Genomic DNA, 72089 nt, shown 5'->3' on the forward strand with positions numbered 1-72089 from the left:
TCTGGATATCTGTTTCAAAACAATGTGAAAATGCTTAACATTACTGAACTGTACACTTTAAAATGATTAAGATGGTAAATTTTATTTTTTTTACCACAATAAAAATAAATAAAAAATGAAACTAATAAAGTGTTAAATAAAATATATTTCTACCTCTTCCTTTGACAAATTACTTCACAACTCTGGAAGGCCAAATTCAAATTCAGAATCCTGAGAATCCATGCCAAAATGTGGTAGCAGAGCAAGAGCCACCCTGGGTCACAGTTTGCTCCTTCCACTTTCCACTCTCATATTTGTCCCAGAATGTCAAGGGCTTACACATTCACAAGTATGAATACCTTCAGTCCACTGACCCAACTGCCATCCACATTCATTGGCATATAGCTTCTTCTTGGCCATCCCTTTGAGTGAATAACCCAAGAGTCTGTTCTGCTGTTGGAAGGCCGGAACCAGAGAAGAGGCTTGCACAGGCCCTGGGAGCAGGAGTCTTGCTTCAGGCCAAAATCTATGTGTGATCTTTCTGGCCTGACCATAGGCAATTACAAAGTCTGTTCCTGGAAGGTCTAACAGGAGAAAGGTCCAGTGGTTCTAGCCTATGTGGAAAAAGAAAATACTTAACTCCAGCCCACTTTAGCCATTCTTTGCAGGCTTAGATAAGTTCATTGGCCAATTCTACCAGGTTTTTAAGGAATAAAATATACCAAATCTCTATAATTTCTCTTGGATGGGGCAGAGGGAATATCCTAGCTGATTCACTGTGGTCAGCATTACCCTAATACTAAAAGCAGGAAAAGACAATACAAGAAAAAAAGAACCCTACACAACCTTTTCTCTTATTAACAGAAATTCAAAAATCCGCAGCAAAATATTAGCAAATAAAACCAAAAATTACATAAAAGAATTATACAACACCATGACTAAGGGAATTTCTCCCAGTTATGAAGGCTGGTTTAAAATTCAAAATTGAATTAGGAATTCTGATTCAAGATGGTGATGTAGAAAGGTCCTGATCTTACTTCCTTTCACAGACACGTTGAATCTACCACTTCCTATGGAATAATTTCCTCAGAATAAACCCCCTGAAACTAACTGAACAACTCCTACACATTGAAATAATGAGAAAAATAAACTATTAAAATGGGTAGGAGAGGCTAAGACACAACCTCACATCCCAAAACTTCCCCCTTGATGGAAACCAACAATTGGAGGGAGCTCAAGATCCTGGTCTTCTCTTTGAGGAGTAAAGGGTTTGAACCTCACATTGGGCAGCCCATATTGTAGACCTGCACTTGAGAGATGAGCCATCAAAACGTGTAGCTTTGAAGCCAATGAAGCTTGCCTCCACAAGACCCACAAGATTATAGCAAACAGAGAAACAGTTCTTAAAAGGCTTGTGTGCTCAAACTCATCCATCCCAGAGCAGAGCACAGAGCCAACCAGCTGAAGAGCACCCAGACTTTCTGTGAAAAAGCCTATTTGCTTATCTTAAATCATCAGCCTGAGTGGCAGGCATCTAATTTAACACACATCTAAGGGCATATTGAAATACTCTCTGGAGATGGAGCTAGTGGGAGCCATCTTTGTGCTCTCCTACTGCCTCAGTTCAGCTTGCTGGTATCTCCCAGAAAAGAGGTTTGCTCCTTGCATGCCTCCCTGATTGCTGCAAATGCCACTCAGGGGACACTTCTAGATTGCCTGGCTCTGGTGAGCAGCAAGGTTTGTACTTGTGGGTCTCACAGAACTCTAACCAATGGAAAATGTGCTCTTAACCAGCTTCCACCCCCAGGCCACAGCAAGAAGCAACAGCTGAATTGCCCTCTCTTTCTGTGAAAGATGGCTATTATCTTATCTTCATAGCTTCAGCCTGAGTGTCAGGCTTCTAATTAAACACACTTCTAAGGGCCAACTTTAATCCTCTCCAGAAACATTGAAGGACAAGTGCTATCTTTACATTCTCCCTCTGCTGCTCTGCGGAACAGCAGTATCTCCCAGAGCAGAGGTAGTACATGTGTCTGGTGCCCAAGTTTTTACATCAGATGCTCCAGGTTTTGTGGCTGCTGCACAGGTGATGCCCCTTGATTACTTAGTTCTGGGGTCCAGCAGGACTTGAGTTCATGGGTCCCATGGAACTACAAGAAGTGGAGAAATAGCTTGTGTTCTGCTACCACCTCTTGGCCATAGTGCACACAACAGACTAAAAGACATCCCCAGTCTTTCTGTGAAAGAGGCTTATTTGCTTGTCTTGGAGCTTCAACCTGAGGACCAGGCTTCTGTTTTGGCACAGAAATAGAGGCCTAATTAAATGCCTTCAAGGATGGAGGCAGGTGGATGTCATTTTGTGTTCTTATTCTGCCTCACTCCAGGTCAGCAGTATCTCCTGGAAAGGAGTTTGTGCACTCATTTGGTGCACCCATTTTTGTGGATGTCCCCCAAAGACACCTCTAGATTGCCTGGCTCTGGTGACCAATGAACTTACACTTGTGTTATGCAGTCTCACAGGTGTGTATGTATTTGCACACTTCAAAATCTGCTGCCTGAGAGTCTGGATTCCAATCAGCCTGAATCTAGATGCTGACAGTACCTTTAGGACACTGACAGATCTTAGTACACCCTTAAATATTGAGAACCACTAAAAAGAATCACAAAGGTTTGAAAGACAACAAAGAACTAGGGCAGAGTTGAATGATAAGTTTCATCTCCTATACCAAGCCACTCCTTCAATGCTGGGAGAGATAGTTGTTTTATCTAATACATATAAACAAACAGAGAGAGTCAAGGAAAATGAAGAAAGAGAAAAAATATGTTCCATATGGAAGAACAAGGTAAAACCACAGAAACAGTCCTTAATGAAACAAAGATAAGTAATTTACCTGATAAAGAATTCAAAATAACAGTCATAACGATGCTCACTGAACTTGGGAGAAGAATGGATGAATACAGTGAAAACTTCAACAAAGAGATAGAAAACATAAGAATGCATTAAAAAGGAGTCACTTTTTATGACTGAGGAATATAATAACTAAACTTAAAAATACACTAGAGATATTCAACAACTGACTAGATGAATCAGAAGAATGGATCAGTGAACTTGAAGACACACAGAGGAACTCACTGAATCAGAGCATCAAAAAGAAAAAAAGTGAAGATAACTTAAGGTTTTTATGGGACAAGATCAAGTGGACTAACGTTCACATTACAGGCTCCCAGAAGGAGAAGAGAGGGAGAAAGGGCCAGCAAAATTTTCTGAAGAAATAATGGCTGAAAACTTTCTTAACCTTGGAAAGAAAATGGACATTCAGATACAAGAAGCTCAGTGGTTCCCAAATAAGATGAAACCAAGGGACGCACACCAAAATGAATTATAATTAAAGTTTCAAAAGTTAGATAAGGAGAAAATCATAAAAGCAGCAAGAGAAAAACAACTTGTTACATACAAGGGAACCCCCATAAGACTATCAAAGTTGTTTTCAGCAGAAACACTGCAGGCCAGATGGGAGTGGAAAGACATATTCAAAGTGCTGAAAGAAAAAAAGCATCCAACCAAGAATACTCTACCTGGCAAAATTGTCATTCAGAATTGAAGAAGAGAATAAGTACTTTTAAGACAAGCAAAAGTTAAGGGAATTGTCCACCACTAGACTGGCCTTCCAAGAAATTTTAAAGGGGCTTTTTTAAGCTTAAAAAACAGGACACTAATTAGTCATAGAAAATTATTTGAAAGTATAAGTCTTGATGTAAAGTAAATATACATTAAAAATCAGAATAATCTAATGTTGTAAAGTAGTGAGTCAATCACCTAAAAGTCTAGTACAAAGGTTAAAAGACAAAAGTACTTAAAATTGCCATAATACAATAAGTTTTTAATGGATACACAAGGTAAAAAGATTTAAACTGTGACATCAAAAAATAAAGCATGTGGGGCCTGGACTGGTGGTGTAGTGGTTAAGTTTACATGCTCCACTTTGGCAGCCTGGGGTTTGTAGGTTCAAATCCCAGGTGCAGATCTAGCATCACATGTCAAACCACATAGTGGCAGCATCCCACATAAATTACAGGAAGATTGGCACAGATCTTAGCTCTTCAACAATCTTCCTTAAGCAAAAGAGGAAGATTGGCAACAGAGGTTAGCTCAGGGCCAATCTTCCTCACACATCAAAAAAACCCTGAAAATAAATAAATAAAAATAGATTATCATGGGTGAGAGTAAAAATGTAGAGATTTAGAATGTGTTCAAACTTAAGTTGTCAATTTAAAATAGACTTTTATGAATAGAAGGTTTTTTTAAATGTAAGCCTCATGGTAACCACAAAGCAAAAACCTACACTGGATACATAACTGTTAAAGGGAAAGGAATCTGAGCATACCACTACAGAACATGATCAAATCACAAAGGAAGAGAGGAAAAGAAGAGAAAGGAACAGTGGAAATACAAGACAGCTAGAAAGAAATTTAAAAAATGGCCATAAGAATGTCTTTCAATAATTATGTTAGACATAAATGGACTAAATCCTCCAATCAAAAGACATAGAGTGACTGAATGGATAAAAAACAAGAGTCCTCTTGGGGCCGGCCCGGTGGCGCAGTGGTTAAGTTCGCATGTTCCGCTTCTCAGTGGCCCGCGGTTCGCCGGTTCAGATCCCGGGTGCGGACATGGCACTGCTTGGCATGCCATGCTGTGGTAGGCATCCCACATATAAAGTAGAGGAAGATGGGCACGATGTTAGCTCAGGGCCAGGCTTCCTCAACAAAAAGAGGAGGACCTACAGTAGTTAGCTCAGGGCTAATCTTCCTCAAAAAAAAAAAACAAAAACAAACAAGAGTCCCCTATATGCTGCCTACCAAAGCCTCACTTCAGATGTAAGGTCACACACAAACTGAAAGCAGAGAAATGGAAAAAGACATTCCATGCAAAAGGAAACCAAAAGAACGCTGGGGTAGCTATCCTTAAAGCAGATAAACAGGCTTTAAGACAAAGACTGTAATGAGAGACAAAGAAGACCATTACATAATGATAAAGGACTCAATCCAAAATGAGGATATAACATTTGTAAATATTTATACACCTAAAATAGGAGCACTTAAATTACATAAAAGAAATATTGACAGATAAAAAGGGAGAAATGGAGAGCAATACAATAATAGTAGGGGACTTTAATACCCCATTTTCACCAAGGAGCAGATCATCTAGCCAAAAAAATCATTAAGGAAACATTGGCTTAAACAACATGTTAACTAGATGGAGTTAAAAGACATGTACCAAAGATTCCAAACAAATTAAAAGAATTCACTTTCTTCTCCAACACATATAGTACATTCTCATAGATCATCTGATAGGCCACAAAACATGTCTTAATAAATTTAAGAAGATTGAAATCATATCAAGTATATATGCTGGCCTCAATAGTATGAAACTAGAGATCAATTGCAAGGGGAAAACTGGAAAATTGACAAATATGTGGAAATTAAACAACATGTTACTGAACAACCAATGGGTGAAAGAAGAAATCAAAAGAGAAATAAAAAAATACTTCAAGCCAAATGAAAAAGGAAGTACAACACACCATAACTTATGGGGATCAGCAAAACCAGTTCCAAATAGCAAGTTCATAGCAATAACTGCCTATATCAAGAAACAAGAAAGATTTCAAATATACAATCTAACTCTGCAGCTCAAAGAACAACAATAAAAAGGAACAAACAAAGCCTAAAGTGAGCAGAGGAAGGAAATAACAAGTATCAGAGTGGAAATAAATGAAATAGAGACCAAGAAGACATTAGAAAAGATCAATGAAACTTAGAGCTGTTTCCTTGAAAAGATAAATAACACTGACAAAACTTTAGCTAGACTCACCAAGAGAAAAAGAGAGAGCACTCAAATAAATAAAATCAGAAGTGAAAGAAAAGACATTACAACTGATACCACAGAAATACCAAGGATCCTGAGACTATTATGAACAATTATACACCAAAAACTTAGACAACCCAGAAGAAATGGATAAAGTCCTAGAAACATAAAACCTCCCAAGGCGGAATCATAAAGAGACAGAAAATCTGAGCAGATTGTTTAATAATAGGGATATTGAATCAGTAATCAAAAACCTCCTAACACACAGAAGTCCAAAACCAGGTGGCTTCACTGGTGAAGTCTACCAAACATTCAAAGAAGAGTTAGTAGCAATCTTCCTCAAAGTCTTCCAGAGAAAAAAGAGGAAGGAAAACTTCCAAACTCACTTTATGATGCCAGGATTACCCTGACAACAAAGCCAGATAAGGAGGCTATAAGAAAAGAAAATTAAAGGCCAACATTCCTGATGAACATAGACAAAAAAATCCTCAACAAATATTAGCCAACTGAATTCAAAAGCACTTTAAAAGGATTATAAATCATAATCAAGTAGCACTATTCCAGAGATACTAGGATGGTTCAACATGGATAAATCAATCAATGTGAAACACAACACTAAAAAAAGAAGGATAAAAATCATATAATCATCTCAATAAATGTAGAAAAAGCATTTTATAAAATTCCACACCCATTTATGATAAAAACTCTCAATAAAGTGAGTACCTCAACATAAGTAAGGCATATATGACAAGCACATAGCTAACATCATACTCAGTGGTGAAAAGCTGAATGCTTTTCCTGTAAGATTAGGAATAAGGCAAGGATGTTCACTCTTACCACTTTTATTCAACATAGTATTGGGAGTCCTTAGTCAGTAATTAGGAAGGAAAATGAAATAAAATGCATCAACACTAGAAAGAAAGAAATGAAATTGTCATTTATGTAGATGACGTGATCATATATGTAGAAAATCTTAAAAATTCCATCATAAAACTGTTAGAATTAATAAATGAATTCAGTAGATTTGCAGGATACAAAATTACTGTACAAAAATCTTTGCATTTATATACACTAATAACAAACTTCAGAGTGAGAAATTAAGAAAACAATCCCCTTTAAAACAGCATCAAAAAGAATAAAATGCCTGGGAAAAAATTTAACTAACTGATGAATGACTTGAACACTGAAAATAATAAGACACTGTGAAAGGAACTGAAAAAGACGCAAATCGGCTGAAAGATATTCTTTGCTCATGGATTGGAAGAATTAATATACTTATCTTACTCTTTTTTTAATTGTGATCATAATAGTTTATAACATTGTGGAATTTCAGTTGCACATTATTTGTCAGATGACATATTAATGTACCCTTTCACCCCTCGTGCCCACCCTACAGCCCCCTCTCCCTGGTAACCATTAAATTATTCTCTTTGTCAGTATGTTTGTTTATCTTCCACAAATGAGTAAAATTGCATGGTGTTTGTCTTTGTCTGATGTACTTCACTTAACATAATACCCTCAAGGTCCATCTGTATGGTACTAATGGGACAATTTTGTCTTTTTTATGGCTGAATAGTATTCCATTGTACATATATACCACATCTTCTTTACCCAATCATTAGTTGATAGGCACTAGGGTTGCTTCCACATCTTGGCTATTGTGAATAAAGCTGCAATTAACCTAGCAGTATATAAGTCTCTTTGTATCTTTGATTTCCATTCTTTGGATAAATACCCAGTAGTGAGATAGCTGGGTCATATGGTGTTTCTATTTTTAATTTTTTGAGAAATTTCCATACTGTTTTCCCCAGTGGCTACACCTGTTTGCAATCCCACAAGCAGCATATGAGGGTGCTCTTTTCTCCACAACCTCTCCCACGTTTGTCATTTTTGGTCTTCATGATTGTAGCCATTCTAACATGTGAAAGGTGATATCTAAGTATAGTTTTGATTCACATTTCCTTGATGATTAGTGATTTTGAGCATGTTTTCAAGTGCCTATTGGCCATCTGTGTATCTTCTTTGGAAAAATGTCTGCTCATATCTTCTGCCCACTTTTTGATTGGGTTATTTGTCTTTTTGTAGTTGATTTGTGTGAGTTCTTTATATATTATGGAGATTAACCCCTTATCAGGTATATGATTTGAAAATATTTTCTCCCATTTGGTGAGTTGTTTTTTTATTTTGATCTTGGTTTCCTTTGTCTTCCAGAAGCTTTTTAGTCTGATGAGGTCCCACTTGTTTATTTTTTATTTTGTTTCCCTTGTCTGAGTAGACATGGTATTTGAAAAGATCCTTTTAAGTCTGATGTCAGAGAATGTACTGCCTATATTTTCTTCAAGAAGTTTTATGGTTTGGGGTCTTATCTTCAAGTCTTTTGTCCTTTTTGAGTCTACTTTTGTGTATGGGGAAAGATAATGGTCTACTTCCATTCTTTTGCAGGTGGCTGTCCAGTTTTCCCAGCACTGTTTACTGAAGAGGCTTTCCTTTCTCCATTGTATAATCTTGGCTCTTTTGTCAAAGATTAGCTGTCCATGGGTGTGTGGTTTTATTTCTGGGCTTTCAATTCTGTTCCATTGATGTGTGTGCCTGTTCTTGTACCAGCATCATGATGTTTTGATTACTATAGCTTTGTATTTTGTTGAGGATTTTTGCATCTAATATCATCAGTGATATTAACCTGTAATTTTCCTTCTTTTGTGTTGTCCTTGTCTGGTTTTGGTATCCGGGTGATGTTGGCCTTGTAGAATGTGTTAGGAATTTTTCTGTCTTCCTCAATTTTTTTGAATAGTTTGAGAAGAACACGTAATAAATCTTTGACTGTTTGGTAGAATTCTCCAGAGAAGCCATCTGGTCCTGGACTTTTTCTCAGGGAAGGTTTTTGATTACTGTTTCAGTGTCTTTAGTTATGATTGGTCTATTCAGATTCTGTATTTCTTCTTGATTCAGTTTGGGGAGGTTGTAAGAGTCTAAGAATTTATCTTTCTTTAAGATTGTCCAGTTTGTTAGCATATAGTTTTTCATAGTATTCTCTTATAATCTTTTGCATTTCTGTGGTATCCATTGTAATTTCTCCTTTTTCATTTCTAATTTTATATATTTGAGACTGCTCTCACTTATTTTTTAGCGAGTCTGGCTAAAGGTTTGTCAATTTTGTTTATCTTCTCAAAGAACCAGCTCCCTGTTTCATTGATCCTTTCTACGGTCTTTTTGTTTCAATTTAATTTATTTCTGCTGTAATTTTTATTGTTTCCCTCCTTCTGCTGAGTTTGCACTTTGTTTCTTCTTCCTTTTCTAGTTCTGTCAGGTGTAGTTTAAGATTGCTTATTTGAGCTTTTTACTGTTTGTTAACGTGGGCCTGAATTGCTATAAATTTCCCTTTCAGGACCACTATTTCTACATCCCATATGAGTTGGTATGTTGTGTTTTCATTCTTGTTTATCAGATATTTTTTGATTTCTCTCTTTATTTCTTCAATGATCCATTTATTGTTCAGTTGCATGTTGATTAGTCTCCACATTTTTGTTCCTTTCCCAGCTTTTTTCTTGTAGTTGATTTCTAGTTTCATAGCATTATTGTGGGAAAAGATACTATTTATGATTTCAATCTTCTTAAATTTATTGAGGTTTGCCTTGTTTCCCAATATATGGTGTATCCTTGAAAATGTGCACATGTGCACTTGAGAAGAATGTGTAACCTGCTGTTTTTGGATGAAGTGTTCTATATATATCTATGAAGTCCATCTGATCTATTTCTACATTTGATTCCACTATTTCCTTGTTGACTTTTTGTCTGGATGATCTATCCATTCATGTATGGGGTGTCCAGGTCCCCTACTATTATTGTTTTGTCATTAATATCTCCTTTTACATTTGTTATAGTCGCTTTATGTACTTCAGTGCTCCTTTGTTGGGTTCACATATGTTTATGTGTTACATATGTTTATATACTGACCCTATTTGTCTCTCTACCTGTTTCGTCTTGAAGTCTACTTTGTCTGATATAAGTATGGCAACATATGCTTTCTTTTGTTTGCCATTAGCTTGGAGTATTGTCTTCCATCCCTTCACTCCAGGCCTGTATTTGTCTTTGGAGCTGAGAGGTGTTTCCTGGAAGCAGCATATTGTTGGGTCTTTGTTCTTTCATTCATCCTGACATTCTGTATCTCTTGATTAGAGCATTCAATCCATTTACATTTAGAGTGATTATTGATATATGAGGGCTTAATACTGACATCTTATCACTCATTTGCCAGTTCTTCTGCCTTTCCTTTGTTTCTCGTATTTCAGAGTACCAATTTGATTAGGTAGTTTTCTATGATGGTTTTCTTCATTTTCTCCTTGTTTATCATGTATGTCTCTGTTCTAATTATTTGTTTACTGGTTACCATTAGGTGTGCATAATAAATATCATAGATGAGAAAGTCCATTTTCTGATAGACTCTTATTTCTGTAGACTATGCCAATTCTGTCCCTTTCCTCTACCCCTTCTAACTTATTTTTGTCATATCTTTTTCCTTCTTGTGATGTGAGTTTGTGGTTAAAATGATGAGATTATTTTTATTTTGGTATTACCTTTCTCCTTATGCTTAACATTACAGTTAAGTGTTTACTAGTTGGATTTGATAAATAGCTGTCTTTTTCTAATCATTGTCTACCTATTCATCTCCTTGCTCAGGGGCTTCTATAGCTTTTCCTATTCTTTTTCAGGTATGAAGGCCTTCTTGACAATTTCTTGTGTGGGGGAGCTCTTGTGGTGACAAACTCCTTTAGCTTTTGTTTATCTGGGAAAGTTTTTATTTCTCTATCATATCTGAAGGGTATTTTTGCTAGATAGAGTATTCTTGGCTGGACGTTTTTGTCCTTCAGAATTTTGAATACATCATTCCACTCTCCCACAGCCTGTAAGTTTTCTTCTAAGAAATCCACTGAAAGCCTGATAGGGATTCCTTGATAAGTTATTTTCTTCTTTGCTGCCCTTCCTATTTTTCCTTTGCCATTGACTTTTGCCAGCTTTAGTACTATATGGCTTGCAGTAGGTCATTTTACATTGATGTAATTAGGAGATCTATTGGCTCCATTCACTTGTATTTCCAGATTTTTTCCCAGGTTTGGGAAGCTCTCAGCTATTATTTCTTTGAACAAGTTTTCTGCTCCATTCTCCTTCTCTTCCTCCTCTGGAATACCTATAATCCTTATGTTGCATTTCCTACTTGAGTTAGATATTCTCTGAGAGTTTCTTTACTTCTTTTAGTCTTAGTTCTCTCTTCTCTGCCTGAAGCATTTCTATATTACTGTCCTCTATGTTGCTAATTCAGTACTCCATAATGTCAGCTCTGCTATTTAGGGAATTCAGATTTTTCTTTATATCAACCATTGTGTTTTTCATCTCCTACAATTCTGATTGGTTCTTCTTTATAGTTTCAATCTCTTTTGTGAAGAAGATCCTGAATTCATTGATTTGTCTTTCTGTTTTCTTGTGACTCTTTGAGTTTTTTTATGACAGCTATTTTGAATTCTTTGTCACTTAAGTTACGAAATTCTGTGTCTTCAGGGTTCATTTCTGGTACTTGTCACTTACCTTCTGGGCTGGAGATTTAATATACTTCTTCATACTGCTTGACAGTGTGGAGGTTTGTCTCTGTATAGTGTTATTATCTGGTCACAGCTTCCACCTGCTGCCACTGGGTGGGGATCAGGTGCTGTGTATTCTGGGCACAGCATAATCCATGGCTTCTCAGCTCCAGCTGCTGACTCCTTTTCTCTCTGTATGAAGCTCTGACTGATGGCAGATCTGGAGCACCAGGCAGGGGAAGGGGCACCTTCTTTCACCTGCACTTCCCAAGCCACTGCTTTTCTCTCTGCCTGTTACCCTGGGTGATCACAGAACTGGAGTGCCAGACGGGGGAAGGGGTGCCTTCTTTCACCTGCGTGCCTCATCCAGTGGCTGTGTTTCTCTCTGTGTGGTACTCTAGGTGATCACAGACCTGGAGTGCTGGGTGGAGGAAGGGGCACTTTCGTTCTCCTGCATTGCCACCAGCTGCTGCTTTTCTCTCCATGAGTTGCTCTGGGCAATCACATGGCTGGAGTGCTAAGGGGGAAGGGGTGTCTTCTTACACCTGCATACCCCTCCCAGCTGCTGCTTCTCTCTCCACATGGTGCTCTGGGCAATCACAGGGCTGGAGTGCTGGACAGGAGATGGGTACCTTCTTACACCTGAGCACATTTCCCAGCCTCTGATGCTCTCTCTTCACAGTGTTCTGGGCAATAGCCAGGCTGGAGTGCTGGGAAGGAGAAGGGGCATATTCTTACAGCACACCTCCCCTGACCTCCATCTCTCTCTCTGCACAGCACTCTGGGTGATCACAGGGATGGAGTGCTGGACAAGGGAAGGGCAACTTTCCCTCACCTGCATGCTCCCCCAACCACCACCTCTCTCTGTTTGTAGAGCTCCCACCCATCAGCTTCCACTTCCTCTGGAGGATCCAGCCCCCTCACCTTCAGATGTATGGCTGTGTGGGTCTCTCAGATGTCTGTTGTGTTGTGTAAATATTCTCTGTTGGTGTTTGAATTCCCTTTTGGTTGTATTTTAGATGGGAGTGTTCAAGGGGAGAGCTCACTCTGCCATAATGTTTATCTCACTAAGAATTAACATTTTTAAAAGTCCATAGTACCCAAAGCAGTCTACAGATTAAATGCAATACCCCCCAAAATTCAAAGGGCATTCTTCACAGCAATAGAACAAACAATCCTAAAGTGTGTATGGAAACACAGAAAACCCTATATATCCAAAGCAATCTATAGAAAGAAGAGCAAAGCTAGATAAATCAAGTTCCCTGATTTCAAACTATATTACAAAGTTATAGTAATCAAAACAGTATGGTACTAGCATAAAAACAGACACATAGATCAATGGAACACAATAGAGAGTCCAGAAATAAACCCACAAATATATGGTTAGTTAAGTTGTGACAATGGAGCCAGGAATATACAATTTGGAAAGGACAGTCTCTTCAATAAAAGGTACAGGGAAAACTGGACAGCCACATGCAAAAGAATGAAACTATACAACTCTCTTACACTGTAGACAGAAATCAACTCAAAATGTATTAAAAACTTGAATGTAAGATCTGAAACCATAAAACTCACAGAAAAAAAATGTGGCAAGCTATTCTCTTATGCATCAGTTTTGATGATATTTTTTGAATTTGATTTTAAAAGCAAAAATAAAAAAAATGTGACTACATCAAAGTAAAAAACTTCTGCAAAAGAAAAACAAAAACAAAACTTCTGCACAGCAAAGGAACCCATCATCAAAATGAGAAGGCAACCTAGTGAATGGAAGAAAATATTTGCAAATTAAATATCTGATAAGGGTTAATATTTAAAATATGTAAAGATCTCATACTACAAATAGCAAAAAAGAGACAATCCAATCAAAAAATGAGCAGAGGATCCAAAGGAGACATAAAGATGGCCAACATGTACATCAGAAAGTGCTCAACATCACTAAATATCAGGGAAATGCAACTCAAAACCAAAATGAGATAACATCTCACACTAGTTAGAATGATTATTATCAAAAAGACAAGAAATTACAAGTGTGGTAAGGCTGTGGAGAAAAGAGAACCCTTGTGCACTGTTGGTGGGAATGAAAAATGGTGCTGCCACTATGGAAAACAGTATGGACTTCCTCAAAAAGTTAAAAATAGAAGTACCGATAATCCATAAAAATTACTTCTGGGTATTTATCCAAAGAAATGAAAACAATAACTTGAACATATATATGCACTGCCATGTTCATTTCAGCATTATTAACAATAGTCAAGATTATGTATATAATATTATATTTACACACAATAGAATATTATTCAGCCCTGAAAAAGAAGCCAATCCTGCCATTTGCAACAACCTAGATGGACATTGAGGGCATTCTGCTACGTGAAATAAGTCAGACACCGAAAGACAAATACTGTATGATATCACTAATATGTGGAATCTAAAAAGAAAAAAAGAAAGGAACTAATAAATACAGAGATGAGATGGGTGGTTGCCAGATGTGGAGGGGGAAGGAGAATTGGTTAAAGGAGACAAAAGCTACAAACTTTGAATTATGAAATAAATATTTCATGGGGATATCATGCACTTTATGGTGACCTTAATTAATAATACTGTATTTTATACTTGAAACTTGCTAAGAAAACACATCTTAAAAGTTCTCATCACAAGAAAAAAATTTGTAACTTTATATGTTGATGGGTGTTAATTAGACTTTTTGTCATCATTTTGCAATAAATACAAATATTGAATTATATTGCTGAACAACTGAAACTAAGATAATGTTATATGTTAATTATGCCTCAATTTAAAAAACCCAGCATTGAATTTATGTTTGTGATATGAATTCTTATAGAAGTATATTTGTATGGAAGTTTATTCTATTAAATAAGATTTTATAGTGCATCTATTATATATTCATCACTGTTTTAGATACTGGGTGTGTTAGTATATGCAAAAGTTATGAGATAGATTTTTCTTGGAAGGACCTTTTATTAGTTGTGGCTTATAGAATATATTCTTGAAATAATCAACAAATAGCAGAAGGCTCTTTTAGACCAAGTATATATAAAGAGTTATGTAAGAATGAGTGAACAGGACAACAAGAGAATGATCTAATTGTTATGTTCAGTCTATCTGTTGACTTCTCAAGAATACAGCCATCCCTCACCCTTCAACTCTTCTGCTCCCTCGACATGTGTGACACTTCATTTATTACACAATTATTTGCTAACTTGAATCTTTGCTAATGCTACATCAAATCCTCAGAAACACCTGCAAATTTAGAATTATTATCTCTGATTTTTATCGGGACACTGAGTGTAGACAATGTTAAGCAACTTGCCCAATTTCATGCAACTATTGAGTAATAGAGTTAGGATTTAATTCAAGGTCTGGTTGACTCCAAAACCTGCTCTTAGATGCTACACATGCTTTTTTTAAACACTTCTGTTGATCCACTTCTTTTTCTCATGTAAGGGCAGCTTTAGGGGAGACTTTTAGCTCTTACCAATCATTCTCTTTTTAAACACACTTGCTTGGAGCAATTCACCATTCCCTTTTTTTTTGTGAACAACTCTGGTCCTATAATTCTCCAATTTGCATCTATATCTCTTCTCTCCCAAGCTCTGATCTTCCATTCAACTTCTTTCTGATCTTTGCCTTTTGATAATTCTGCTAGGACTTTTTATTCTTGTCTATAATTCAGAACATTACCCTCTTCACTCTTTAATTCTTCATTTCTGTCATTCTACTCCTGACTCCCAGGGCTTGAAATTTTAGTCAAATTTGATTTGTGTCTCTTTCCATCATTCTCTCCTGTACCACTGAAACACTAAATCGTGTTAATAATTCCATCACTACCTCTCCTACACTGTTTGTTTTTTTCTGTATTTACTCATTGTGAAAAGTTTCTAACTGATCTCCTTGCTTGCTGTTCTCTCTGTTTCAGCCTATTCTGACACCACTGGCTATATTAAACACCACTACTATTAATAGAGATGTTTCAATACTAACATTATTTAAACTACTTCATTTTATACCTTTTAAGTGCTGTAATCAGCACCATTTTTTCATCACAATAATCCTTTGAGGTGTGGTTATCATCTTGATTTTAAAGTAGGGGACTTGAAGGTCAGAGACAAGTTAAACACTTCCTAAGTTCACACATCTAGTTAGAGGAAGAGGCAAGTCACATACTGAAGTTAGTCTGATTCCAAAGTTCCTGCTCTGAAGATTTAGGGAGACCATTCACTAATATATATCTGAGACAGAAAGGTGGTGCTACTAATGGTTCTGCTGAAACAACAGGCACAACTAGGACTGTTTTCGACAAATTGACAGGGAGTCAGCTTATTGATACTCTATTGTCGTATTGTTATTCCTTTCCAATACTGTACCCAGTTAATGGGGCATGTTGAGGATGTATTTGCTTTTTCAGAAGAGGAACTCTGTTTTTATGTTGGTGTTTGATTCATCACAGGACAGCCTATTGTAAATATACAGTAAAGTTGTTGGATAATATTTTAGCTGCTTAGTAGAGAGATGAGAACTAAAGTAACGAATTTGAAGGCCATTCTTATAGAGGAAGTTGTTGAACAGAGGAGCTCACCAGGAAGAAGAAAAAGTACATAGGACACTGGGGAAGTAAAATATGAGGGGAGAGGAAAAGGAACAAGAGACAGTATGAAAGTTATTTCTTTTAGACTATAAGCTCCTCCAATGCAGGAACAATGTCTTTTTGTTGCTAAATCTAGAATTTTAAAGTGCTAAATGAAGTACAAATTAAAGATTAATTGAACATTAAAAATAATTATATCCTTTCTGCCTCTTGAGTAATCACCTTAATTTTATTCATTTGCTTGGAAGTTCAGGCTATTTCAAATGAAGAGTAATCAGGTGCCATCTTTTTTTTTCCAGCTAGGCTCTATGCCTCTTCTTGTGGAATTAATGTGAGTTCTGGTGTTTCTCTGGTGTGTAGAATGAACAACTCACTCAGTACCATACTAGTGCCCTTTGATGGTCTACAGTGACTCTGAGACGTGTATGTAAACACATTGTATACATGTTTACATATCAAATATACATTTACATCACATATATATAATGTATATATATACACATATGTTAGATACGTGCTAGAAGTAACTGAAACAAAGAAATCATTAAGCAGATATTCAGGTTTTAGAAAGGAGAAAATTCTGTACCAAAATGAACATGGTCAAAAATATTTCTCTGTATACTGTGCCAGCTTGTGCTGGAGCAAGTCATCAGTGAACTTGACTTTGGAGAAGCCATGGGTGAAATGTATTTGAAATAAAGTTTTCATGACAATAGCCTCTGAAGTGACATCAACTCAGAGGGAATATTCCTGGTGTTGCATCATACAGACAAGCAACCTCTGAGGCTCCTAGAGGGAAGCCAACTTTTAATGAATCCCTGAAGTCTTCTTTACCTTTAGTTCCCTGTGGGAGTTTATGATAGTTAATTATTTCTCTCCACTTGTAACTTATGTGTAGTGCAATTAAGATCAGGGTTTGGGATGCATTAGAAACACTAGGGAACAGCAAAATTCCAAGTGTAAATCTAAAAATGAAGCACCATTATTGTGGAATATTGGCTGAAAATGTCTCATAGAGATGGATAAGCAAGCATACAGTGATGTATGCAAACACACAAACACAGTGATAGGTGCAGTAATTGCAGTTAGATTTGATAGGTAGCTGGGTTTCTGCCTTTGTGGTACAATTTCATAAACTCCACATGAGAAGCTCTCAGCAAAAACATAGCTTACCCACTTGTTCACTGAGGCTTGATTTTCTCTGAATACAGAATTTTTGTCCCCTTTTGCTAAAAGTAGCATAAACACCCTCTGAAAAGATTTGCAGTATAGGTGACCACACATCAGCTCAACTAGTGTCTGTACAAAGGGGTTTATCGGATCCCTTCCTGTGAGCTGACTCAAAAATTAAGTGAATTTAGAGCAGCTGGTGCTGCCTATTTAAAGACCAGAAATGTGTGTGGACAGTGACCTTCATTGCGTGACTTTACGATTTTATAAAAAGCTCAGAAAGGTCTTTTGGTCTCTCTGTCTTGTCACTAAGCACAAAATTCCCTCCATGAGAACCAGTGCTTATGCTGAAGCTATTGTCTGAAGCATAGGACAATAATGCATTGCCTTGGAGAAATGATACATTAAGTCCATTAGAGCAGCTGATATTAACAGTACAGCTGTGACTACAGTCTTTCAAGTCTTTGTTCAAGTGTTACTTCACAAAGAGATCTTATCGACCATCCTATTTAAACACACCCTTTGGTTTGTTTTTTTATAGCTATTGTTATCTTATAAATCTTACGTAAGGTACTTATTTCTTTTATTTATTGTCTATCTTTCCCCTTCTGGGGTAACCGCTCAATGAGGGGAGCGACTTTGATTTGTGTAGAACTTTATCTGCAGCCCCAAGAACAGTACAGGACACATAATTTCTCAACTAATATTTGTTGGCTAAGTTTGTGGAGCTCTGCTTTGGCAGCCTGGGTTCAGTTCCCGGGTGCAGTCCTACACCTCTCATCAGGGGCCATGCTGTGGTGGTGACACACATACAAAAGAGAGGGAGACTGGGATGGATGTTAACTCAGGGTGAATCTTCCTTAGCAGAAAAAAATTCATTTAATTCTTGTTTCTAAATCTCTGTTGGAATTTGCTATCTGTTATTAAATTTTCTCTTTCTTTTATCTAAATTTAAATACACAATTAGACCAATAATTTCAAATTTTATGTCTGCTAATTACAACTCTTAGGTCCCATGTGGATCTTCTTTTATTTAGTATATTATTTTTTTCTTCGTGATTCTGGGTCCTATTTTCATGTTCTTTGCATTTCTAGCAATATTAATTTTATGATGCTGGGCATGTAAATATATTGTAGAGACAGTGGTTATGTTATTCTTTCCTACAGAGTATGAATTTTGTATTGGGATGATTTTAATTTACTAGCAGATCACATTGATCCTGTTCAGAACTGGATTTACCTTTTGCTATCATGTATCCGTTTCAGTTTGCCCTTATTCTGAGTGCTTAGTCCTTACTCTTAGGGTATGGGTTTCAGGGGTCCCAGATTGATGCCTTGTTTCTTCTCCAAAGCCTCTCTACTCTCACTAGGTCAGAAATCTAACATCTCCCCAGTACTATGTGATCTGTGTTCATGCCTTAGTTGTACTACAGCTGTTGTCTCCTAGACCTATAGAGTCTTGCCATGCATACACAAAATTTAGGATTCAGCTAAGAACCCAAGTGAGCCCTTTATCCAGATGGCTGAGGGTCCTTGTCTATGTCTTCTTCTTCTCCACACCTGGCCCTTAAAATTCCAGCTGTCTTAGTGTCCCTGAACACTGATCTTTCTTTATTCCACTGGTAGCGACTGCTACCATTTGCTTGGGCTCCACCTCACTATGCTTGGTTTAGAAATTGCCCATAGGGAGCAAGTTAGGATGAATGTGGTAGTCATTTAATTTTCTTACCTTCTCTTAAGTACTTCATCTCTGTGCTGTCAGCTTCCCAAAGCTTGAAAATAGTTGTTTTATATATATTTCCCAGTCTTACAGTTGTCTATGGTCAGAAGGTAAGTGTGAAACCAGCTACTCTATTACACCTGAAATCAGAAATCTCATTCCTTAATTTTTAATTACTTGTTCTTTGCATTCCTGCCAAACTAAGACCATATAGGCTCATGCACTAGGAGAGAATGGAAACCTGGAGAGTTAAACTAGATCTATCTGTTACCTTGGACCAGTGGCTTTACTTCTTTGGATCTCCTTATTTTGTCTGTAAGACAAGGGAGAATATGAATTCCATGGAGCTATAAGGTGCTGGCATTGGGATCATGTGGGAAGATTAAAAAAAATACAGCTACCATATTCATTCTCATAGAGATTCTAATTCAGAAGGTCTGAGTGAGGCCCAGAATTTCTTTTTAGTAAATTCTGCATGTAGTTGTGGTTCTCAGCCATATTTTGGATAGACTGGATTTGATAATTTGCTGTCTTCTCAGGTCTAAAACTCTATGAGTTTGTGGTCTTGATGTTAAATGAAGTAAGTAAAGATCTGAGAGACTGAGACATAAGGTAGATAATTTTTCTCAAGGAGAGGTTGGTGGTAGGGAATAGAAGTCAGAAAAAGACAAAAGCAAATCAAAGAGGAAGAACAACTTTGGATGTGTCTCTGCACTGGGCATCTGATCTGATAGGATTCAATTTAAGAAAACAGAGAAGCTAGAAAGTCACTGGAGAGAAGTGCTTGAAGAAAAGTGGGTGGAAGGCGGAGACAGTAAAGGGACTTTGACTAGCTGGTAATAAGAGAAAGGTTGTTTTAGAAAGAGGTTGAGAGCAATTTCCTGATATCCCTTACCCTGATATCTTGTTATCATAAAACTTAGACTCCATGAGAGGGCAGGGGAACAGAGAAGTCTCTTTTATTGTCTATGCTGGAAGTAGAGCAATTATTCCTAGAATGAGCTGGAAGATGAATAATTTACTGAATGTCCTGTCTTAAATTACAATAGATGTCCCCTTCTGTCAATCTTTCTTTGATATAATAACTTCTTTTTATTATAGTCATTGTTTATTTATTTGTTACTTTTCAAGAGATTGTCATATCCAATAGGCAATGACCACTCTTTATGGATTTCAGTAGCTCTACTCAGGAGGAAATTTAGTCTAGTGAATATGATTCAGGACCTTGGAGTTAGAGAGACATAGGCATGTGGGCTCTGAAACATATTGTCTGTGTGAGCAACTTACCTTTAAATGGATATCATTACTGCAAGGAATAAATGAGGATATGTTTGTGTAGTGCTTTGGATCTTGGCGGCCAGAAGTCAGTATAAGTGTGCTGTGTCAGGTACATTACTGGGTATTCAAGAAATGGAAATGATAATAATTTTTTTCACAATGATTTTTCCTCTGTAGTGCTGGTTAAATATTACCTGGAAGAAAGAGTCATCTTTAAAAGCCTAAAAAGTAATATCAAGAGTATAAATAAACATCTGTTCTTCCTTTGGTAAAATAATCTCTGAGGAAATGGTCTTGAGGGAGTCTTTGTGTTAACAATTAGGCCACTGAGATCTGTGAAATGGAATAAAACACTTTAATCCCCTGTATCCATTGGTCAGGAAAAGGAACTGTCTCCTTCCTTGAGGCTGGATGACAAATCAACAATTGGAAATCATGTTCTTCTGTGCAGAAGAGGTTATAAGATAAAATAGATGTTCTGATCCTTTGGACTGGACTGGGAGAGGAGAGTTCTGAGCTCTAAGCTGTGTCTTCTATTCACTATGGTCACTTTCCTTCCCAGAACAGTTGTGCACAAGAGACAGTAGAGTATAGCATTATGGCTCTGAAAAAAGGAAGATGAATCCCCGCCGGACCCTGGTGAGTCGTGTAACATCATTGCTACAAGTGCAAACTATGAGACTCGGGCTGCCTAAGTTCAGCTTCTGGCAGCCACTCAGTAGTTTTGGGACTTTCGCATAGCTTCTTAACTCAGTTGTCTGATCTGCAAATGGGATAATAATATTATAACATAGCTCTTAGTACACAGCCCCTTGTAGCACCACTTAAATAAGTGTTAGCTTAAAAAACTATCATTAACCCCATAGCCACTTGAGCTAAGAAATCTTGGAAAATGTAACCTCACTTTCTTTATCCAACAGCAGTGAGCCAAATGCAGGAGCTTTGAGCAGAGTCACAGTGGTTTCTGCCTGTCAGGACTCCCACCATGGAAGAGGCCCAAGTTTCAGCAAATGAAGCAGAGGCAGAAGAGAGAAGGACATAGAAAATGGACTGAGTTAAAAATCTAATGACATCTATCTTATTTTTCCTATCCTTTTCTCTGGTAGCACCAGTTCTCTCTCTGGAGGCAAAGTTAAGCCTCATAATGTTCTCCGGAAGTAAAGGTCACTTGGGATGTGAAGATAAATCCATAGCAGACAGTTGACAACCTTCCTACCATACTGAAGTTCAAATCTCTCTGTGTGGATTCTAATCTCAAGAATGGGGGGTAAATACTGGGAGTGTGTTCGTGGTGTTTCTTTCTCTCTAACATTTTCTCTTTTCTTGTCCCCACAGAATACCCTATTTCTGCTTGTCTCTAGAGAATAATGGCAGCCCAAAATTCTTCTGTGACAGAGTTTATCCTACTAGGCTTAACAGACCAACCAGGACTCCAGATACCTCTCTTCTTCCTGTTTTCAAGTTTCTACATGGTCACTGTGGTGGGGAACCTGGGCTTGGTAACTCTGATTGGGTTGAACTCTAACCTACACATTCCCATGTACTTTTTCCTTTTCAACCTCTCCTTAATAGATTTCTGTTACTCTACCACCATCATCCCCAAAATGCTGAAGAGTTTTGTCTCAAAGCAGAACATAATCATGCATGCAGGGTGCATGACTCAACTATTTTTTTTATGCTTCTTTGTCATCTCTGAATCCTTCCTCCTGTCAGCAATGGCATATGACCGCTATGTTGCCATCTGTAAACCACTGGTGTACACTGTCACCATGTCTCTTCAGGTCTGTTTACTCCTCTTGTTGGGTGTGTATGTGATGGGATTTTCAGGGGCCTTGGCCCATACAGGAAACATAGCAGGTCTGACCTTCTGTGCCAAGAACCTTATTAATCATTTCATGTGTGACATCCTTCCTCTCCTTGAGCTCTCCTGCAACAGCACCTATGTCAATGAGCTGGTTGTTTTTGTAGTTGTTTCCATTGGCATTGGAATGCCCATTGTCACCATCTTCATCTCTTATGCTCTAATCTTCTCCAGCATTCTCCACATTCACTCCACTGAGGGCAAATCCAAAGCCTTCAGTACATGTGGCTCCCACGTAATGGTGGTCTCTCTTTTCTATGGTTCTTCAGCTTTCATGTATCTCAAGCCACCTTCTATTTTGCCCCTTGAGAAAGGAAAAGTGTCCTCCCTATTCTATACCATTGTGGTTCCCATGTTAAACCCATTGATCTATAGTTTGAGGAACAAGGATGTCAAAGTTGCACTGAAGAAAACCTTGGGAAGAGAAATATTTTCTTGAAAAAGTGTAGTATTTGAGGAAGGAGATATAATGCTTTGTTTATTCTTGTGTGTGTTTTCAATGAGAGATCCAAGTTCTAGGTTTTTTTAGTCTCCTGTACAGAAAGAGAAGTTTAAGTCTTTATGTTTGGATTGGTCTTTAGTGCAGATCTATTCTCCTTGTCCCTAGACCCATCTCTACTATTTCAAAATTTCTTTATTTTATTCAAAGTGTGTCTACAATCATAGATCATTTAAGCTTGAATGTGCCTCAAAAATCGTTTAGTCCAACTTCCTTATTTAATGGCTTTGACACTTAGAAATATTTATTTTGGCCAAGGCCACACAACTCCCTGGTACTGAAATTGACTGGAATCCAGGCCCTTGAGTTCCAATCTACTTTTTTCTAATGTCATATTTTCATTCTTCACTGCTGCCCTTGCTGTTTTCAGTTTAAAAATATGATACCTTATCATTTAAAACCTCATTTTATTCGTAAAAATTTAATGTAACTTCTATATTAATAATTTTTGAACGTTTCATTTTTTGGAGTGATAGAAGTGAAAAATTTACTTAATTTGGTCTTTGCTCAACCAGAAGAGAGGTGTGTTGAGAATGTGGGGTGTGGGTGGCAAGTATGTAGGGCCCAATAGCAGGTAAAGCATGGTAATTCCTGAGATCATGTATGAAAACCTAGGGACCCTGCTTAGGGAATTAGGACTTCTGTAGGTTTAAGGTTCATGAAGATGCTGAGTGAAAAGTTTTATACATTATTTCAAGACCAAGAGAGTCAGAATTGAGAGATTTTTTTCCTCTGTGTTAGTTTGGGTGTTTTAGCTATGAGGCAGAAATCTGTGGCTCACGATAATCACCTAAGTGTCTGTAAGTTCTAAAGGAGGAGTAAATAATTTGGGGGATCTAGTTAGTTATTGAGGCTGCACCAAGCAGCTGATTTTTAGAGGAAGCAATTTGCATTGAATTTTATGGAACTTCAGATTGCACTGATCTTCTCATACAGGTATATGTGAGGGATAATTCACCTCAGGACTTGTTTATAAATCCACAACATTGGGAAAGAGAGGTATTAATTACTCAGAACACTTTGATCTCAATGACTTAGTAATGGAAGGTTCTTTGGAAAAGCACTAATGTATTAAGTACTGGGTAGACACTGACTTGTCAGCTGTTCTTTGGGAAGTTTCTCTTCTTTGGGATAGAAGGAAGTTTAGATGAGTGCTTCGTTTTGACCTTTAGAATGACACAGAAAAAGTCGGGGAAGCTGTAAAACTGAGAGGTTTGGGGGAACATTTTGCTTTAATCAGTATGGAATAGGGAAAAAGAACTGAGTTTGGGAGGACTGTGGGGTGTGTGTCAGGTGGGTAAGGTGAATAGGCCACATTCAGTAAGTAGTAAAGGAAACAGCAATTTGTGAGGCATACAGTGGGGACAGATTTGTATCCCGGCTCAGTCACCTAGTAGTTGTGTGACTTTGAGCAAATGACTCAATGTCTCTAAATATTAATTTCTGTGTTTTTAAAAGAGAGACAATGATCTTGATTTCATTAGGTTTTTGAGAGAAATAAATGCCAGGAACTTAATGAATCTTAGTTCCCTTCCTGCTGGCACTCCTTCATCCAGTTTCAGCACCTCCTCTAGCTTTTGCCTGACCTAAGGCAAATCACTTCATCGTCCTGGAACTCTGCTTAGTCATGAGAAAAAAGATCTCTTCTGTAACTTTCATTTAAAAGGTATATTAAATATTATTAAAATATATTTTGAGTAAGTAATACTTTGCCAGCCCTGGTGATCTAGTGGTTAAGATCTGGTGCTCTCTCAAGCACAGTGTGCGTCACTTCTGGGTCAGGGAACCACACCACCCATCTGTTGGTTGTCATACTGTGGTGGCTGCATGTCACCTTGATGCTGAAAGCTATACCTCAGTATTTCAAATACTAGCAGGGCCACCCACGATGGACAGGTTTCAGTGGAGCTTTCAGACTAAGAGACAGTAGGAAGAAGGACTTAGCCACTCACTTCTGAAAAATTAGCCATGAAAATCTTATGAATAACAGCAGAACATCCTCTGATACAGCCTCTAGAAGGTGAGAGGATGGCTCAAAAAGATCCGGCAGGATTCAGCTTTGCTATCAACAGGGTTGCTAGGAGTTGCAATTACCTCCACAGCACTAATGACAAAATTAATACTTGCACATGGTAGAAAATTGAAGAATATACGTAGAGATTATACAGTAAAAACGTTTTCCTCCCATCTAGTCATGCTGTTCCTGAATTCTCTTCCTTAGAAGCAATAATTGTTGCTAATTCCTTATGAATCCTTCCATATTCAAGCATATACGTGTCTTTATATATTTGTATGTATATTTCTTGTGCCCGTTCTTATATTCAAGTAGTATAAAAAGGTATTGAAGAATGATTTTTTGAGTGGAAACAGCTTAGAAGAGGATGGAACAGAGAACATTTCAGAGGTAAAAAGAAGAGGAGCCAATCACAAAAGAGGCAAGGGGAAGGATTTGGGTGACAAGAAAAAGGAGAAGAGATGCATCCTTGGCCCTGGAAGTGTCCCTATGGATCCAAATCCTGCAGCCACAGAATAACATTTTGTCCCCTGGTCTTCTGTCCTCGTTCTAGGTTGCACCACCTTTATTTTTGGGTGATGCTGTAATGAGGTCAAAGCTCTTCATAGCTGAAATACTTGTCAGGATGGCAAGTGTTTTTAATTCAGCACATGGTTCTAAACTTGTTTATTTATTTATTTTAATAAATGAGGCACATGCTTTCTCTTTTTCCCACTCTTGAAGTAATTCATATTTAATGTCACAAGTTCGGAATATAAAAAAATGTGTGAAGAAAAAAATTACCTATACTTCAATGTAGTAGTTTAGATTATTGGTCAAAATTTGTCACTCATCTAGTAGTATTATTGATCCATACTCTTGCCATGGTCTCATAGAAGTTCGCTATATTTGCTTGCCTCATTACTGGTCAGGTTTGCCATGTGACCCATTTAGGCCAATAGGGTATCAGCAAATGTGACGTAAGTAGATGCATGGGATGTGTTTACACGGTGGGGCTTGCCCTTTTGTGTTTCTGCCTTTGCCTTGAGAAGAGCTTCTCCTAGGCAACTGCTATTGCTTCCAACTGATTCTCATGGTGAAAACATGTGGAGCAGATATTGAATCAGAGTTGCCCACCTAGGCCCAGGCAAGATGAAGCACCACAATCATCTTGTTGATGCGTGAGGAACAAATATTCACTGTTTTATGCCAATGAGATTTTTAAGGTTGTAACTGATACACTCCATGTTTTGTGCTGGTCTCAGCTTATCAATAACCAATGTTGTGGTTGGACCAGTCTTCATGGTTCTTATTATGATTGCAAGATGCCCTTAAGCAATAACCATCAGGAAACTTTGAAGAAATAAAGGTTTATTACTTATAGGACCTGGCAATTAGACATCACAGCTGGGGCCACACAGCAAAGTTGCTGGCGGGCAGAGGCGGTGGGAGGCGGGGAATGCACAGGCCTAGAGTTCTACTTTTATTGGGGTTGAGGTTGATGGCCCAGGGTTTGGCAAGTTCACTCTTTAGTAGTAACTGTAAAACATAAGAGTGGAAATTTGAAGCATGGGAAGAGAAAAAACATGTGGCCCAGATAATCAGTTATTGAAATCAACCAAGATCTCTCAAACAAAGGAGCTTCAGTTGGCTAGGTGACCTGGATCTTTATCTAGTCCTGTGGCTGGTAATGTGTGTATTTGAAATAGCCATCTTTGAAGTGGATGCTTAGGTAAGCAAAGCTTAAGTCAGGCACTTCCATTACAAAAAAGAAAGAAAGAACACCCAGCTGTCTGTGTTTACACTCCTGCATTCTGAATTCAGGAAAGGAGCATCTCACCTGAAGTATAAAATTTTGTTCCAGTGGAATCATAGTCTATATTCCATGCTATAAAATATCGTCTAACATCACTATAATGTGAACTTTTTTGCTTACCAATAAATATTTTCTGAATTATACTTTTTATGGTTTTCATTATGTAGGTATGCCATATTTTATTTAAACCTTTCCCTATTATTGAACATTAAAATTGTGTCAAGCTCTTCTGTTTTATTACTATAGATAATGCTGTGATTACAATTTCTGTTAACAATTTTGTCTGGGTTTCTGATTATTTTCTCAAGAGAGATTCCTATTTTATTTTCATTATTTTTTTGCTTCAAAATATTTCCAGTTGTCCCTCTGATTTCTTCTTATGTTTCCTATTTGTTACTTAGAAATGTGTTGTTATATCTTTGTTTTCTCGGATAAGTTTTTGCTAAATTGACAGGTGGATCAGAGCTCCAGTCCTGTGTGTTCTCTTTGTTCTTTGGTCCTCCTGATTTGGATAATTCTAACTTCAACACCTCTGAACGTTTTGATCTTTAGCTTTTCCCTCATAATTTTCTTCTCCTCTATCATTTCTCCTAGAATGATGATTTTTGTGACAATTAAAAACATAACCACCTATTTGACATCAAAGACCCAGCTTTTCCCTGCTGTTATGTGTGAGAATCCAGTTTTCCCAGCATCATTTACATTAGTTGACCATAAATGTGAAAGCAATTTATGGGCTCTCATTTCTGTTTCAGCAGTCTATGTGTCTATTTTTATGTGAGTACCCTTCTAGTTTGAAATCAGGAAGTGTGATGCCTCCAGCTTTGTCCTTCTTTCTCAGGATTGCTTTGGCTATCCTGGGCTTTTTGTGGCTCCATACACATTTTAGGATTGTTTTTTGTATTTGTGAAAAATGACAGTATAATTTTGATAGAGATTGCAATGAGTGTATAGATGGCTTTGGGTAGTATGACCATTTTAACAATATTAATTCTTCCAGTCCATGATCATGGAATATCTTTCCATTTATTTGCATCTTCTTCAATTTCTTTCATCAAAGTCTTATAGTTTTCAGTGTAAAGGTCTTTCATCTCCTTGGTTAAATTTATTTCTAAGTAATTTTTTATTTTTGATGTTATTGTAAATAAGATTGTTTACTTTCTTTTGCAGATTATTTGTTGTTAGTATATAGAAATTCAACTGCTTTCTGAATGTTGATTTTACATTCTACAACTTTACTGAGTTTGTTGTTTTGTTCTAACTTCACTGAATCAATTGATTAACTGAATTCATTGAATAGTTTTTTGGTGGAGAAGAAGATTTTCTATATAAGATCCTGTCATCTGCAAACAAAGACAATTTTACTTCTTTTTTTCCAATTTGAATGCCTTGTTATTTTTTCTTGACTGATTGCTTTGGCTAGGACTTTTAGTTCTATGACAAATAGGAGTGATGAGAGTGGGTATTCTCACTTTTTTTCCAGATCTTAGAAGAAAAACTATCAACTTTTCACTGTTGAGTATGATGTTAGCTTTGGGCTTGTCATATTTGGCCTTATCATATTGAGTTAGTTCCTTCTATACCCACTTTGTTGAGAGTTTTTAATATGAAAAGATCTTGTATTTTGTCAATGCATTTTCTGCATCTATTGAGATGATGGTATGATTTTTTCTTTCATTCTAACCATCCTTCAATCCCAGTGATGAAACCCACAGAATTGTGATGTCTAATTCTTTTGATGTGCTGTTGAATTCAGTTTGCTAGAATTTTGTTCATAATTTTTGCATCTATATTCATCAGTGACATGGGCCTGTAATTTTCTTTGTTTGTACCTGGATTTGATATTAGGGTAATGCTGGCCTAATAAAGTAAGTTTGAGAGTGTTCCCTCTTTTTCAGTATTTCAAAATAGTTGAGAAAGTTTGACATTAATTGTTTTTTAAATGTTTAGTAGAATACACCAGGGAAACCACCTGGTCCTGGGCTTTTCCTTGTTGGAATATTTTTGATTACTTATACAACCTCCATACTTGTTATTGATCTGTTAAGATTTTCTATTTCTTCCTGATTCAATTTTGAGAGGTTGTCTGTGTCTAGGAATTTTTTCATTTCTTTTAGAGTATTGATTTGTTGGAATATAATTGTCCTTAGTAGTCTTCTATGATCTTTTATATTTCTGTGGTATCAGTTATAACATCTTTTTTATTTATGATTTAATTCGAGTCTCCTTTCTTTTTAATTACTGAGGGTAAAGGTTTGTCAATTTTGTTTGTCTTTTCAAAAACCAGATCATAGTTTTGTTAATCTTTACTATTGTTTCTCCGGTTTCGTTTCATTTACTTCTTCTCTGATCTTTGTTATTTCTTTCCTTCTGCTAACATTGGACTTCATTTGTTCTTCATTTCCTAGTTCCTTATGTGTAGAGTTAGGGTGTTTCTTTGAAATTTTTCTTTTTCCCGTTTTAATGTGGGTGTTTATAGCTATAAACTTCTCTCTTAGAACTTCTTTTGCTGGAGTTCATAAGTTTTGATATGTTGTGTTTCCATTTCATTTGTCTCAAGATATTTTTAAAAGTTTCTTCTTTGACCTATTGGTTGTTCAGGACTGTCTTGTTTAACTGCCATGTATTTGTGAATTCTCCAGCTTTCCTTCTGTTATTGATTTCTAGTTTCACACCAAGGAGGTTGGAAAATATATTTGGCATGACTTCCATCTTTTTACATTTCATAAGACTTGTTTATGACCTATCATATGATTTATCCAGGACAATGTCTTGTGTACACTTGAGAAGAATGTGTATTCTGCTGCTACTGGATGGAATGTTCTGTATTTTTCTGTTAGGTTATTTGGTCTAAAATGAATAATTTTAAAAGTTAATTAAAAAATTTAAAAGTAATCCATAATTACGCTAATGTATATGCCTTTTGCTTGAGAATTTAATTCATTTACAGTAAGAGTAGGCATGGACTTACTAATGCCCTCTTATTGCTTTCTAGCCATTTTGTACTTCCCTTGTAACTTTTTCCCTCTTCTTCTACTTTCCTTTGTGATTATTTTCCATAGCATTATGCTTTTATTCAGTCTGTTCTCCTTATCTTTTGTGTATCTACCGTAGGTTTTTGCTTTGTGATTACCATGAGGCTTACATAAAACATTTTATAGATAGAACAGTCTGTTTCACTGGATAGCAGCTTAACTTCAGTTGCACACAAAAACTCTACACCTTTACTCTCCCCATTTTCATGTTTTTGACGTCACAATTTGCTTCTCTTTATATTGTGTATCCATTAACTAACTAATGTCCCTACAGTTATTTTAATATTTTTGTCTTTTAATCTTTATACTAGAGTTAAGTGGTTAAGACACCACCATATTTCACTGTGAGAGTATTCTGAGTATGACTATATACTTACCTTTACAAATACTTGTATATTTTCACGTATTTTTATGATACTAATTAGTGTCCTTTTATCAGCTTGAAGAACTTCTTTTAGCATCTCTTGTAAGGCAGGTCTAGTGATGAACACCCTCAGCCCATGTGCATGGGCTTCAAATATAAACCAATGAATCCAGGGTGCATAACCCCCAAAACCCTCTTTATCAAGCTTTCAAACTCTGGGTGACTATCCACTTTAACTAATCATCCCATAGTCAGATCCAGAAAACTGAAGACAGCCCTATGCTCCACAACCAGGTGAAATTATTCAAAAGTGGCCAATCCTACACCTACTTACTCTGGCTTACTCATTCTTTCCTTTGGAAAACACAATAAAATTTCTTATCCAATTTTCCCCTCTCTTTCTGCCTCCTGACCAATCCTGGTACTTCCCTCTTTGGCCTCACTGGTGTGGCATTCTCCCTTTTCTTGAAAACTATGAATGTGAAAAACTCTCTTTTCAAAAAAAAGCATTATTTTTCTTTGGAGCAGTTTTAGGCTTACAGCAAAATTGAGCAGAAAATACAGATATTTTCCACATATCTCTTGCCTCCCCACATGCATAGTCTCCCCCATTATCAACATTCTGCATCAGAGTTTTATATTTGCCATAATTGATGAACCTACATTGATATGTCATTGTAACCCCATGTACATGGATTATATTAGGGTTCACTCTTGGTGTTGTACATTTTATGGATTTGGACAAATGTATAACAGCATATAGCCACAATTATAGTATCATACAGAGCAGTTTCATTGCCCTAAAAATACTCTGTGGTCTACCTATTCATCCCAACCTATTCCCTACTCCCTGGCAACCACTGATCTCTCTACTGTCTCCACAGTTTTGCCTTTTCCAGATTGTCACAGAGTTGGCTTCTTTCACTTAGTAATATGCATTTAAGGTTCCTCCATGTCTTTTCATGACTTGATAGCTCATTTCTTTTTAATGCTGTATAATATTTCATTGTCTGTATGTACTATAGTCTATTTATCCATTCACCAACTGAAGGACACCTTGGTTGCTTCCACATTTTCATAACTATGACTGCAACTGCTATAAACATCCATGCATAGGTTTTTATGTAGACATGGGTTTCAGCTCCATTGTGTAAACATCGTGGAGCACAGTTGTGAGATCATATAGTAAGTGTATATTTAGTTTTGTAAGAAATTACCAAACTGTCTTCTAAAGTGGCTGTACCATTTTCCACTCTCACCAGCAATGAATAAGAATTTCTCTTACTCTACATACTCATCAGCATGTGGTGTTGTCAGTGTTCTTGATTTTAGTCATTTTAATAGGTGTCAAATGTTATCTCGTTGTTTTCATCTGCATTTTCCTGATGACAAATGATATGGGGCATCTTTTCATGTGTTTATTTGCCATGTGCATATCTTCTTTGGTGAGGTGTCCATTAAGGTCTTTGGCCCATCTTTAAGTCAGGTCATTTTTTTTTTTATTGTTTAGCTTCAAGAGTTTGCGTATTTTGGATAACAGTCCTTTATCAGATATATCTCTTGCAAATATTTTCTCACAAACCTCTTTTCAATGGCAGTCATCTCCTGATCTGTTGTCTTTGCCATGCCTAAATAATAATAAAACTCATATTTTAAAACATCATCCTTTACCCTTACTGTACAATATCACATTTGGATTTGTCTATTCTTCCCAAAGTTCAGACTGAGAAAGGAAAGCCAGGTCTTCTCCTTTTTTCCATTTGGGCTCCTCTTCTTACAAGGTTGATTTCTTGTATAAGGATGCACTTATCACATTGTTGATTGACACTAGCAACCCTTTCACTCTGAAGAAGAACCCAGTGGGGCATCTCTTCAGTTTTGCAGCAAATGAAGGCATCAGAGTTTGATTAAAATCAGCCTGATCACAAAGCCTATATCGTTTTCACTGTATGATGCTTCTGCAAGATTTGCATTTCTCTGAGAATCAAGTTGTCATTTTTACCTGGAACCCATCAGATCTGTGAATATGAATTTCTAGTTATAATTTAAGCCTTAAAGAGAACATGATTTTTTGAGTCAATCTAAAAACATGTTCACATCTCTGTTCTGCCTGTCACTAACCATGCAAACGTGATCTAAGTATTTTTACCTTTTTTTTACCTTTGGCTACTTATTTGTATAATACAAACATTATGTATCTCATATGGTTGTTATGAATATAAATTGCATTATATGTAGCAATCACATAGAATAGGGTTGGACATTCTGTTATTTCTTTTTTTATCTTCCCCTCTGATTATATAAGAAATATATCTCATGTGCTATAATAATGTTGCTTGGGTTTACTCATAAGGAGGAAAAAATAGGACCCATGTCATAAGTTTCTCAATATTTCATGCCTCAGCAGTTCAGATAAAGAGGCTCAGAGATTAAGTACCTTTCAATTTATAGAAAATATGGTAGAAAATTTTATTTGAATGTTAATTGATGCCCTTCCTCATTCTGTTTAAACACCTAAGTTTTGCAATTCCTTTTTGCCTAATCCACCCATCAGAAAAAGGTTGACTTTAAAGAGTTTGAACCAGAGAGACCTGGAGTGGGATCTACAAGCCCATCAGAACGAGGGGCGTGACTCTTTACTGCAAAGAGTGTGATTAAGTTTAGGAATGTTTACTAAAGGGTGAGATCTGCAGACTCTTCCAACTGCTGGATTCTAAGAATATTTGCAGTCAGTCTTATGGTCATCCTGCTTTACCCCCTGAAATTAGAAGATTGTAGGGCTTTTCTCTGGTGAAACAAACCTGCCTAAGGAAAAAGAACTACAGATACTGTTGGATGTTTGACTCCTAATAAAGTGGCCCACATGGATCACCCTTTCCCTAAATCCACTAGTTGACAAGTCCAGCCAGATTATAATGAGTGTTCAGTCAACTTGTTATTGACTTGAATATATGAGGACAGCCTAGGATCACCAGCCATTTGAGCAATGATTTTATATTTAAAAAAAGAGAGAAAATAAAATGTCATGTGACAGCTGCCCCCTCCTTTTTCTCAGTGAAGAGGCTCATGTCGGCTGTATTGTGAGAAACCAGAGAGGTGGCATGATTTTGTCAGTCAGGCTCATACTGAATGCAATGGGCATGGAGTTCCCACAAGAGCTATCCATGTAGGCAGCCTGCTGGGCATGGATGTTGGAGAAACAGATGCTGGGACAAGAATATTGCACTGAGGCATTCCTGAACTAGAACAGAGGAGTGGAAGGAACTCAGGGAGCAACCATCTTGGTGTCTCTAGTGGGCCCTTCTATTTCTGCTCATCCATTGTCTTGATTTTCTTCATGTAGCCTCTGCTTTCTGGGTTGATACTGCTGGGATATAATAGTACAGAACATGACAGGTGCAAGGACTTTGCTCTTTGCCCTAGGTCAGCCAAATGTTCTGACTCAGTCTTTTGTTCTGATAGCTCCTTCCTCTCAAAGGCTCCCCTGGACTCCCAGGCTAATGAGCATTTGCATCTGCTGCCTCCGTATTTTGGCTCCAGCATGCATGTAATTTCATGACTCCTTCTTAAGATAGCTGACAGTTGTGGAACATTTTCTGCCTGGATTTCTGAAACAAGAGGGGTGTGGGTTGACATTGCAGGAAGGGATTGGGGTTGAGAGAGAGCCCCTGACATTCCATTTCCTTCTTCCAGAAGGAGAAGAGAAATGACACTTCTCCCCATCTGTGGTTGAAGAGGCAGGGGGTTGATGATGAACCATTCTTGGGAAGTGTAGTAAGCAAACAGCACAGATGGGGAAGAAAATAAGAAATCCCAATTCCCACATGGCCCATGTTCTCTTTAATAGGGGTTGTGGATTTGCTGAGTTATAATCTAAAACAACAGATATCTATATTTATATCTATATATGTATTTGTTTATATTTTTGTGACTTGGGTTTGTTGAGAGAAACAAAGGGAAGTGGAGAGTGAATGGAAGTGACTATTATCCAGAACCTATTTATGTGACAGGCATTGATATGCATTTTACCTAAGTGATGTAATCAATATCTCTGGATGTGGAAGTAAAGAGGCAACCAAAGCAAAAATAGACAAATGGCACTATACCAAACTTGAAAACTTTTGTGCATCAAGGGACACAATTGCTAGAATAAAAAAGCAAACTAGTTAATGGGAGAAAATATTTGCAAATCATATGTCTGATAAGGAGTTAATATCCAGAGTACATAAAGAACTCCTACAATTCAACAACAACAAAAAAACACAGTTAACCTGATTGAAAAATGGCTAAAGGACTTTGCTATAGACAGAACGCTTTTATTCCCCCCAAATTCCTATGTTGAAACTTAATCCTCAACGTGATAGTAGTTGGACTTGGGCCTTTTTGGTGGTGATTAGGTCATAAGGGCAGAGCTCTCATGAATGGGTTTATTGCCCTTATAAATGATATCCCAGAGAGGTCCCTTGCTCCTTCCACCATGTGATGTTATAGGAAGAAGACAGCTATCTATGAACCAGGACACAGGCTCTCACCAGACACTGAATCTGCTAGCCCCTTCATCTTGGACTTAGCCTCCAGAACTGTGAGAAATAAATCTTTGTTATTTATAAGATACTCAATCCATGATATTGTGTTATTGCAGCTTGAATGGACTAAGGGAGACTTGAATAGACATTTCTCCAAAGATGATATATAAATGGCCAACAAGCAAAGATGCAAGTCAAAACCACAGTAAGATATCACTTCACACCCATTAGGATGGCTGCTATTAAAAAACAAAATAAAACAAAAACAACACAGCAAGTTTTGATGAGGATACAGAAAAATTGTAACACTTGTGCATTATTAATGGCTGGGTAAAACATTACAACTGCTATGGAAAACAGCGTGGAGGTTTCTCAAAAATTAAAAATAGGACTACCATATGATCCAGCATCCTACTTCTGTGATATATCTAAAAGAATTGAAAGCAGATATCAAAGAGATATTTGCACACTTATCTTCATCTCAGCACTATTCACAATAGCCAGGAGGTGAAAGCAACCCACATATCCTACAACAATGAATGAACAAACAAAGCATGGTATATACATACAACAGAATATTATTCATCTGTAAAAAGTAGGAAGGTCCCATCACAAGCTACCATATGGATGAAGCTTGATGACACTATGCTAAATGAAATAAGCCAGTCACAAAATGAAAAATACTGTATGATTACCCAAATACTGTATGATTATATAATGTATCTAAAGTAGTCAAATTCATACAATCATAAAGTAGAGTGGTGGTTACCAGGGGCTTCAGAAAGGAAGGAAAGGGTAATTGTTTTTTAATGGGTATAGAGTTTCAGACTTGTAAGATGAAAAAGTTCCAGAGATCTGTTTCACAACAATGTGAATATGCTTAACACTCCTGAACTATACACTTAAAAATAGTTAAGATGGTAAATTTTATGTTATGTTACCCCAATAAAAAATAAGGCTAATAAAGTGATAAATAAAATATGTTCCTACCTCTTGCCTTGACAAACTATTTTAACAACCCTAGAAGGCCAGATTCAAATTTAGAATCCTGAGAATCTGTATAGTCCATGCCAAAACATGGTGGCACAGGGAGAGCCATCCTGGTTCCCAGGTACCTGCCCATGGGCCACAGCTTTCTCCCTCCACTTCTCACTCCCACTCTTCTTACAGTGTGTGGAGTCCACACATGCACAGATATGAATACCTCCATTCCACAGGCCCAACTGCCATCCACATCCCTGGAATACAGCTTCTGCCTAACCACTTCATGAGGTGAACACAACAACAGTATGGTCTGCTACTGGAAGAATGGACCCATAGAAGAGGCTTGCATAGAGCTTGGAAGCTGAGTCGTCTTGCTCCAGGCCAAATCTCTGCAATCTTTCAGGCTGAGCATAGGCAATTATGAGGGCTCTTCCTGGCAGTCCTTACAGAGCAAAAGTCCAGGTGGTTCTAGCCCTCCAAAGGATAAAAGGAAATACCTAATTCCAGCCCTCTCTAGCCATCCTGTCCAGGTTTATATGGGTTTAATGGTGATTTCTACCAAATATTTAAGGAAGAAATTATATAATTGTCTAAAATTTCTCTCAGAAGATAGAGGCAGAGGGATTACTTCCTAGTTCATTCTATGAGGACAGCTTTATCCTAATATGAAAAGCAGACAAAAACTATACAAGAAAAAAATAAGAAAACTGCAGAACATCTGTCATGAACATAGATGCAAAAATCCTCAAAATATTAGCAAATAGAATTCAATGATATATAGAAAGAATTATACACCATGACTAGGAGGGATTTATCCCAGTTATGCAAGGTTGGTTGAACATTCAAAAGACAATTAGTATAAATCCTCACATAAACAAGCTAAAGAAGAAAAATCACATGATCATATCAATAGATTCAGAAAAAGCATTTGACAAAATCCAACATCCATTCACAATAAAGCTCTCAGTAAACTAAGAATAGAGAAGAGCTTCCTCTATCTGAAAAAGAACTTCTACACAAAATCTATAGTTAACATCACACTTATTGGTGACAAACTTGAGGTTTCCCCACTAAGACCAGGAAGAAAGAAGAATGTCCCTCTCATGACTGCTTTAATATAGTACTGGTAGTCCTAGCTAATGCAGTCAGACAAGAAAAGGAAATATAAGTTATACACATTCAGAAGGAAGAAAAACTGTTTTGCGTGTGTGTGTGCGTAAGATTTGCCCTGAGCTAACATCTGTTGCCAATCCTTCTCTCTTTTTTGGTTTTTGCTTGAGGAGTATTAGCCCTGAGCTAACATTGGTGCCAATCTTACTCTGCTTTGTATGTGGAATGCCTCCACAGCATGGATGAGTGGAAGAGGTCAGCACACTTGATCCCACCCTGTGAACCAGGGCTGCTGAAGCGGAACACGGAAATTTCACTGGGCCATGGGGCTGGCCCTGAAATAAACCTGTTTTTATTCACAGATGACATAGTTGTCTATGCAGAAAATCTGAAAGATCAACAAAACTCCCTGGAGCTAATAAGCCATTATAGCAAGGTTGAAGAATACAAGGTTAGCATACAAAAGTCAATTGCTTTGTTATACACCAGCAAAGACCAAGTGGAATTTGAAATTCAAAACACAATGCCTTTTACAGTAGCACTTCCAAAAATGAAGCACTCAAGCATAAATCTAACAAAATACGTACAAGATCTAGTATAGGAAGAAAACAACACTCTAATGAAATAAATCATAGAAGAACTAAATAAATGGAAAGATATTCCATGTTCATGGACAGGAAGACTCAATATTGTCAATATGTCAGTTCCTCTGAATTTGATCTATAGATTCAATGCAATTCCAATCTAAATACCAGCTGGTTATTTTGTGGATATCAACAAACTGATTCTAAAGTTTATACAAAGGGGCAAAAGACTCTGAATAGCCAACACATATTGAAGAAATAGAACTGAATTAAAAGTTGAAAACTGACACTACGTGATTCCATGCCTTACTATAAAGCTACAGTAATCAAGACAATATGGTATTGATGAAAGAATAGTCAAATAGATCAATGGAACAGGATAGAGATAACCAAAATAGACCCACATAAATCTAGTAAATTGATCTTTGACAAAGTGGCAATAAATGATTGAGAAAAGATAGTCTTATTAAAAAATGGCACTGAACATCAACATGCAAAAAAATGAATTAGACACACACTGCTCACAAAAATTAAGTCAAATGGATTACAGACTTAAACGTAAAATGCAAAACTATAAAACTACTAGAAGATAACATAACTACAAATCTAGATGACCTTGGGTGTGCTGATGACTTTTTAGGTACAACAGCAAAAGCACAATCCATGAAAGAAAAAATTGATAAGCTGGACTTTATCAAATTTAAAAATTTCTACTCTATAGAAATACACTGTTAAGAGAATGAAAAGACAGGTCACAGTTTATGAGAAAATATTTGCAAAAGACATACCTGATAAAGAACTATTATATAAAATATGAAAACCCTGGATGGACCCCTGAGGACATCATGCTAAGTAAGAAAAGTCAGAAAGAGAAAGACAAATACTGTATGACATCACTTGTAGATGGAATCTAAGCCAAACTGGTAAAAACAGATTAAAATGATGGTTGTCAGAGGAGAGGGGAGTGTGGAGATAGGACAGATGTTCTTTAAGAATACAAACTTGCAATGAGTAGTAAATTAGATGCACAATATACTGAATACAGACAACAATATTGTATTATAATCATCAAACTTACTGAAAGACTAGAACTCAATTATTTCAATAACTAGAAAGAAATGGTAATTATGTAACATGATAGAAGTTCTAATTATCAATGCAATTGCCATAATATTGTGGTATACAAATGTTTCAAATTAACATTTTGTACACCTAAATTTACACAATGTTAAATGACAAATATATTTCATTGAAAAAGACAAAAAAAAAGGGATCAGTCTGATAAAAAAGTGTTCCAAAGACCTTAACAGACTCTTCACCAAGGAAAATATACAGATGGTAAATAAGCATAAGAAACGATGCTCCACATAATTTGTCATCAGGGCAATGCAACTTAAAAAACAATGAGCTACCACTACACGTCTATTATAATAACCAAAATCAAGAATACTGACAACACCATATGCTGGTGAGGAGGTAGAGCAACAGGAACTCTTATTCAGTGCTGGTGAGAATGGAAAATGGTACAGCCACTTTGGAAGACAGTTTGGCAATTTCTTACAATATTAAACATACTCTTACCATACAACCCAGTAGTTGTGCTCTTTGGTATTTACCCAAAGGAGTGAAACATATGTCCACACAAAAACCTGCATATGGATGTTTATAGCAGCTGTATTCTTAATTGCTAAAACTTAGAAGCAACCAAGATGTCCTTCAGTTGGTGAATGGACAACTGTGGTACATCTGGACTTTGAGATATTATTCATAGTTTAAAAGAAATTAGCTATGAAGCCATGAAAAGACATGGAGGAAACTTAAATGCATTTTATCAAGTAAAAGAAGCCAACTCCATGATTACGGATACAGTAGAGATCAATGGTTGCCAGGGGTTCTAGGGGAGGGAGAGATGGACAGGTGGAGTACAGAGGATTTTCAGGGTAATGAAACTGCTCTGTGTGACATTATAATGGTCATGCATATAGTGGATACATTCCATTATACATTTATCCATACCCATAAAATGACAGCACCAAGAGTGAACTTTAATGTAACTTAAGGACTTTGGGTGATAATGATCTGTCAATGTAGGTTCGTCAATTGTAACAAATGTATCATTTTCATGGGGGACGTTGTTAATGGAAGAGGCTATGCATGTTTACGGGACAGAGAGTACATGGGAAATTTCTGTACCGTCTCCTCAGTTTTGCTGTTGATCTAAACTACTCTAAGAAATAAATTCTATTAAAAATTGCCAAAAAAATACTGTGGCCGTTTAGTTTCCTGTATTAAATCACTTTCTATTTCAGAAACTTAGAATTATTCATTTTTCCATGTCTGAATGATGGATGAGGTGTTGCACCCAGAAGAATTAAAAATGACAAAAGACAGATATAGTGTTATTCCTAAAATAATTATAAATGACAATTAAAAGAAAGTCCACAGACCTTTGGCAGTGAGAGGTAACTAATTCTTTAACATGAATCCCTGAGATTGTTTCAACCAAATTGGCAGAAGAGGTTTTGTCCCAAGCCAATTGGATTTACTGAATCTGTTTGGCAGATGATGCAAAATGTCAGTTATTTACAGAGGAGAAAAGACTACAAGAATGTTTAATTTCATTGGCTATCTTGGAGCTCTGGGAAGATAGCGGAAGGAGAGGAAGGTATTTTCAGGATATATTTGAAATTGGAAGGTTATCAATAGGCTGCATAGAGGGACTGTTGGCCAAAAGAGAGAGGATAATGAGTTGTGGCTGTGATTTTCAGTTTTAATTGTTTACCAGCTTTGAGATCCAAAGAAAAATTACTTAACCTCTCTAAACTAAAGTTTTCTTATCTGAGAAAATGAGATAATTAAGGAAAACACTTAGATTGCCTAGCATCCATAAATGTTAGATGTGATGATGACAGTATAATGATGATGATGTTGGTGATAATGATGGCAGTAATTGATTAAGGGGCTAGTTAGATAATATTGGCTGGAATAAGTAAATAGTAATAGTATAATAAGAGAGAGAATAGAGGGAGAAATCTGGCTGAGAAAGAGACTATTTGCTATTTCTTGGTGACTTTGAAATTCATCTCCATTTGTCTTGAGTACACCCAAGTGCAAATTACTATTAGTTTGGGTAATATTTTCTCTATAAAAGATGATAAATCAATGAACAACTCTCTTAAACTCATTGTGGAAAGTTCTAAATTTATGTTATATTACAATTAATATAGATACATGTTTACCAGAAGGCCAAGGACAAGAAAAATAAACAAATGAAAAAGTGATCCCAAGTGGAAGAAAACATGAGCTTGAAACCAGCAAAGATTTAAGCAGAGTAAGACCTAAAAGAAGCAAGAAAGAGAAAGGGAAGAGGAAAAAGGAGTAAATGCACACAATCAGCCATGTTGAGAAGTGTTTGTTTTCCATTCCTGTGCACCCAAAGTTTTAGAAGGCTTCTCCCCTATATTTCAACCTGAGAAAGAGTAATGACATTTGTATCCAAAGAGTTTTCACCTCAGTGTTTTCTGCACAGCAGCCTTTACCTTATTCCCCAAGCTGTAGATTAGGGGTTTCAGCATGGGGATCACTGTGGTCACATTCTCCTGGGCCAGGGAACGGGCTGTGGAGGGTTTTAAGTATATGAATGAAGCAGACCCATAAAATAATTCCGCAGCAGCAAGGTGGGAGCTGAGGGGCTGAAGACTTTGGACTTTCCCTCTGTGATGCTGATGCAGAGGATACTGGAGAGGATGAAGGTGTAGGAAACAAAGATTGTTAAGCTGGTGACTATGATGTTAAATCCACCCACAAAGAAAGTTGTCACCTCAATATCATAGGTGCTAGAGCAGGAGAGCTTCATGAGGGGAACAATGTAACAGAAGTAATGACTGATGAAGAGCTCACAATAGGACAGTTTTAACATTAGGGCAGTCTCTATTGTTGAGCCAATGAACCCCATGGCATAGACGGAAGCTGCCAGCTAAGAGCAGACTTGATGAGACATGATGATGTTGTAAAGCAAAGGGCTGCAGATGGCGACATAGAGGTCATAGGCCATCACCGTCAGCATGTAACACTCGGCAATGACAAACTCAAGGAAGAAGTAGAGCTGTGACATGCACCCTGCATAGGAGATGATGTTCTTCTCTGACACAAAGTTCACTAGCATCTTAGGGGTAATGACAGAGGAATAGCAGAGATCCACAAGTGACAGATTACTGAGGAAGTAGTAGATGGGGGTGTGAAACTGAGCATTCAGACAAATCAGTGTGAACATGCCCAGGTTCCCTATCATGGTGAATGAGTAGAACCCAAAGAAGAGGAGGAAGATGAGGAGCTGGAGCTCTGGCTGATTTGTTAAACCTTCAAGAACGAACTCTCACTGTCGAGTAATTTTCTGCAGCCATTCTCCTTTGTTTGGGACCCTTGTGGAGAAAAGAGAGAAGAGCCTATGAAAGGCTATATATGAGTCTTCTGTTGAGTCAAGGTACCAGCATCTGCTCTTGAATGAGTGATCTTGAACTCTTGCCTGATCCTTTGTCTCTTAATTCCTTCTAATGTTTTCTAGTTTTCAGATGATTTTGCTAAGTTTTGGAGAACATGAAGGTGAGAAAAAATGGGTCTCTCTGGAGCTTTCACTACCCTCATGTTTCTCAAATACCCTAGAGGTGACTATAGTATGTGTTATTTATTAGTTTGGAGTTGAATGTTTCTCTAGAAAGAGAATCTCCTTTGTCATCTGTGCAATCCCAAAATATTACCAGTAAAATGAAAATGTGTGGCCATCTTATCTCAAGTCCAGGTACTGTAGACTGGTATTTAAAGCCCTACCAATTCCGGAGTGACTTCAGTTTCCACATTTGAGAAACAGATGGAGTTATAATATCAATTCCCAAAGTTAAAAAATATATGTATGTAACTGGATAATATACATGGAAATATATTCCAAATATTCACTTGCTATGCAAACGTGAATTTTCATTAGCCAGATGAGATTGGTCTTAATATTTCATTGAACCTGTGGTCCTAGGGTATTTATTCTTGGTTCTAGCTATGCATAATAATCACCTGGGGAGCTTTAAAAAATAATAGTATCAGGTCCCTATCTATAGTAATTCTGATTTATTGTTCTATGGCATTTCCTGGGCATTGAGCTCTATGTTTCTGGGCAGGTGGGAAAGTTCAGCTAAAGAAAGTAAAGACTTTGTTTTTGAAAATTTTTGTGATTATTGGAACCAGAATAATTTTGTTAATTGAAAAATTGCCATGGATTGTGGTTTAACCTGAGTAAAATAAAGCTACTGAGGAACAGTTTGAGGTTGATTGCTCTCCATTGTGCTGAGAGGACTCAGGAAAAGCTCAGGTTGTATCAGGATTAGGAGTTGGTGGAAGTATAAATAGAACATAATGCAACTTACACATCAAAAGCAAAATGATTTGAGTGGGAAATGGACATTTTCCCATATCCCCTTCTTTGCATACCCTTAAATCCTAATGTCCTTAGTGGTCCGTCTATCTTGGCCTCTTTCCTCACACTAAATGTGTCTTCTATAATAATCAGTCTCTCTTATTTCTTCACCATGTTTCTCTTTCTATGCTGCTGATTTCCAATTTACTACTTATTGTCTATTTATTTTTAGAATCAAGCTATGATCAATGCAGAGAAGATTTTTAGCTGATAGTAAATATATGTAGATACTCAAGAGACTCACAGGAAGGAATCCTGGTATGTCTAAGTCAACATGGGAATTCAAAGTTGGTCTGGAGAAGGAACTCCTGTCACTAGATGTTTCATCTTCTTGTGATGATTTTTCTTAATTTCTCCTTTCTACTTAATGAGAAAAAAGACAAAAAAACCCATCATTTATAAGAGCAGATGGTATTTTTCTTCTGATAAGTTGCTTGCTAAAAGTAATTTGGTAGATTCTGTTGAGTAATTATCAAGTGATAAACGTAAGCTGCTGGAAGATCATTTGCCTGACACTGGCTAAAGTTTCCTAAGTTCTAAACAAGATTGGTCAATAGAAGAAATGACTCTAAAACTACTCTAATCTTATTTTTTATGATTTCAGCTCATAGATGGGCAAAGAGAAGTTCCATATGAGTGAAAAAGAGTTTTACTTTTTTTTTAATTTGAAGAATTTCACAACATAGTCATTTAGAATAGTTAAAAGTTAGTGGGTGGACTTCTATTTTCACCCACAAAGGATGAACTCCTACTGGAATTGTGTTTGCACCATAAACAACTAGAAAACCAGACAAAGTATATGAAACCGGTTCAAGCCATTTGACAACAGGCAGCACCAAACTGATTCCTGAGAGGAGGGTAACAAACAACATGATCCCAATGATAGTACCAGCTTACCTGCCTGTAGGAATTTTTCACTCCAGAAAGAATGAATGTTGTAAAACCTAGAACAACAACTAGGTAATAAAAAAGAGATATAGCTAATAAGTCAATAGTGGAGATAAAATATAATCATTAAAAATACTCAATTAATTCAAAAGAAAGCAAGAAAAGAAAAAGTGAAATAAAAGACAGTTGGAAGAAGTGGAAAACCTATAGCAAGAAGGTAGAATTAAACTCAACCATATTGATGATTGAAGTAAATGCCAATGGTTTAAATATTCCAATTAAAATGAAGAGATTGTCAGAGTGAATACATATATTACCCAATTAAATGCTTTTCCAAGATATCCAATTTAAATATAAAGACACAGGTGGCCAAAACTATAGGGATGGAAAAAGATATACCATGCAACAACATCAAAAGAAACCTGGAGTGTTTGTCCAGGTTTCAGCATTTAGCAAAATAGACTTCAAAGGAAGGAATATTACTAGAGGTAAGGAGACACGTTTCATAATGATAAAGTAGTCAATTCATCAAGGTGATATAATACTCCTAAATGAGTTCATCTATTAATAGACCTTCAAAAGACGTGGACCAAAACTGATAGAATCGGAAAGTGAAATAGACAAATCCACCACTTGTTGGAGATTGCAATACTCCTCTTTTATTAATTGATATGGCTAGTAGAAAAATTAGTAAGGACATAGAAAATATCTAAAAGTTGACATTTTTAGAACACTCTACCCAGAAGCAGCAGAATACACAATTGTTCAGGTTTAAATGAAACATTTTTCAAGATAAAATCTATTCTGGGCAATAAACAAGCCACTACACCTTTAAAGAGTTGAAGTTATATGGAATATGCACCCTTAACACAACAGATACAAACTATAAATAATTTATGGAGAGATACCTGGAAAATCTTCAAATATTTAAAAATTAGCATACTTTTAAGTAACACGTGGGTCAAAGAAGAAGTCACAAATTAAGTTAGAAAATAACATTTTGAACTGAATGAACATGAAAATACGTCAGTCAAAATTTCTAGAATACAGCTAAAGTAATAATAGGGAAACGTCATTAAATTATTATTTTAGAACCAAAGGAAATTCTAGAATCAGTAATCTAGGCTTCCACCTCAATACACTACAAAAAAGGTAGAATTATGGAAATAGTATTATAGATAATCATGGAAATCAATGAAATAAGAAACAGTAGGAAGAAATTGATGAAACTAAAACTGGTCTTTGAAAATATTAATAAAGTGAAAAATATCTCGTCAAAGAGATAGCGATGAAGATAGAGATAGAGAATCACATCATATAAAGAGCAGAAATGAGATGAGGATGGCATTGGACATCTCAATGACAATACTGGGACCTAGGATGGAGGGGATCCACACAGGAAAGGAGCAAAGGGAACTCCAGGCTGACTGCCATGCTTCCGATCTGGAGAGTGAGTTCAGAAAGGACAGAGGATGGAGGCCTTCAGGAGAAAATGAAATTGGTAGATTGTCCCAAATGTTTGGACATTTGGAAAATAATATAAAAGATTACATGACAAATACTACAGAGCATGTGGAAACATAAAGGAGAGATACTTAGTACTGGGTAATTATTACAATACAAACTAGGTGCAAATGAGGAAACAATGCAAAGCACAATATTTGGCTCTGCAGTGATGATTCACTGCAGAATTCACTATAATAGTGAAATCTGCATTATCATAGTTCTAATACTGTAGACAATGAGTACTGAGAATACAAAATTGTATTATGGCTATTTTGGGAGAATAGGGAGAGGAATTGGGGTGTGGGAGTATTAGATAAATCTGCATCCACATTAAATGGAAGTAATGCTTTCAACAAATGTTTATCAATACATATTATGAGTTAAGTCCTATTATAGGCCATGAATAATGTCTAAAATAACGAAATCCTCAAAGATAACTGTAAGCATGTAATGGAGAAACAAGAGGTAATAAATAATTAGCAATAAGGAAGGTTCTTTGGGAAAGCACTAGTGTCTTAAATGCTGGGGAGACACCTTGACTTAAGAGCTTTTGTTTGGGAAGATTCTCTTCTTTGGGAAAAAGTAGACCATCAATCTGTTTTGTCCTCCACCACACCATGCTGTCTTGCTGTAATTTATCTTTTTGTGACATTTTATTTTTATATTTTAAGTAAACTTAATTTAACACCTTAAGGCCAAGGAGAGATCTTATTACCGTATTTCCAGAAACATGTTTTTAAACTACCAAAGTAATATATTCGCATCTAGAAAAGTAAACACAGAGACAGGCAAAAATAAAATCATCATAGTCTAACTACCAAGAATCTAAAACTTCTATGTATATTCCACCAGACTTTTTCTATGCATATACACATTTACATATATGGCTAAATATATGTGTATCTTTTTTACTCAAAATGATCATACTACACATGTTGTTTTATAACCTGCTTGCTTGTGTAGCATTAAAAGACATTGACTCACTTGTCCAGCAACAATATTACTTGTGTTTGTTGTGGTATTGAAAACAGGGAAATCTGCATTATCATAAACTTTAAACCTTAAATTATTCACAGTGAGATATTTAACTTCTTAGAACTAGTAACAGCTAGAATTTGAATTGCATTCCAATTTCTTATAAAAAGAAATGTTTCACCTAGATGGTGACAATAGATTTAAAAGATATTTCACATATCCTCTTCTTTCAGTTCTGAGTCTCCTAAAATAAGGAACAGAAAATCCACTACAAATATATCACTACCAGGAATCAGAGTTCCTTACAAACACAATTATTGTTCAGAGCAGAGTTTCTTCCTGCCTTTCATGTGAACACATTTTCTATTGTATAGAAAACTGTGGGCAAGAGAAACCTAAGTTTTACTCCTGTAATCTTCTAGCTAACTTATACAGGTCCACAGATTTCATGTTACCACTGATTTTATCAGGTTATCAGAAGCTCAGAATTGCTGCTAATAACAACATTCAGAATTACATAGACAACTAGATTTCCTTATGAAGGAGGGAAAAAGCACTGTGCAAAAGGGAATATGTGATTGAAAATAGTATATATAGAGGTTTGCATTATAAATGGGAATTCATGGAAGATATTTTATTCTTATCTTACATAATTCCTTTAAAACTATAATTGAATATGTGTATTGAGGAAAACTGGAACACCGTTACCTGGAAATGTTAGATGGTACTTTGTTTTTAGCAATCAAGAAATACATGTCAGAAAATAGAAAGTCATCAGATTTACATTTATTTCTAGTCAAAGGGGCCAACACAGTCATAAAGACGGGTCACTGAGATTGGGAGAATTAAGTATGTTCATGAATAGGCAGAGCTTCTCCTGGGATGTAGGCACTACAGAGTAGCTTCTTATTGAAGGAGTAATTAGTCTGGGTTTACACTTGCACTATGAATGATGTTTTGCTTCCCAGTTGTGTTAATTTTTCTTCTCTTGGGAGAGTTACCCTGTAGTCTGGGAAGCTTGGTGCCTGGTGCCAGCACTGGGACATTTTTAGCTTCATCATCGTTACCATGACCACTATGGTCATTACCATCAATATCATCATCACCTTCACCAGTATCATCACCTTTGCCCTCAGTCGCCACCATCATGGTCAGTATTCCTGATTAATTTTTTGTCTTTATGTACAGTGAACTGTATTTATAATATTTATTATAAAAATATTTATTTTACATATTTATGTTTTGAATAGTTCTCCAAAATAAATTCACTGAATGTACTAAAGAAAAGAAAACCTGTTTAACTTTGGTTAACTGTTTTTTTTAATTGAAACAGAATGAACTTTTATTTTATATTTTACAATTAACCTTGATTAATTTTATTTTCTACAGATTTATTGAGATATGCTTGACAAATAAAAATTGTATATATTTAGGTTGTACAAGGTGATTTTTTTAGGTGTACAATGTGATGATTTGAAATACGTATATGTTGTGAAATGATTGCCGCAATCAAGCTAATCAACATATCCATCATCCCACAGAGTTACCATTTTCTTTTTTCTGGTGAGAACTTAAGATCTACTCTCTTAGTAACTTTCAAGTGTGCAATACCGTATTACTAACTATATTCACCATGCTGTACATTAGATCCCCAGATCTTATTCATCTTATAATTGAAAGTTTGTACACTTTGACCAACATCTCCCCTTTCCTCCATCCTCTAGCCCCTGGCAACCACTATTCTTAGATCTATACGTAAATAAATATTTAATGCTACAATGTCTATATAGTAATTTTGGTTATTTAAAGCTTGTTGTCCAGTAGATTCCTTAGGAAAAACTCGTGGCAACAAGATCCGCTGAGTTTTTATCAGTTATTAACAGTATGTCTGCAGCTTTTATATCCGAAGTCAGATTGTCTGTATAAAAAATCATCGTTGGTTCATATTTAAATTTTTTAGTTTCTGAAAACTATTATTCCATTTTCTTCTTCTGTAAAGCAAAAGCATTGTTGCCAAAACATTTGATAACAATATAAGTTTTTCCCCTTATGAGTTAATTGGTCTTTTTGCCTGGGTGCCTAAAAGCTCTCTTCATTTTCGTTAAGGTCCAGTCATTTTAGTAGAACATGGTTTGGTGTTTTTCATTCTGAGTTGATATTCTTTGGTATGCTGTGTTACTTTTCAATATATGCTTCAATCCTTTTTTTGTTTTTGTAACCTCAGGAGAATTTTCTTGAGCTCTAATTTTTAGTGTTCCCTTGCTTTCATTATCTTCTTGGGTCTTCTGTGTATATCAGTATATCAGATCATCTTTGTCTAGCTTCAGTTAGAAGTTTAGAAATTAGAAATTTCTCTTGAATACTCTTTCTTTTCTTTTGATCTTAAATTGTCCTTTCTTTTCCACATAAGTTTCCCTTAAGATATTATCTATTGTGCTTATTTCTTCTTCTGTTACATCTAGTTTAGTCTTCATTCCTGATAATTTTTTCTTTAATTTCTAATTATTTCTTGAGTTCTGTTGCCTATTTATGAGTTTTTTGTAATTCTATTTATATTGTTCCTTCATATGTTGTAGTATTTTCTAAATTATCTCAGCGCATTTTGAAATACAAGGTTAGAGGATTAATGTGTTTTGTGGGCACGTCTTTTGGCCATGCTTTTTCTTTTTTCTTTGTAGGGCTGTTTTCTGTTCCATACTTTCTCCTCTCCCACTTCCCATTATTTTTCCAGGGAAATTTTTCTACCTCATATATATATGAAATATGTATATATATATTTTTCATATAATAACTTTATATGGGATTTGAAAACTTAGATTCTTTTGCTCCTTTTAAGGATCTCTATTGTCCTTGTGCTCCCCAGGCTGGATTTTATTCCCAGAAATTTCTTATCAGTGTAGGGCTTTGTTCTGGTGAAGAGTTCTGTGTGATTAAATTTGAGAATTATGAAGAACAGACTTATGCAGGCCCTAAGACCCTATGGTGGGAATCTGACACTTACTTGCTGGAGTGTGTTAAACCTCTCCCAGTTTCTGTTGCTATTCCCAGTCTGGCCTACTAAGCTTTCCTATAAGTAACTTTAAGTCATCTTGGGATTCTGAGCTTTGTTTGATCCCTTCTTGCTTTTCTCACTTTTTCTTGCACAATTGTTGATAACATGAAGATTTTATAATTTTTGGTGTTTTATTCCCAAGTGCTTGCACTTTGGGACTCATGCTGTTGGTCATCTATTTTTGTTATGGATATTGTTCATAGAATTTTTAGTTCACTGAATGTTTTTAAGAAGAATTTATGGAGAGAAACAGTAGACAAATACAGCCAACAGTTTCCAAGAATTCCATAATGCACTCTTTTTGTATATATTTCAAAGAAAAATATACTCATTTCAAATATATGTTTATAAGGAATATAAATTTATTTATTATATCTATAAGAATATATATACACACATTAAAATATATTCAGAAAGTAAATTCCTAAAAGATACACTTTTTAATATTTTAAATATGTTAAAAATATTCTTTAAGTATGAGTAATAGTAATACCTAGTGCTTACTCTATCTCAGGCATATTTTCTCAGGCATATATTTCTTTTGGCTTTTATTGGTCTTTCTTTCTCTGTGTCTCCAACATTTAGCAGTCACTAAAAACCAGTCAAAAGTAAACAGATAAGACCTCTGTGTGCAGCCATGACTGAGTAACCAATACTAGCCTTATCTTCCCGCTGTAAACTGGAAAACTGGAAAAATATGTGTAACTAAGCTTTAGACATCTGAGAACAAGCATCTGGGGACTGGGATTTAAGATGGAAGAGAAAAAGACAGGTGAGTCTTATAATTGTCCAAGCTATAATTTTAGCTTGTGCTAAATTTTTAAAATAATTTTACCTGTGTGCAGACCCTGCCACCAGAGGGGCAACTGAAGCAGAGCAAAAAATTGTCATTGAGTTTGGAGTCAGAGATCAGGAAGGCTGAGTCACCTTGAATTTATGGGGAAGATGACTTGAGCTACGATGAAAAAAATGAATACAAGTCCAGAAATATGAATACCAGTCCCTTTGTGTCTTTGGCTAAGTACTAAACTGTGTATGTATAGAGTGAAGTTCCATGAAACTAGGTAAGAAGAAAAATGTTAAAACCAACCAGATAATAAAGACAAATTTCACAAAGAGGACCAAAATAAGGATGGTCGTTGACTTCTTGTAATGAACAAACCGAAGAACAATGAGACTATGTATTTAAAACACTGAAAAAAATTTGTCTGTTCAGGATTATATCCAGAGAAAATATTCTTCAAAATTAAAGTAAAGAAAGATTTTTTTTTTTGGTCAGAAAAATAAGAGCTTAGAGAATTCATTGACAGCATGTCTGCCCTATAAGAATTGTTGAAGTCAGTTCTTCCAACTAAAGGAAAATGATGTCAGGTGGAGACTTGTATGTAGACAAAAGAATGTAAATATAAAAGATATTTGTTTTCTACTTAAATTTGTTTAAAAGGATAACAGTTTATAGCCAAAATAATTATGGTGTAAGGTGGAGTTTTTAATATATCTAGAAATAAAAATATTACAATAATAACACAAAGAACATAGAAAGGAAATGGATTAGACTTTTGTTAGCTTCTTAAATATTGCAGGAAGCTGTATAGTATTATTTAAAAGGAGATAAATTACAGATGCATATATTAAACATTAGAGAAATCTTTAAAAAATAAAGACGTATATTTAATGAGAGGAAATTAAAAAATATTAAAAATCAGAATATATTAAAATATATAAATATTCATGTAAATATAAAAAATAAAAAAGGACACGTAGAAAACAAATAGAATGATGGTGCATTTAAACCTAACTATATCCATAAGTACTTTGATACACTCCAATTAAACACTCCAATTAAAAGACAAAAACAAAGTAAAACACACTATTTGTTGTTTACAAGAATCACACTTGGACGATAAAGAGATGGATGGCTTAAAATTAAAATGATGAAAAAGAAGGTGATATCAGCATCATAGCAGCATGAGTTGTTCCTTTTTTCTCTCCATTTTAACAACTAATTGGACATGCATAATGGTATGAAAGTGTCTCTGAACATTACACAGGATGCCTTGGAGGTTTCTATTCACCTGTGCATTTGAAAGTGAATGGCAAGGACTTTGGTCAGGGCTGCAGACCCAAGGGAGTTAGCAATCCTACCCCACCTCCACTAGCCCAAGCAGGAAAAAGGGAACCTGGAGAGTGCAAAACTGGGTGGATACCCAGAGGCAATAAATAATTTATGGAGGTTCAGCCTGCCCAAGGGGGAATCTGGCATCCATTGGAACAGCATAGAGATGAGTTTGGAAGCAGAGGAGAGGGAGGAACTCATTAAAGTTGTCCCACTCCCCAGGGCAACATTACAAGGGGCTGAGATTTTGGCGGCAGCAGACACATACTTTCTGGCATGGGAGTGGAAAGCAAAAGTAGTGAGTGACTTCCTGGCTGCCCTAGTTGCTCTAGTTGCAGCTAAGAACATCAAAGGGGAGGGACTGGCCTGGTGGCACAGAGGTTAAGTTTGCACATTCTGCTTCAGCGGCCCGCTGTTCACCGGTTTGGATCCTGGATGCGGACATGGCACCACCTGGCAAACCATGCTGTCGTAGACATAAAGTAGACGAAGATGTAGTAAAGTAGAGACATATAAAGTAGAGGAAGATGGGCACAGATGTTAGCTCAGGGCCAGTCTTCCTTGGCAAAAAAGAGGAGCATTGGAGGCAGATATTAGCTCAGGGCTAATCTTCCTCAAAAGAAAAAAAAAAAGAACGAATATCAAAGGGGATTAAAAGAATGTGATTCCTCCCACCTGCTTTGGGATTTCAGCAGCAGGTCCACTCACAGACCTCTGGGACTGTCCCACTGGAGGATCCCTCCACCAGCCCATGGACACCCCCAAAGCTCCAGATGCTAAGCCCACACATCCCTCTACCCTGCTGCTAGCTCCTTATGCACCACTCCTGAGTGCATTCACTAAAATCAGCTCCTATAGGAGAAACTACAAACTTGAGATTTTGTGCCACCTTCTGGAAAAGAAAAGAAAAGTTTCAAATAAGCAGCCTGTTGAATTGTAAGAACAAAAGCAGACATAAAACTTTAGTTAAGGAAGGTAATTGCTATCTCAAATGTGAAAGCAAAAGTACATACCCTCAAACTCGATGAAAAATCAAGGAAATACGGTATCACAAAAAGAAAATGATAAATCTCTAGCAACCAAACTCAAAGGCATGGAACTTTGCAACGTAACCGATAATTAAAAGAACTGTAGAAGAAATTCAACAAGCTGCAAGAAAACTCAGAAAGGTAATTCAATAAGCTCAGGAATAAAATTAATAAAAGTAATAAGTTCTTCACCAGAGATTGAAATTATAAAATGAACCAAACAGAGATTTTGGAGAGAAGAATTCAGTGAATGAAACAAAGAGCCAATAGAGAACATTGCTAACAGGAAAGACTAGATGGAAGCGAGTATAAGTGACTTCAAGGGTAGGAATATAGAAATAACTTGGTTAGAAGAGGAGAGAGAACTAAAACCTTAAAAAAGTGAGAAAGCCCTATGAGAGCTATCAGATTTGATCAGAAAGGCAAATACATATCAGATTTGATCAGAAAGGCAAATACTTCGTTTTATTGTGGTTTGCCATGTTGAGATTTACAGATATTGTGTTTCTTACAAGACCCTACACCAGCAAAAAGATAATGATTCACTGAAGGCTCAGATGATGGTATTTTTTAGAAATAAATTATTTTTTAATTAAGCTATGTACTTTTTCTTTTGTTTCAGAAATAATGTTATTGCACATTTAATAGATTACAGTATAGTGTAAACATAGTTTTTACATGCATTGCAAAACCAAAAAATTCATGTGACTCATGATATTAACATTATTGTGGGAGTCTGAAACTGAACTTGTAATATCTGAAGGTATGCCTGTATAAGAATAGTGTACCAGAAGGAGAAGAGAGGGAGAAGGGAATAGAGAGTTTATTTAAAGAAATAATAGCTGAGAACTTCTCAAACCAGGGGTAGGACTTGGACATACAAGTCCAAGAAGCTAATAAAATTGCAAAGCTTCTCCAAGACATATTACAATGAAACTGTCAAAAATCAATGATAAAGAAAGAATCTTAAAGGCAGTCAGGGAATAAAAGAAAGCAAGCTACAAAGAAACCCTCATTAAGCTATCAGCAGATTTCTCAGCAAAAAGTCTACAAGCCAGGAGAGAGTAAAATGACATATTCTAAGTGCTGAAAGATACAAAATTGCCAGCCAAGAATAATATATCCGGCAAAATTATTCTTCATATATGAAGGAGAAATAAAGGCTTTCTCAGACAAAAAAAAAAAAAAAAAAGCCCTGAAGGAGTTCACCACCCCTAGATATGCCTCATAAGAAATGCTAACAGGAGTTCTTTAATCTGAAATGAAAAGATGCTAATCAGTGACATGAAAACATATGAAAGTACACAACACTTTGGTAAAGGTGAAAGACAAATGGTCAGAATTAGAAAACTGTAACTCTATATTAGAATGGTGTGTTAACCACTTAACTATAGTACAAGGTTAAAGGAAAAGAGTATTAAAAATAACTACAGCAGTCTTCCCTTATCTGCAGTCTTACTTTCTGTGATTTCAGTTACTAGTGGTCAATCAATATCTGGAAGCAGATGATCCTCCTTCTGACATGTCCTCAGAACGTCGATAGTAGCCTAATGCTATGTCACAATGCCCTATCATTCACCTCTCTTCATCTCATCATGTAGGCATTTTATTATCTCTCATTGTCACAAGAAAAAGGGTGAGTAAGGTACAATAAAATATTTTGAAAGAGAGAGAGACCACATTCACATAACTTTTATTACAGTATATTGTTATAATTATTCTATTTTATTATGAGTTATTGTTAATCTCTTACTGTGCCTAGTTTCTAAATTAAGCTTTATCATAGGTATATATGCATAAGAAACAACATTGTGTATATATAGAGTTTGGTTTCAGGCATCCACTGGGAGTCTTGAAACATATCTCACATGGATAAGGGGGGTACTACTGTACAGCTACTATAATTTGTTAAATAATGCACAGCATAAAAAGAGGTAAGTTGTCACATGAAAATGTAAGAGAGAAGGAGTAAAAAGGTGGCGCCTTTACAGGCAAATGAAGATAAGTTGCTCTCAGCATAAAATGGACTGTTTTATCTACGAGATTTTTTTTTTTTAAAGATTGGTACCTGAGCTAACAACTGTTGCCAATCTTCTTTTTTTTTTCCTGTTTTTTCTCCCCAAATCCCCCAAGTACATAGTTGTATATTTTAGTTGTGGGTCCTTCTAGTTGTGGTATGTGGGACACCACCTCAATGTGGCCTAATGAGCAATGCCATGACTGCACCCAGGATCCGAAGCCGTGAAACCCTGGGCTGCTGAAGTGGAGTGTGCGAACTTAACCAGTTGGCCATGGGGCCGGTGCCTCTATGAGATGTTTTACGTAAGCCTCATGGTAACCACAAATCAAAACTTTAGAGTAGATTCATGACCCATAAAAAAGTGGGAGACTGAACACACCATCATGGAAAACCATCAGCTTATAAAGGTGGTCAGAAAAAGAGGGAGAAAGAAACAATGGAGACACATAACAACCAGAAGGCAAACAATGAGATGGCAGTAGTAAGTCCTTACATATCAATAGTCACTCTAAATGTAAATAGATTGAGTTCACCAATCAAAAGTTATAGAGTGACTGAATGGGTAAAAAACAAAATCCAGTTATATGCTCCCTACAGGAGACTCATTTTGGCTTTAAAGACACACATAGGCTCAAAGCAAAGGGATGGAAGAAGATACTCCATGCAAATGGAAACCAAAAGAAAGTGAGGATAGCCATACTTATATCAGACAAAATAGACTTCAACTAAAAATGGTAACAAAGGATAAAGAAGGTCACTATATAATGATAAAGAGGTCAGTACATCAAGAAGATATACCACAAATATATATGTACCCATCATCAGAGCACCTAAGTATATTAAGCAAATACTAACAGATCTGAAAGGAGGAATAGACAACAATAAAATAATAGTAGGGGACTTCAATACTTCACTGTGAGCAATTGATAGATTATCCAGAAAGAAAATTAACAAGGAAACATTGGAATTGAACTGTACTTTAGACCTAGTGGACTTAACACACATATATAGAACATTCTAACCAACAGCAACAGAATACACATTTTTATCAAGGGCACAAAACACATTTTCCAGGATACATCGTATGATAGCATGCAAAACAAATCTTAGCAAAATTAAGAAAACTGAAATCATATCAACTATTTGACCAATGGTATGAAACTAAAAGTCAATAACAAGAGGAAATCTGGAAAATCTAAAAATATGTAGAAACTAAAAGTATACTTCTGAACAACCAATGGGTCAAAGAAGAAATGAAAAGAGAAATAAAAATTAAATTGAAAAAATGAAACTGGAAATACAACATATCAAATCCTGTGGGATGCTGCAAAAACAGTTCTGAGAGGAAAGTTTATAGTGATAAATGCATATATTAAGATATTATAAAGATCTCAAATAAACAGCCTAACTTTAAGTTTCAAGGAACTATAAAAAGAAGAACAAATTAAACCCAAAGTTAGTAGAAAGAAGGAAATAATAAAAATCAGAGTGGAAATAAATAAAAGAGACCAGAATAACCATAGGATAAACAGAACTGAGAGCTGTTCTTTGAAAAGCTAAACAAAACTGACAAACGTTTAGGTAGACTAAGAAAAAAAGAGAGAAGACTCAAATAAATAAAATTAGGAATAAAAGAGGAGACATTACAGCTGATACTACAGAAATACATAGAATCATAAGAGACTATTATGAACAATTATATGCCAACAAATTAGATAATCTAGAAGAATGGACATATTTCTAGAAATTTACAACCTACAAAGACTGAAGGAGGAAGAAATAGAAAATATGAACAGACCAATAATGAGTAGAGGTTAAATCATTAATCGAAAACCTCCCAACACATAAAATTCCAGGTCCATGGCTTCACTGGCAAATTCTACCAAACATTTAAAGAAGAATGAAAGCCAATCCTTCTCAAACTCTTCCAAAAAATTGAAGAGGAGGGAACACTCCCAAACTCATTCTATGAGGCCAGCATTACCCTGATTTCAAAGCCAGATAAGGACTCTACAAGAAGAGAAAACTATAGATAAATACCCCTAATGAAGATAAATGTAAAAGTTTTCAAGAAAATGTTAGCAAACTGACTTCAAGAACACGTTAAAAGGATTATACACCATGACCAACTGAGATTTATCTGAGGCATGTAAGGATGGTTCAACATATGCAAATCAATAAATGAAATACATTTACACTAATAGAATGAAAGATAAAAATCACATCATCATCACAATAGATGCAGAAAAAGCATTTGACAAAATACAGTATCCTGCATGACAAAAACCCTCAGCAAGTTGGGTATACAAGGAAGAAACCTCAATATAATGAAGGCGATATACGACAAACACACAGTTAACATTATATGCAATGGAGAAAAATTGAAAGCTTTCTCTGTAATTTCTGGAAGAAGACAAGGATGCCTACTCTCACCACTCTTATTCAGTATAATACTTAAGTCCTAGTTAGAACAATTAGACAGGACAAAGAAATGAAAGGCATCAAAATTGGAAAGGAAGAAGTAAAAATGTTGCTATTTGCAGATGATATGGATTTGTATATAGAAAATCTCAAAGACTCAACCAAAAAACCGTTGGCACTAATCAACAATCTCAGTAAAGTTGCAGGATATAGAATAAACATATAGAAATCAGTTGCATTTCTATACAGTAATAATGAAACATCTGAAAAAGAAATAAAGAAACCTTTCCCATTTCTCATAGCATCAAAAACAATAAACTATCTAGGAATAAATTTAACCAAGGAAGTGAAAGATCTGTACAATAAAAACTACAAGACTTTGTTGAAAGAAATCAGAGAAGACACAAATGGAACGACATCTGATGCTCATGGACCAGAAAAATTAATATTGTTAAAATGTTCATACTACCCAAAACCATCTATAGATTCAGTGGAATCCCTCGCAAAATCCTAAAGAAAAAAATGACCCTAAAATTTGTGTAGAAATGTAAAAGACCTTGAATAGCAAAAGCAATCCTGAGAAAGAAGAACAAATCTGGAGGTATCGCTCTTCCTGATTCAAACTATATTACAAAGCCATGGTAATAAAAATAGTATGGTACTAGCATAAAACTAAACATGCAGATCAACAGAACAGAATAAAGAGTCCAGAATTAAACCACTGCGTATATGGTCAACTAATATTTAACAAGGCAGCCGAGAATGCCCAATGGAAAAGGATAGTCTCTCCAACAAACGGTGTTGGGAAAACTGGATAAACACATGCAGAACAATGAAATTGCACCCCTATCTTATGCCACTAACAAAAATTAATTTAAAATGGATCAAATACTTAAACATAAGACATGATACAGTAAAACTTCTAGAAGAAAACATAGGGAAGAAATTTCTTAACTTTGGTCTTGTAATGATTTTTCAGCTATGACACCAGAAGCACAAACAACAAAATAAAAAATTAACAAATAAGACTAAATCAAACTAAAAGATTCTGCACAGCAAAAGAAACAATAAATAAAATGAAAAGACAACCTACAGAATGGGAGAAAAATATTTGCAAATCATATTTCTGGTAAGGGATTAATATCCAAAACATATAAAGAACTCATGCAACTCAATAACAACACCACCAAAATAATATGATTAAAAATGGGCAAAAGGACTAAATAGACATGTTTTTAACAAAGACATCCAAATGACCAAACAGGTACATCAACATTACTAATCATAAGAAAAATGAAAATCAAAACCACAATGAGATATCACCTCACACCTGTTAGCATAGCTATCACCAGGAAGACAAAAGATAACAAGTGTTGGTGAGGATGTGGAGAAAAGGAAACGCTTGTACACTGTTGGGGGGAATGAAGTTGGTTCAGCTACTATGGAAAACAATATGGAAGTTCTTTAAAAATATAAAAATAGATCTACCTTATGATTCACAGAAATTATGCTGAGCAAAATAGACCAGATCAAAGACCACAAACTGTATGATTCACTTTATGAAGTTGTAGAAGAGGTAAAGCTAATTTAAGGTGAAAAAAACCTGACTGGTTTTCCAGGGGGAGGAAATTACTCAGGTGGAACAAAGAAAACTTTCTGGAGTGATAGAAAACTTATTTATTAAGATAATATTGTGAGTTACAGAGGTGCATCTTTTTGTTAAAAGTTGGATAGCTAAGATTTATGTGTTTCAAGGTACATAAATTTTACCTAAGAAAGAACTGTAATTATTATCATCATTGATCGAGAGTAAAAAGTTAGTGAGGTATATATGATATAAGATTGTCAGAATGTTGATATTGTTGAAACTGGGATGGGTACAAAAGAATTTACTATACACTTCTATTTACATTTCATCGTTTGAAATGCCCCAATATAAAAAAGTTAAACAAAATTAACTCAAAACGGACCATCAACCTAAACATTAAGGTGAAAACAATAAAAGTATAGAAGAAGACATAGAAGAAAAAACATTTTCCCAACATTGGGCTAGGCAAAGAATTTTAGACAGAACAAAAAAAGCACTAACCATAGTATAAATTGAATTTCATAAGAATTTAAAACTCTATTCCTTGAGATACACTGCTGAGAAAATGAAAAGTAAGCCACTGACTAGGAGAAAATATTTTAAATATATATTACAAAAGACTTATACCCAGAACATATAAAGAACTTTTATAACCCAATAACAAGAAAACACAAAAGCCAAGTAAGAAATAGATAAATAGTCAAATACAAGGATATATAAATGTCCAATAAGACATGAAAAGAGGATCAATGTCATTAATAATCAGAGAAATGTAAATAAAATCACAATGAGATACCATTACATGCCAAAGAAAATGAAAATTAGAAATACTGATAATACTATGTATTAGTGAGCATCTGGAACTCTCATTTATTGCTGGTGGGAGTGTCAAATGGCACAATCATTTTAGAAAACTTACACAGATTTTTTAAAAAATTAAAAATCTGTGTTCTATATGATGATCTTAGGTATTTACCTGAGTGAAACGAAAGCATATCCCTGTAAAAAAAATTTATGCATGAACATTCATAGCAGCTTTATTTATATTAGTCCCAAATTGGAAACAATATAAATGTCCCTCAACTAGTGGATGAGTAAACAAATTGTAGCACGTTCATATCATTGAATACTCCTCAGCAATAAAAGGGAATGAATTACTGATGAATGCAACAACGTGAATGAATCTCAAAACTATGCTGAGTGAAAGGAAGGTAACACAAAACAGTACATACTGTAAGATTACATTGTCATAAATTTTAAAAGGCAAAAATAATATATAGTGATTGAAACCAGGCAGTGGTTTTCCAGGACCAGGAGTGCTGGTCACTAATTATACTAGGGAACTTTTTAGGAAAATTAAAATGTCATGTCTTTATTGAGTGGTGGTTGCATGGGAATATACATGTGTTAAAAATCACTGAACTGTATAAACCCATATATTGGGTTCATTTTATTGTATGTCAATTATACCTCAATAAAGTAGATTTAAATATTCAAGTACAACACATGAATGGCTAAGGCCAAAAGACAGAAAATTAAATTCCTGAAGCCCAACATAATTTGTAATAAAAGAAATATGAATTAAAGTAATGTGATGGCATTTTTAGCGTCAAATTGGCTCAATTTGTTAGAAACTTAGGAAAGACATAAGGAAAAAGGTGTGCTTATACATTGCTGATAGGAGTATAATTGAAAAAAGCCTTTCATGAGAACATTTCAGCAATATTCTTAACAGAGAGTATCTCTTTAGACTTAATTTAACTTTTAGGAATCTCTTCTCGGAAAACAAAGAGATTGTCTACAATTTCTAAAGACTCTCTGGAAAGGAACACCACACACTCTCTCAGTGATGTGTTCCAATATTTTACAAAGCTTTCTCTCAGGAACTTTATTCTGATGACTAGCTTAAACCAAGAGGCAATGTGGCATCCCGGAAGAACCCTAGGCTTAGGAGTCTAATGATCTGGCTCTGGTCAAAGAGTCTTGGACAAGCCACTACCTTGTGGAAGTTCATCTTCTATGAAAGAAATAGATGAAACCAGACGTTAAATTCAATGAATATTTTTCAGTCCTATTTTACTTAACAATGTGAGAGCTAACTTCTTCCTGAAATACTTATTTTCCTTTCTGTAATAAAAAAAAATCCATTTTTTTCTTTCCTGTATAGGGAAAAACCCAGTTCTTCCCTACTGTGTGTTTCTCTCCTGTGAATCTCCTCTACTATTCACACAGCATGCTTCACTTCTGACACTTTTGGTCGCCAAATATGTGGGGGCTTTTCCCCACAGCAAGCAAGTCTCTCTGACATCAGCTGGATGTCCTACAATTTAACTCATTTCTTACACTGTCTATCTGGATATAGTGTCAGATCCCACAGGTTAAGGGCTGGATCCCACAAGACTGCCTCCCCCCACCACACACACACACACTTCAAGCGCCAGTCGCAAGCCCAGGTTACCTCCTGTGCTTCTGATCCATTGGTTATAGATCAGAGGTTCCAAAGAATTCCTCCTTTGGTTCAATTAATTTGCTAGTGTGGCTCACAGAACTCGTGGAAATACTAAACGTTTACCAGTTTATTAAAAGATATGATAAAAAGGATACAGATGAACATCCTGATGGAAGAGATGTGTAGAGCAAGGTATGTGGGAAGGGGCATAGAGCTTCTGTGCTCTCTCCAGGTGCCACTCTCCCGGCACCTCCATGTGTTCACTAACCTATAAGCTGTCCAAACCACATACTTGTGAAATTTTATGGAGGCTTGATCACATAGGCGTGACTGATCATTAACTCCATTTTCAGCCCTTTTCCCTTCTGATGAGAATGGGGGGGGCGGGGCTGAAAATTCCAAGCTTCTAATCATGTCTTGGTCTTCCTGATGACTAGCCCTCATCCAGGAGCCTATCCAAGTCACCTCATTAGAACAAAAGACACTCCTGTTACACAGGAAGTTACAAGGGTTTCAGAGCACTGTATCAGGAACCAGGATCCAAGACCAAATATTAAAACAAAGGATACTGCTAGTGCTCTTTCACTTAGGAGAGGTTGAGAGGACATCTACTTTTGGGGAAAGGAAAATGTATTCATCTATGTCCTCAGTGAGTTCAAAGATGACCACGGGACAGCCTCTTGGAAATATCCAGAAAAAGGTTGGTTACATAGGAAAAAAGCTTAATAGGAAATTGAGAACTAAAGACACAAATTTGAGAGCCATTATATGGAGGGACTGTTGAAGCCATAAAACAAATGAGCTAATCCGGAAGTTAATGAAGCAGAAACAGTGCGGAAGATTAAGAACTGAACCCCAGGAAATGTGAAATATGAAGGGACAGAAATAGGAAAAAGCGCCTACAGGGGCGATGCCTCTATTAGACTGTAAGTTTCTTTCTTGCATGAACCATGTTTTTTATATCCATGAACCTCACATATTACATCCTCAAATACATTTATTAAAATCAACTTAACATTAATTATTATACATATTACTCCTGAAAGATGAATTTAATTCTATCTACTTTCTTAGGAGCTAATCAAAGGTATTTCACATGAAGTCCTCTCAGTTGCCATCTCTTTTCTCTGGCTAAATTTGTGCTTCTTGTTGAAGCTGGGAATCCTATGATATGTAGGGATTGGTTTGGGACCATACTTGTGCATCTTTGATGATCTACCAGAAGTCTGAGAGCTAATGGACATGCATGAGACATACATGCAAAGACATTTTATTAGTATTTAAATATTCACATGCTTCATAATGTTACATTTATATAGTTGAAGTCAGAAATAAGTAGAAGGAGGAGGCCATTTTTCAGAGATTCCAGTTTTGGAAAGGCAATAGTACTGCACAAATGGAAAAAGACAAAATAGCTTTTTTTGTTCTCTACTCTGTGCGGGAGCAAGTCATCAGGTAACATGGCTTTAGAGGAGCCCTGCTGAAGATGCATTTGGAAATGAGGTTGTCATGGCAACTGTCTCCGAAGTAACAAAATCCCCCTTGAGCTCTCAGAGAACTCCCAAAATCTTCTTTGCACTTAGATATCAAGGAGAGCTTATTTTAATGAATTGTTTTTCTCTATTTATAATTATTGTGCAGTGGGATTGAGAACAAAGATTGGGATTCATTCGTTACTCTGGGACATGAAAAACTCTAAGTGTAAATCAAAAGATGAGGCACTGTTATTGCTGAGTCTTAGCTGAGGGTGAGCAGGTCCTCATGGATGTATGTGCACATACTCATAAACATACACAGGCCTGTCTGCAGTAGTTTTAGTTGGACTTGTCTGGAAGAAGATGGACTTATGCCTTTGTGTTTTGATTTTATAACTTTTGTAAGAGGATTTCTGCCATTAACCCAGGACCAAAAACCTATCTAATCCACTGGCACATGAAATTTCCCCAAATCAAGATTTGTTTCCTGGCTAGGAAATCTGTCATCCTTAATATATAAAAGCCCCTGGTAAAGGTGTAGAATGCAAGTTGCCACACAAAACTTCATTAGTCCCTATATAAATAAATTGCCTTCCAGATAACTATTTTGAAAATGTGTGCAGTTTACAATAGCCAGGACTTGAGTCTAGAGATAAAATTGTATGTTGTCAGTAATGCACATTAAATATGTTCTGCTTGCTTAAGAAGCCCAGCAAGATCCCTGGCCCCATGAAGTTTGGAGTTGGACAGACCACAGTTTGACTCAAGATACTGGAACCTACAAGATGTATGTGCTTCTCATTGTTAAAGTGGAGATTAACAGGTCTAACCTATAAGGTTTTGTGAGGAATAAACAAGGTAAAATTATCTGTGCATTGCTTTAGATACTTGCTGTCAGTAGGAGGGTGCTGGGTCAGAAACAGTGTTTGGCGCACAGTAAATGCTCAACACAGGGTAGTCAGTATTATTTTTCCCGCAGTACTTTGCTCTTAACTGTGCTTAAAAAGATGTAGTGAATAAAAGAATAAGTCATTAAAAGCCACGTCAAGTAGTATCAAGGGTGTAAACAAACATTTCTTCTTCCTTAGGGAAGGTGGTCTCTGGAGCAGTGATCCTGAGGGAGTGTTTCTAAGTAGGTCACTGAGATCTTTAATTCTGAATAAAACTCTTTAGTCTCTGGTTAGCCAGCAGAGTACAGCATTGTGATTCCAAGCAGAAGGGTGAGTGCCTGCCTGACTTGGTCTGTCCTGTAGCAGATGATTAAAAGCCCTATCCCTGGGAGCCAGACCACCACAGTTCACCTTCTGCTGCAACTTAGTAGCATTGGGACTTGTGCAAATCACTTAGCCCAGTGTCCTCAACTGTCAAATGGAGATAATCATAATGCCCCTCAGCATTTAGAACAGTGCCTATCGTATAGCTAGTGCTCAGTAAATATTTATTTTCTTTTTTCTTAGATTTAATCAATAACTTTACATGATCATCCCAATATTATTATGACATGATAATTCCACAGCCGTTTCAGCTAAAGACTTTGGGCAACATGACCTCACTTTCCTGCCCTGTCTAGCATTGATCCAGTGGTGGAAAGTCTAGGCAGGGTCAAATGGCTCCCATTTCTCAAGAATCATGTTAGAGAAGAGCCCCACATCTAACAAACTTGATCAAGGGCTGTAGAAGGAAAGAAGTACACAGAAGATGGTAACAGTAAAAGTCGAAAGGTCATCCCAGCTGGGCTTTGTGGACTCCCTTCTCAGTTGTACCAGCCCTTACTCTGGAGGTAAAATTCACCCACAGATAGTTACTAAGATGATTCAAAGCACTTGGGGACCATGAAAACAGAGACATATAGGAAATGCCATCTTGAACTTCAAAAATCTCTATTAAAATACCATTCTCAAAAATGTTCCCCCGCCTTTTCTCTGAGCAATTCTTTTCTTTTTCCCTCAGAGATCCTCCTAGAGGAGAATGGCTGCAGACAACACCTCCTCTGTGATAGAGTTTATCCTCACAGGCTTAACAAACCATCCAGAACTCCAGATCCCCCTCTTCTTCCTGTTTCTAGGTCTCTACACGGTCACCATAATGGGGAACCTGGGCTTGATGACCCTGATTGGGCTGAATTCTCACCTTCATATTCCCATGTACTTTTTCCTCTTCAACTTGTCCTTCATAGATTTTAGTTTCTCTACTGCCATCATCCCCAAAATGCTAATGAGTTTTGTCTCAAAGAAGAACATCATTTCCTATGCAGGGTGTATGACTCAGCTCTTTTTCTTTTGTTTTTTTGTCTTTTCTGAATCCTTCATCTTGTCAGCGATGGCATATGACCGCTATGTTACCATGTCTCCTCAAGTGTGTTTACTCCTCTCGTTAGGTGTCTATGGGATGGGAGTTTTCGGGGCTATGGCCCATACGGGAAATATAGTGTTTCTGACCTTTTGTGCTGGCAACATTGTCAATCACTATATGTGTGACATCCTTCCCCTCCTTGAGCTCTCCTGCAGTAGCTCTTACATAAACGTACTAGTAGTCTTTATTGTTGTGACTATTGGCATTGGGATGCCCATCGTTGCCATTTTTATCTCTTACGGTTTCATCCTTGCCAGCATTTTCCACATCAGGTCCACTGAAGGCAGGTCCAAAGCCTTTAGTACTTGCAGTTCCCACATAATTGCAGTTTCTCTTTTCTTTGGGTCGGGAGCTTTTATGTACCTCAAACCACCTTCCGTTTTACCCCTTGAGCAGGGGAAAGTGTCTTCCTTGTTCTATACCATTGTTGTGCCTATGTTCAACCCATTAATCTATAGCCTGAGGAATAAGGACGTCAAATTTGCTCTGAAGAAAACCTTGCGCAGAATAACTTTCTCTTGAAAAACTATTAGAAAATGAGAAAAGGAATTCAAGGATTTTTTTATTGGAGTGTATTATTATTGTTATTGTTATCATTTTCTACAATGAGGAACCCAAGCTTCAGTGCTGTTTTTCCTGTCCTATATGTACAGGAATTTTAACTATCTTTCCCAAATGAATTTATTCTCCCTCACCTTCATCCCCCAACTCTTCCTTCTTTATTTTATCAAAAGAGTTGCTACAATTTTAGAGTATTCAATATTGAATGGGGCTTAGGAATTGTTTAATCCAGTGCCTTTATATAATACATTACTCTTTGGAAATTCAGAAATATTTGTATGTTGCCCAAAACATAAGACTACCCAGGGCCAGAGCTGGGACTAAAACCCCAGCTTGAATCCCAATCCTGTTTGCTTTCCTTTATGCCATGTTTTCTTGCCTCATCTCTTTCTTGGGAGATTTAATTTCTCATGTTGGTGACCTAGCACATTTAAATTATGAATATATTCATAGTAATTTCATGCTACTTTTCACAAGATAATTTTAATATATCACATTTTGCAAGAGAGTAGGAGGTGAAAATTTTTATCGAGTTGGTTTTGGCAAAATGACAAGATCAGAGTTTGATGAATTATGTAGTGTGTAAGTGGTGAGTATGTTAGATTTCAGATAGAGGCAAGTATGGTGACCATTTACTTGGTGAGTGGAGCCCTAGGGACATAGTTTTGTGAATTAGAACTCCCAGGGAAGAGAAATATAATTTTAAGGTGTGTAAAGATGTGGAGAGGAGTTGTCATATATTATTTCAAGACTAACAGAGATAGAATTTGGAGTCTTTTTTCAAGGGTTACCTTGGTTGTGGTCTGAGGTAACTGGGAGCTGCACTATCCAATATGGTAGCCACTAGCTATGTTGAGTACTTCAAATGTGATCATCCAAACTGAGACATACTGTAAGTGTGCAATATAAGTGCAAAATACACACTGGATCTTTGAAGAATTAATATAGAAAATAATGTAAGATATCTCGTTGATAACTTTTTGTATTTAGTACATGTTGAAATAACATTTTGGAAATAATATGTTAAATAAAATATGTATATCATTAAATGAATTTATCTGTTTAGTTTTTTAATGTATCTACTAGAAAGTTTAGAATTATATATGTGGCTTGCATTATATTTCTATTTGATGACACTGGTCTGGAGGATGTAACAGAACACTAGATAGTTATGGGTACACATTTAGCTATCAGGGTAGCATTAAGCTGTTGCTTATTAGGAGAGGCAATTGCTACTGAATTTTCATGCATTGCAGATAGTCATTACATTCTAATGGGCAAAATGGGGAAGGGATGACAATCCAGGATGAGTTCATAAATCCACAGTACTATGTAATGTGAAATATAACTTTATATAAAAAACTCAAAGGAACAATTTTTTGATCTAAACTTACCATTAATGGTAAAAATTTCTTTGAGAAACAATGATAAGTGATGTTCTGGGGAAATATCTTTACCTGTAAACTTTTCCTTAGGAAAGTTCTCTTCTATTGGGAAATAAGGGAAGTTTGGATAAATGTTAATTTTGCCCTTTGATTTTGTTCAATGTTGCTTCAATGAAAAAAATACGCATATGGGGGATGACTGCACTTTAGATGAGACTGAATAGATCCTTGAATTCAGGGGACCTAGAATTTAGGAGTGAGGTTGGTGTATGTATTGGGTATGCAGTAAAATGTAGGCAATAGAAGAAAACGTAAACCTTCTTTTAAAACTCTGCAGTCCAGTTTTCATATAGCAAAGAGCACAAATCTTAAGTGTATAGCTCATTGAACTTTTGCATATGTATATGCAACCTAGATCAAGATGTAAACATTTCCATCCACTTTAGAAGGTTTCCTCTCCAGTAAATATTACCTGCCCTCAACCCCCAACTCTAAAGCTATCCACTATTTTGACTTTTATTATCACAGATTGATTTTGCCTGTATTTGAACTTCATGTAAACATGTACTGTATTGTTTCTGGCTTCTTTTCCTCAGCATAAAACCTGTAGTATTCATCTATATTGTTGCATATATGGATGGATCACTATTTTTGTATTGCCGTGTAGTATTTCATCATCTGAATATAGAATTATTTAGTCTGTTAATGAACATATAGTTTCAAGTTTTTGCCTATTATTAATAAAGCTGTTATAAACATTTTTGAACATGTATTCTGATTGAAATTTGCAAAGCTTTCTTTTGGATATGTACTTAGATGTGAATTTGTTGGTAATAGAGTAGGCATATGTTTAGCTTTTATAAACACTGTCAAGCTATTTTCAAAAACATTTTAATCAATTTGCACTGCTATCAACAATGCCCGACGGTTCCAGTTTCTCTACAACCTCATTAACACCCAGTATTTTTATTTTACCTATTCTGATGTGTGTAGCAGAATGCTTTTTTGTTTTAATTCTCATTTTCCTCATGAATAATGTTGTTGAACACCTTTTAATACGTTTATTGGCTGTTTGGATATCTTCTCCTGTGAAGTCATTATTCAAGTCTTTTGCCTGTTCAAAAAACAAGACTGTTAGTTGTTTTCCTAGTGATTTGAAAGAATTTTAAAAATTCTATATATAAGCCCATATATGTGCATGCATATATAATGTCTATCTCTATCTCTATTTCTCTACATCTTCTCCCTGATTATGCCTTGCTTATTCTTAATTGTATCTTTTGATAACAGATGCTCTTAATTGTAACGAAGTTTGACTTATCAACTTTGACTTTTGCGGTTAGCGTTGTGTCCTGTTTAAGAGATGTTTTTTATTTTTCCTGAGGCCAGAAGAAGAGCAGTGTGAAGAGAGGAGTGAGACAGAAGATGTAACAAATCCGTGGCAGCTTTGGCTCTGTCAACATTTTGGGTCTCCTTATCTTTTAGCTCCACCCATGCTTATACTACCTCTACCTCTATTTGGTTGATGCTTTGTAGGGGCAGAGCACTTGAGACCTGAAGGTGCCAGGATTACAAGTATTTTCAATTCAATAAACACATTATTTGTTTATTTATCTACTTTTTATGTTTTAGAAAGAGTTTTAAGGAGAGATGATCAGCACACTAACTACAAATGTTTAAAGCATTAATTTTGATAAATTTTGACATATCTATACACTCATGAAACCATCACCATGATCTTGTCCCTTTGAGAACCTTCCCTCCTACCTTCTGCCACCCCTCCCTCCCTTCTAGGCAACCATTGATCTGCTTTCTGACATTTTTTTTGTTTTCACTCTTAAGATTTTTGTACAAATGGAATCATACAGTATGTACTCATTTTTGTCTGGTTTCTATCACTTAGTATAAGTATTTTGAGATTCTTCCATGCTGAGATGCTTCCATGTTGTTCTACTAATAATTAATTACTTTTTATTGCTGAGTAGTATTTCACTGAATGGATATACTATCATTTGTTTATTTATTCCCCTGTTGATGGACATTTGGGTTGTTTCCAGTTTTGGCTTTTATAAACAAAACTATTATGAACATTCATATACAAGTCTTAGTATGGACATATCCTTTCATTTATCTTGGGAACACATAGATGTGGAATAGTAAAGTTATATCACATACGTATCTTTAACTGTTAGAAAAACTGCCAAAGTTTTCCAAAGCGGTTGCACCATTTTACACTCCCACCAGTAGTGTTTGAGATTTTCCATTCCTCCACACCCTCACCAACACTTGTCCACTTCTTAATTGAAGACATTTTAATAGGCATGCAATGGTATCTCCTGGTAGTCTTAATTTGCATTTCCTTAATGACTAATGACGATGAGCATATTTTCATGTGGTCACTTGTCATCCATATATTTTCTTTGGTGAAATGTCTATCCAATTTATTTGCCGAATTTTAAAAGTAGGTTGTTTATTCCATATCATTGAGTTCTCAAGTTTCTTTTTATATTCTGAATTCAAGTCCTTTACCAAAGAGGAAATTTTCAAATAGTCCATGGCTTATCTTTTCATTCTATTAACAGAAGATTTTAATTTTAATGAAGTCCAATTTATCACTTTTTTCTTTTATGAATTGTAGCTTTGTTGCTATATCCAAGAAATTTTGCCTAAAAAAAGATCACAAAGATTTTCTTCTATATCTTTTTCTGGAAGTTTTATAGGTTTTTACATTGGGTCTATAGTTCACTTTGAGTTTAATTTTTGTATATAGAGTGAAGTATGGATCAAAGTTGTTTTTTTGGTATGTGTGTGTGTTTGCATATAGATGTCCAGGGATTGTTCCTTTACCTTTGTTAATAATTAATTGACTCTATTTGTATGCGTTTCTTTTGTTCTTTATAACATATTCCTTTCATCTGCTTGTCTATCTTGATGCCAGTACCACACACTTTTGCTTACTGTAGCTTTATAATAATTCTTGAAATCAGTTAGTATAAGTTCTCTACCTTCATTCACCTTTTTAAAAGTTGGTTTGGTTATTTTAGGTCCTTTGAGTTTCTCTATGAATTTTAAATTGGCTTGTAAATTCCTACAAAAGAATCTGCTGAGATCTTTTGATGGGATTATGTTGAATCTGTGGATCTTTTTGGGGTGAATGGATATTTATTTTCCCTTCAGTCATAAAAAGGAGTGCCTACTTTTCTACAGTCTACAGCATAGTAGATTCTCAGAATTTTCAATCTTTCCAAACTGATAGGTAAGAAACAGTTTTTAAATATTGTTACAGTTTGCATTTCTCTAATAATGAGAAACATTGGGGATATTTCCATGTATTTAATGGCTGTTCCTATTACTTCTTAAAGAGACTATCTCTTCATACCCTCTCCCCACTTTTCTGTTGGATTTTGATTTTCTCAATTTTTAGGAGGACTATATATTAGCCATATTAGTTTTTTTGTTGAGATACAAGTTGCATATACTTTTCTCCCAATTTGTGATTTGGTTTTTGACTTTCCTTATGATATTAAATTTTTAAAATTAAAATTATTAATCTTTTATTGTTTCAGGGATTTTAATCATAGTTAGAAATGTTTTCTTTCCTCTTAGGTTATATAGAAATCCACTCATTTTCTCATAATGTTTGGGTGATTTCACTTTGTTCCATTTAGATGTTTGATATTTTTAGAAATTGTACCAGTATATGGTGTGAGGAATGGATCCAACTTTATCTTTTTCCATATGGCTATCCAGTTGTTGTATCACCATTTATAAAAAATGTCCATCTTTTCCCTGCTGATTTGAGCTGTTGCCTTCATTACATACTAAGTTTCATAGGCACTTGAGCTATTTCTGTGTTTTCCATTCTGTTCTATTGGTCTGTAAGTCTATTCATAAACCAATAGCTCACTGCTTTAAGTATAGAAGCTTCACAATGCTTTCATATCTTGAAGGTAACTTCCCACATATTGTTCTTTTTTAGGGCTTTCCTAGCTATTCATTTTTGACTATAATCTTTATAATTAATCTGTATAGCTACAGAAAATACCCTTAGTGGTACACTTTTTGCTTGTATCTTAAATTTATAAGTAAACTTAGGGAGAACTGACATCTTTGGATCTTGAGACTTCCAATTATGAAGTGTAGTATGTCTTCCCATGTTTTTCAGGTATACTTCAGTATCTTTTAGGAGTATTTCATAATTTTCCTCATCTATGTTTTGCATATTTCTCATTAGATTTATACTTGGGAAATTTTTAAAATTTTATTTTTGCTACTATAACGAGGGTTCTTTCATTGTATGTTCTGATTATTCTTTGTATGTATGAATTCTATGTTAATTTTATACCTTGTAATATAATTGTCATTTTTTGTAGAAGTTTTTCCATGAATTCTTTTAAGTTTTCCAAATATGCAATAAATTTTTTTATAAATGGAGATAATTTTTCCTCTTTCCTTCTGATTCTTTTTTTTTTTCCTAAAGATTGGCAGCTGAGCTAACACCTGTTGCCAATCTTCTTCTCCTCCCACCGCTTTTTCTCCCCAAATCCCTCCAGTATACAGTTGTATATTTTAGTTGTGGGTCCCTCTAGTTGTGGCATGTGGGATGCCACCTCAGCATGGCCTGATGAACGGTGTCTTGTCCACGCCCAGGATCTGAACCGGTGAAACCCTGGGCCGCTGAAGCAGAGTGCGAGAACCTAACCACTTGGCCACTGGGCTTGCCTCCTGCTTCTGATTCTTATGACTCTTATCCACTTCCCATTTATAATGGCATTTTTTACTACCTTTAATACAATGTTAAGTAATAGAGGAGATTGTAGGCATTCTAGTTTTACTCCTGGCTCTAATTAGGAATGCCTTTGGAGTTTTCAAATTAAGTTGCTTGCTTTTGGTCTGAGTTTTATGTATTTTATCATCTTAAAGTAGTATCCATCATTCCTTGATTCAAATAGGTATTTTAAAACGAATGGATATTGAATTTTATCAACTTCTTTTCATATTCTTTGGGATTTCATTCCCTCAAAATTTGCTCCACTTTCTTAGATCCTTTATCTCTCTGTCTCTACAGAATCTTCTACCTCTAAACATACGCAAGCCTGCTTCACCCTTAAAAATTTCCTTTGATACTCCTTCTCTGTTCCTCCTCTTCTGCCTAAAATTAAGAAGAGTGAGCAGTGCTGCCTTCTTCTCCGCATTCATAGTCTCAATGCTATATTTTATAGATTATATATGTAATTTCTTGCCTATGTCTCCCTTTGTACCCCAGTGTCAGAGTGTAACACCCCTGTACAGATGCACTTGTATCTCAAAATCTGATTTTTCCATGCCAGTGAGGACTTCATGTCTGATTTTCAGGGCATTGTTGAACCCTAGGTTCAGCTCTTGTTTATGAGCCCTGATTACTGTCTTGAAATTTAGGCATGAAGCCACCAGGTGCAGGGAGTCACTCTGTCTCACCTAAATTTGAAGTTGTTATGCCAATTCCAATTTTTCAATAAGTATGAAGTTTCAGTTATGCATGATAAATAAGTTTTAGAGATCTGCTGTACAACACAGTACCTCTAGTTAATCCTGTATTGTACACTTAAAAATTTGTTAAGAGGGTAGATCTCAAGTTAAGTGATCTTGCCACAATAAAAAAATATGTAAAACAACTTAGACACAGAAACAAGGAACATAACATTTAAAAACCTCGCTATATTCCATATCTCTTTAATTAGAAAATATATAGCATTATTTAAGAAAGTAAATTCCAGAAAAAATTGCACCATCATTCAATTAACATTAAGTTTTAGAGGAAACTTTTTACAGCAACTGGGTATGATTTAATTTCTATATTCTTTTTCAA

The 72089-nt window shown here is 36.0% G+C and overlaps 2 protein-coding genes and 1 pseudogene across 2 annotated transcripts; 2 read left to right on the forward strand and 1 right to left on the reverse strand.

Moving 5' to 3' along the window:
* Positions 1–21556: 21556 nt before the first annotated feature.
* LOC106836036 (olfactory receptor 8B12-like) lies at positions 21557–22489 on the forward strand. Its single transcript, XM_014848644.2, has one exon. The coding sequence runs from the start codon at positions 21557–21559 to the stop codon at positions 22487–22489; it is 933 nt and encodes a 310-aa protein (XP_014704130.2).
* Positions 22490–40425: 17936 nt separating this feature from the next.
* Positions 40426–41367, reverse strand: LOC106836002 (olfactory receptor 8A1-like; annotated as a pseudogene).
* A 22544-nt stretch (positions 41368–63911) lies between these two features.
* Positions 63912–64817, forward strand: LOC106836035 (olfactory receptor 8B12-like). Its single transcript, XM_014848643.1, has one exon. It carries the CDS (start codon positions 63912–63914, stop codon positions 64815–64817), a length of 906 nt encoding a protein of 301 aa, XP_014704129.1.
* The last annotated feature ends 7272 nt before the right edge of the window (positions 64818–72089 follow it).

The sequence above is a fragment of the Equus asinus genome, chromosome 20 (genome assembly GCF_041296235.1).
Source record: "Equus asinus isolate D_3611 breed Donkey chromosome 20, EquAss-T2T_v2, whole genome shotgun sequence".
NCBI classification, from domain to species: domain Eukaryota; kingdom Metazoa; phylum Chordata; class Mammalia; order Perissodactyla; family Equidae; genus Equus; species Equus asinus.

What these genes read in the sequence shown, in the direction of transcription:
- LOC106836036 (XM_014848644.2), top strand. Translation starts at nt 21,557, where the DNA reads ATGGCAGCCCAAAATTCTTCTGTGACAGAGTTTATCCTACTAGGCTTA.
- LOC106836035 (XM_014848643.1), top strand. Translation starts at nt 63,912, where the DNA reads ATGGCTGCAGACAACACCTCCTCTGTGATAGAGTTTATCCTCACAGGC.